The following is a 71,876-nucleotide window of genomic DNA, read 5'->3' as shown; positions in this document are numbered from 1 at the left end:
AAAAAAAAAAAAAAAACACAGACTGGGGTTTGTTAGCCTCGGCTCCTTTGTATCACAGACTTCAGTTATTGTTCTGCTCATAATGCATATATGCATTGTTTCTTATATATGTTTTTATTTATACACATTAGAGATGCTAATAAATTTTATTTTTAAAATTGCATAGTGCTTGTTTTGATTACTGTTGCAGCATTCATTCAGCTACTGTATTTATCACACTACGTACAAACAGTCTGACTGTAACCCCCCCGACCGCTTAAAGGAAAAATCCACTCTGAAAGACACGCATATTACTCTTTATAATTAACATAACATCTCAGATTTGTTCTGTAAAGAGTTGAAAAAAAAAAAAATTTGCTCTTATTTTCACATTGCTTAACAGTGTCCTACATTCAATAGGTAGTCATTGTGGTAGTCATATACCTAAAGAGAGTGATGCAGCAGCGCTTTAGTCCTTTAGTCTGTCCAGCTCATGAAGCTCAAACAGTTCAACTGTATTGCGCTCATCATCTCATAGATCGCTAACTAGCTGAGCGGAGTTTCGGTAGCACATGCACATGAACTTTAATGACATCCCATTCTTAATCCATGGGGTTTAATATGGAGTTGGCACACCCTTTGCAGCTATAACAGCTTCAACTCTTTCCACAAGGTTTAGGAGTGTGTTTATGGGAATTTTTGACCATTCCTCTAGAAGCACATTTGTGAGGTCAGGCACTGATGTTGGACGAGAAGGCCTGGCTCGCAGTCTCCGCTCTAATTCATCCCAAAGGTGTTCTATCGGGTTGAGGTCAGGACTCTGTCAGTCAAGTTCCTCCACACCAAACTCGCTCATCTTTATGGACCTTGCTTTGTGCACTGGTGCGCAGTCATGTTGGAACAGGAAAGGGCCATCCCCAAACTGTTCCCACAAAGTTGGGAGCATGAAATTGTCCAAAATGTCTTGGTACGCTGAAGCATTAAGTGTTCCTTTCACTGGAACTAAGGGGCCAAGCCCAACCCCTGAAAAACAACCCCACACCATAATCCCCCCTCCACCAAACTTTACACTTGGCACAATGCAGTCAGGCAAGTACCGTTCTCCTGGCAACCGCCAAACCCAGACTCGTCCATCGGATTGCCAGACGGAGAAGCGTGATTCGTCACTCCAGAGAACACGTCTCCACTGCTCTAGAGTCCAGTGGCGGCGTGCTTTACACCACTGCATCCGACACTTGGTGATGTAAGGCTTGGATGCAGCTGCTCGGCCATGGAAACCCATTCCATGAAGCTCTCTACGCACTGTTCTTGAGCTAATCTGAAGGCCACACGAAGTTTGGAGGTCTGTAGCTATTGACTCTGCAGAAAGATGGCAACTTCTGCACACTGTGCGCCTCAGCATGCGCTGACCCCGCTCTGTGATTTTACTTGGCCTACCACTTCGTGGCTGAGTTGCTGTTGTTCCAATTGCTTCCACTTTGTCATAATACCACTAACAGTTGACCATGGAATATTAATAGTGAGGAAATTTCACGAATGGACTTATTGCACAGGTGGCAACCTATCACGGTACAACGCTTAAATTAACTGAGCTCCTGAGAGCGACCCATTCTTTCACAAATGTTTGTAGAAGCAGTCTGCATGCCTAGGTGCTTGATTTTATACACCTGTGGCCATGGAATTGATTGGAACACCTGAATTCAATGATTTGGAAGGGTGTCCCAATACTTTTGGCAATATATTGTATGTTGATGCTGTGGGTAGCATTGCTGCCTCACAGATCCAGGGTCCTCGATTTGATTCTGAGCGTGGTTTACTGTTGGTTTAGAGTTTTTTGTGTTCTTCGGTTTCCTCTCACCTCCCAAAAGCATACTGGTAGGCTTTCTGACGACTTTAAATTGATCCTAGGTGAGAATGTATGTAGCTGGCCGCTTTATGTCCCAGGGTGCCCTCATTACATACCAGTGATCCTGACCCCTTCTACTCTCCGGACCTGCCTGATCCATCCTGATGCCTTACTTCTGCTGCTGCTGGGGGTGGCCCCCACATGGATGGCCTGAAGATCATTGGGATTGCTGGGGATGGTGCCGTTTGGGGGCCATGGAGATGGCTTGGGGATCTCATATGGGGAATTGTACTGTGGTGGCTTTGGGGCTGCGGTTGCCATGAGCAGCTTTGTACTCAGGATTCCATCAGTGGACAGTGGTTGGGTTTAACAAACTGGACTTCTTGTGAAAACTGATGAATTTATTGGTTGCACAATTGCACTATTTGTCCATATAGTATACAGTTATAGAAGGGGATTATATATAATTGAACTATCCATTAGCACCCAGATGAGGATGGTTTCCCTTTTGAGTCTGGTTCCTCTCAAGGTTTCTTCCTCATCTCAGGGAGTTTTTCTTTGCCACTGTCACCTCTGGCTCGCTCATTAGGGATAAATTCACATATTTACAATTAATTTTGGTTTAATTTAATTTGAATCTATTTATTTCTGTAAAGCTGCTTTGTGACAATGTCCATTGTTAAAAGTGCTGTACAAATAAAAAAAAATTGAATGTGTGTGTGTGCACATGGTGCCCTGTGATGGACTGGTGCCCCATTCAGGGTGTATTTGCTCCAGATCCACCGCAACAGTGAAAGTGCTCATGCACTCAAATATACAATTAAAAAATGCTTAACTGTTCTTGGACATCCAAATGTTTGTGGACACCTGAATATGACTGAATGCAACTCGAGACTCAGATACTGGCAACTGTGATATTTGAATAGTGTTTTGAATATTTTTATAATATATATACATATATATATTTGAAAAGTGTTACAAAAACACATTAAACAATTATTTTACATAGATAACTGTAATTGTTTAAAAATGACATGTTCAGGTGCAGTTTAACGACAGATAAAATGGCGCCTTTTGATAAAGACTTGATGAAATACTTTATTTAAACTCAAGGAGATGGGAGATCTATTGCAGGCCTCTTAGTGGTTGCTTTTTTCATTTTCTTATTGGACATTTTTGCACCAAACGAGGACCCGTAATCAGTGTCGCGGTATCAAGACGTCATTGTCCCCCTACCCGTATTCTGACAAATCTCGCTTCCTGTAAGGTGTTAAATATTAAACTCATTTTTTGTCGTTTAATAAAAAAAAATAAAAAAATAAAAAAAAAAAGATATGGACTACTATATGCAACAAGAAAGCTACTGAAACATGAAATCTGTGCTCCAACTGTGGCGTTTTTTGGATTTTTTTATTTTTGTTGTTATTATGTGCCTTATTTTGTTATTTTTTTAGATTTTTATTCATCTATTTTTGTCCGTTTGTATTTGTAGCCTCTCTGTCATTGCCACATAGCCTCTCTATCTGTTTATATCTGATATCAAAAATAAAATAAAAATAAATCACCACCTGGTTGTTGCGGTTACGTGAGGCCTTGGAACTGCCCAATCAGTGAACTCCTTCTAAGCACACACTAGCGAATCAGAGATCAGAAGGCGGGACTTGCCGGAATGTGGCTGGGGAGAAAAAAAAGAACCAGTAGCAGCAAATCAGCACATGGCGCCTCCTGTTCGGTTGATTTGAACATTTCACAGGAGAAAAGAAAAACTCGGTAAGTTCCCAAATGGCTGGACTCGAGCTGCTGTCCGATCAGGGCTACCGGCTGGACGGACGGAAGGCCACCGAGCTGCGGAAGGTGCAGGCCCGCATGGGGGTGTTCGGGCAGGCGGACGGATCTGCGTACATGGAGCAGGGGAACACGAAGGCGCTGGCGGTGGTGTACGGACCGCATGAGGTACACTTTCATCCACACTACTGCTGTCTAACCCACATTCATAAAATACACACTACACTTTCCAAACACTGGCTAGGCTAAAGTCCTCCTAGGAGAGAGAGAGAGAGAGGGAGGGAGAGTGAGTGAGTGAGTGTGTGTGTGTGTGTGAGAGAGAGAGAGAGGGGATCAGTATCAGCTTTATTGCCAAGTACCGTGGGTTTACATGTACAAGGAATTTGTCTTGGTGTATTGATGCTTAGTATTTAACAGTAAAATACAAGAAATAAAAATAATATGAATAAGGTAAACATTGTAAGATAAGAAAGTAAAAGAGAGAGGAGAAAGTTATGAAATGAGAAGCATAAATATAAAGAAACTATAAAGCTATGAAAACTAGGAGCATAAATATAAAAATCTAAAAATTTAGGAAAATAAAACTATTAAAAAAAAGTCTCCTGTGCCAGTGCTTTGTAACAGTCAGTAGGTTTTCCACCATGGGGAAGTCTTCAGGACAGAGGAGTTTACACTTTCTGATTTCTCTGTAACGTGTGACAAGGTGTGCTGTTTTGTCTTATTAACTTTGAAAAGAGAAAAAAAAAAAGACAGGGTGTTGAGGGAACAACAGTTTATATACACTACAAGGCCAAAAGTATGTGCACCCCTGACCATCAGACCCATATGTGGTTCTTCCCCAAACTGTTGCCACAAAGGCTGAAGCACAGAGTATAGAATGTCTTTGTATGCTGTAGCATTACAATTTCCCTTCACTGGAGAGTAAGGGACCCAAACCTGTTCCAGCATGACAATTCCCCTGTGCACAAAGTGAGCTCCATGAAGACATGGTGTGTGAAGTTTGGAGTGGAAGAATTTGAGTGTCCTGCACAAAGCCCTGACCTCAACCCCACTGAACACCTTTGGGATGAACTGGAACACCGACTGAACCCCAGACCTCCTCACCCAACATCAGTGCCTGATCTCACTAATGCTCTTGTAGCTGAATGATCACAAATCCCCACAGTCACGCTCCAAAATCTAGTGGAAAGCCTTCCCAGAAGAGTGGAGGTTATTATAACAGCAAAGCAGGAACAACTCAGTATTAATGCCCATGGTTTTTGGAATGGTGTTCAGTACTTAGGTATCCACATACTTTTGGCCATATTGTGTAAGTGATAACAGTAACTAACTTATTTTGCAGAGGTAACTATGAACCATTAAAAAGTACAATGTGTTTTCATTATTAAATGAAAATGTTGTAATTGCTGGCAAATTGATGCGATATAAGATGAATAAAACACTTTGGTTATTGGACAATAATCAACTTCTGGGTGCTAACTGTAACTCTGCTTCACATTAGACTGCATCACATCACCCTGTTATTGATTATTTTCCTGTAAAAGCACACCCTCAAGTGTTTTATTCCTTCCTTCTGTGTGATACAATGACAGAACACTACATCTCATAGCTGAAACGTTGGCTAACGACTTGTTGACATTTTGTCGCAGGTACAAACATGATGTGGTCCATACAGAAGTTGTTGAAAGTGGATAATAGTCATATACTCATTCATTTCCCTTAGTCTAGTATTAATAGACTTAACTAACAAACTAGCATTAATTACCACTTTTTAATCTAGTCAGTTTCCGTTAGTGATTTGTCCACCCCTACTATTTTTCCCTTCATCCTTCACTGTTTTCTTTAAGGTTCGAGGGTCCAGAAGTAAATCCCTACACGACCGTGCGGTCATTAACTGTCAATACAGCATGGCCACGTTCAGCACGGCGGAGAGAAAAAGACGACCGCATGGCGATCGCAAGTCCAGTGAGATGAGTCTTCACCTGAAACAGACCTTCGAAGCCGCCGTCCTCACCCAGCTCTACCCACGCTCCCAGATAGACATCTATGTTAAGGTACCTGATGTTGGTTACTTCAGCCAAATTATGTAGATACAAGGTTCCCTGCCTTTTAGAAACATGCCACCTATACAACCAGCCACAAAAACTCTCGCTGGATGGAACTAAATGTTAATAACGCAGTCCCAGTTGTAAGACAGTCGCCGTCTTTCCACTGAGGAAATGTTAGTCCCCAGGGATGGGAACATCATCTCCTAGGAAGGGTAGTGCCATCCCTCGGGAATAACACGGTTATCCCCAAGAAGAGGAAAGTTATCCCCCTTTGAACAAAACATGCTAAGGAACACTTACCCCAGTTGTGTATTTAAGGCCATTCCTGGTAACACAATTAAATGTAATTTAGTGAAAATAATCCACATAACTGCACTTTAAACTTATGACGAGTGATGTTCATGGTGCGTGCACTAATAAATTCTGTTCTCCTGTGCAGATCCTCCAGTCAGATGGTGGAAACTACAGTGCGTGTGTTAATGCGGCTACTCTGGCCCTGGTGGATGCTGGCATCCCCATGCGTGATTACGTGTGTGCCTGCACGGCCGGCTTTGTGGAGGACACGCCACTGGCTGACCTCTGCCACGCCGAGGAGAGTGGCGGTGGCACCACATTGTCCCTGGCACTTCTGCCTCGCAGTGAGAACATCGCACTGGTGCAGATGGATGCGCGTCTCCACCAGGACCACCTGCCAGCGCTGATGGAGGCAGCGACGGTGGCCTGTAAGGGGCTCAGCAAAGTGTTGGACAGTGTTGTGCGCCAGCACCTGCAGGAGGTTTCTGTGCAGACGCGAGAATGAAGAGTCCTGCTGCAGTTTGGTCTGTAGAACGTAATAAACTGTTTTTCTTTCTGAATGCATTCGGTCTGAAAATACTGACTGACCAGGAGACCTTGATGTCTAAAACACAGGTGCTTTGTGTTTGAAGAGACATTACATTGGTGCAGGATGTTTAAGATTATACGGTGCAGCTCTTTAATAATATTTTTGTATCGTAAGCTTTGTATTTCATGAACAGCTCATGGTCATTGGGTAAGTAAAGAAATAAAGGAAGAATTAACACTTGAGGCACAGTGCAATGTGTGTTAACTACATACTGGGGGGGACATCACATTTGTGATTTACAATAAAAGTAAATCACAAATGTGATGTCACCGCAATACCAGAGATCAGAGGGATGGGTCAGACAAAACAACTTTACATACATATATATATAATATATACTCTCTCTCTCTCTCTCTCTCTCTCTCTCTCTCTCTCTCTCTCTCTCTCTCTGTGGTCACTTTAACAGCAACACCTATATATACACATGTTTATTTATGCAGTTATGCAATCAACCCAATGTGGTCTTCTGCTGTTGTCACCTCAAGGTTTGATGTTCTGTGCATGCTGGGATGCTTTTCTGCTCACCACGGTTGTAAAGAGTGAGTTACTATATCAGCAGTTTCTAAAATACTCAAACCAGCCCATTTGGTATCAACATCTATGCCACAATCAAAGTCACAGAGATCACAGTTTTTCTTCATTCTGATGTTTGATGTGTACGTTAACTGAAGCTCTTGACCTGTATCTGCATGATTTGCAAGCTCATTATGACACTTGAGTAAATTAAATAAACCATGTTTGCTTGTGCACTGTGTTCAACAGCAGCTTAGATACTTAGTTAATTCAGGTATCGCTAAGTAGCCCTGATAAACAACATGTTTAATTTTCTAAATTTAAGATACATCTTAAATGTATCAAATCTGATGTATATAAAGCTAAGATACATCAGAGAAAGATGTTAAAGTCAGACAGCATAGGCTATTAGGGTTTGTATACGATTACAAAAAAGGCTACAAGAAAACACATACTAGAGAACACAATTTATTTTTGTCAGTCTTAAAGCTGCAAACACCAGCAGACATTTAAATTGTTCAACTTGAGATAGATGGAATTTACTGGTGAAAGATCTTGAGCCCACTGTGAACACTGGATAACTGCCAGGGGTGGTGTCTAACACCCGAGTAGTGTGCGTGCGCAAACATGCCGTCACAAAGTGACAGTGGCGCAGCTTGACAGAAATCTAGATGTAGATTTAAATCCCTAATGAGCAAGCCAGAGGCGACAGTGGCAAGGAAAAACTCCCGCAGATGACATGAGGAAGAAACCTTGAGAGGAACCAGGCTCAAAAGGGAACCCATCCTCTTCTGGGTGACACCGGATAGTGAGATTATAAATCATTACTCTTCCTCAGTCACGTACTATATAGACAGTCCTGAGGGTGTTGAAAAGATGTTCTTTATGAACATCAGGGGGATTGTGATTACAGCAGAAGTGTTTAGCTACAATTCTACAGTGTCCAAGAAACAACCTTAGGCAGGAACCCTGGGTTCAGCCACAAGGTCACTCCAGAATCATCTGGCCAGTAAAGCATGCAGGGCGAATTTATCACCAAGGCATGCAGGTATTCCACCCTTTTTGCTGATGTGATCGCAAGCAAAAAGACTATTCAACAATACCCATTTCACCTGTACGGGTCTGTATGCAGAGGTTTTAAGGGACTCTAACAGGGGAGCGTGGTAGTGTGCTGCCAACAAGATGTTATCCACTGTGATGTGGTTAGCCAAAATGGCTGCCACATACACGTTCAGCATAGATGGCGATTTGCCCTATACAGCAGTGCCCACAAAATGCATACATAGCCACATATATGCTCTGTGCCCATATAGACCATACATGGCCTGCGTACTAGGAGCTCTAGAGTTCAGGATCACTTCCTGGACTGTTACTTTGCAGTGATCGAGCTACTCACCAGTCCGAGGGGCCGAACCCACAGGTGCAGGTCGTCTGGCTGCGACAGACACCTGCTACACTGGTGGAGCGTCATTAACATGATCCGCCTCCATACTTAACTCACAATGAGAATTACACTAGAACAAAAGCGTCGTCACACAAGATACTTAGCAAAATGCTGCGTAGTCTCCATCTTCCATCTGCATCACCCCTTCTTTCAGCAACCACATCTTCTTGCAGCTTTCTAGAGAAGAGGAAGGGCTTCAGCCAGTGCTCACTCTCTCATAGAGGAGCACATAGGCGCTAGTTGACCTCATCTTTAACACGTCCGTCTCTGTGGTCAGAGTGACCAGCTCATCGTTGTAGGTCATCCACTGGTGAGGAGTGTGGCTGGAACAATCACTCAAAAAATGTCCTGGTAAAGGGACGTGAACAGCAATAGTACATATGGATCACTATAAAGTATGTAAACTTGTGTGTTGCATGTGTGTATATGTGTGTTTATATCTTACCACAGTCGGCTGTGCTTCCAACATGGCTCAGGACACTGATCAGTCGATATGTGGCAGTTGATCCACCCTAAAAACAACACACATCACAATACAGATCACATCCAGACAAACAACTCGAGTCTACACACTACAGGCAGTGTTGAATCCTTCCCAACTCTCTTTCCTATCTTTCTCACTTCATCTTTCATTGTGTCTCTCTGTCTCTCTCTCACCAGTTCATTTCTGTCTGTCTCTCTGGCCTCAGCTTTGCTGTTCTCTACATGAAGAAGGAAGGCACAAAGGAAAAATTAGCTTTTTTTAATTAATCTGGATGTGATTTATACTGGCTGTAAACATTAGACGACTCTCTTGGATTAGAGGCTTGTGATATTGCTTTAAAGAAGGTAGAATGTAATAAATGATCATTGACTTCCATTATAGACTGATGTGTATATGTAAGGTACAACATACCTGTTTGGGGCATGTTTGTTTGAGAAAGGCTGAATAGGAAAACACTTTTCTGGTAGGTGTGGCCCGCAACGCAGCTGCAATACACACGAAATGTTCAGCTGAAAAAAAAGAAGAGTGTGCGCGCGCGTGTGTGTGTATGTGTATGTGTGTGTTTTTACCTCTGCTCTGGAGTGTTTATCTGCAGCTCAGGTTTGATGACCACTGGATTCTCCAGCTTGATGAGTCTATAGTCTTTGGTCTCTTTGGACCTGTTCAGCTGCAGAATCAAAAACCTGGAGAGAAAAGAATTAAAAAAGTAATGACAGAGTTGAAGATCCGAATCACTGGTGGCACTCTTACAGCACTTGTGCTCAGCTGGATAATTTCTGCACCATTGCCTTTGGAGGTTGTGCACAAAGATCATAAACCAGACCAGACAGACCAGAATCAACGCATGAATGATTGACCAGGTCCTTGTCTGGCTCATGACAAGTCTGTGGTGGAAAATCGGAAAAGCTAAATCAGAAAATGTACTTAAAATGTGTGATATATATGAAATTTTTGATGGAATTCTATCAATTTTTCGATAAGGCTAACTTATCTGATGCAGCTGTTTTTGGCAGGAACTGGTTTCTTTACGTTACATTACATTTGTATTACAAAACGTTGATCTGATGAGAATAATCTGACTATTTTAATTTACATACTTTGTAAACATATTTTCATTTTAGTGCCAGATTTATCCACATCCATGTTGAAGGACCGTTAAGATGCTTTACACATATTGGTCTGTTCGCTAAGTTTGAATGAAAAAGCGAAACTGATACTTTTGGTTTGATTGCTAGTTGGTTTGTTTTGTTTTCACACTTTACATAATTAAAAGAACTGTTGGTTGAGTTGCTTGTATGGCTAAAAATATACTTGTAAAAATCAGAAGGAAATGGTAAACAAAAATCACCTGTGCATACAGAACATGGAGCCAGTGCTCAATGAATTACTATATAATAATTATTAATTAATTTAAAACATTTTGTGCTGCATTCAGGTTGGAGCTGAGTGTGTGTATGTGTTTGTGTGCGTGTGTAGCAACCTTACCTTGGCAGAGTGTGGAACGTCCACCTGAAGCTGGCAAATTCTCCTCCACACACCTTGCACTTGCTCTGTAACACTTTCGGGTTCTACAATATACATGTTATTCACACACAGAGATGTCCGTGATAATATGATGTGACAGATATGAAAAAGAAACAGAAGCAGGCTGAGAGTTACTCACATTAACTACATCATAGAGGCACTGGTCCACTGAGTTGTGCACCAGGGGCAGAGAGATGTGATTAAACACTTCCACTTTGTTGTTGTGCTGAGATCCACAGCTGCAACACACAACATGCATCAACATCTAATCAACAACTGCATCACTGAATGTTGGAGAAAGCTAAATAAGTGTCATACCTGGAGCATGTTATAATGTTCCTCATTTTGAACTTGAAATTGGACCGGACTGGGCATCTAGGTGCCCAGACTCCTCCATTTGGGTCAGACAGTGGCAGAGGAATTCATGGGCGTCCTACGCAAACAGCAGTAAACATTATATTTTATGGCATTTCTGCATGTTCGTGTTTGTGTGTGTGTGTGTGTGTGTGTGTGTGTCCTCACGTTCTGGTCATAGATGGTGAATTCTGGGTTGACGTCTGCAACTGCATTAATCAGGGCCAGGAGGAGAGAATCCTTGCTGATGCCATCTTGAGCTTCAGAGTTGTTCCTCACCTTCCACAGCTTCACAAAATAACTGCACAAGCATCAAGTCAAAACTTCCCATCGGTTCAACCTTCAGTAATATTCCTGAGCTCAGCTCGTCTCACATTTTCATCAACATTTTTATACCTGTTGAGATTATTGATGTTCCCCTCTTGCAGGAATCAGATTCCAAAAAGATTCAAAATCCTCCATCTCTTTTATTCAGTTCAATTCTATTTTATTTGTATAGCTCTTTTAACAATGGACATTGTCACAAAGCAGCTTTACAGAAATATATAAATTCAGGATATACATTTTTAATTTAGAAATGTATCCCTAATGAGCAAGCCAGAGGTGGCAGTGGCAAGGAAAAACTCCCTGAGACGATATGAAGAATAAACCTTGAGAGGAACCAGACTCAAAAGGGAACCCATCCTCATCTGAGTGACACCAGATAGTGTGATTATAAATAATTCCCTTCTACATCTGTATACTACATGGTCAAATAGTGCAATTGTGTAACCAGGAAATTTATTATAGTTTTCTCATAAGTCTATTTTTTATAAAGGCCTGAATAAGCTCACTCCTTGCTATCTTTCTGATCTCCTTCACCACCAACACCTTGTCTCTTTTTCACACTTGTGTTTTTTTTTCTTTTCTTTTTTTTTTCTTTTTCAAAAGTTGGTAGTACCTGTCTACAACACTGACTATACAGCTCATTGTTTTGAGGAGGAAAATATACATCACTCATCAAAGTTAGCTTGCTAGATTGTTCCTAACAAAATACGAACATGGAGATGTCCATGTTTTTTCCCCCCATTTTGTAGCTTAAAGATTCAAGATTCAAAGCGTTTATTGTCATGAGTACAGTGAGGAAAAACAAGTTTCCCTGTACAATGAAATTCTTTCTTTGCTGTCCACATTGAATGCCAAGACAAATGCAAACTATGTAAAAAATAAGAACAGACATACACATACATACAAACAAACATAATAAAGTATAGCTATGTTGCAGAAGTAGAAATATAGATTACATATATAGAAATATAGACTATGTACATCTGTATATGTGAGTGTGCAATATTGACTTGTGCAAAACAATATTACAGTACATGTAGTAACAGTAATGTGTTCACATGTAGCAGTAATATGTAGTATATCTCTATGTGCAATATTGACTTATGTACAAAACAATAGTACCGTAGCCTGTAGCAAATTGAATGCAACTACACAATAATAATAGCAGCTGTCACATTTAACAATGTGCAAATCGAAATGAAGCTATTTGATCAGAAATAGCAGCAGTAACATTTACAAATGTGCAAATTGAGCTGTAGCAGTTCAGTCCACCTATTCTATGAGATATGTGAGACTAGTCTGTGTCCACTGGCTACCCATTTAAAAGTCTAACAGCTGAGGGGAAGAAGGAGTTCCTTAGTCTGGATGTCCTGCATTTCACACTCCTGTACCTCCGTCCTGAGGGTAGGAGTGTGAACAGTCCGTATTGTGGGTGGGTTGGGTCCTTAAGGATGGAGGCAGCTCTCCTGTGGACTCTGCGGTGGTAAATAGTCTGCAGAGAGGGCAGTGGAGTACTGATGATCTTACCAGCAGTCTTCACCACTCTCTGCAGACGTTTGCGATCCCTGACTGTAGTGCTGCCATACCACACAGTGATGCAGCTGGTCAAGACGCTCTCAACAACACAGCTGTAGAAGTTGTTGAGGATCTTAGGTGACATGCCATACTTCCTCAGCCTCCTCAGGAAGTACAGCCGCTGCTTTCTTAACCAGCTGGGTGGTGTTGAGTGTCCAGGTGAGGTCCTCACTGATGTGGACCCCCAAATATTTAAAGCTGCTCACCCTTTCCACTTCAAGCTCTCGGATAAATAGTGGCTTGTGAGTTCTCCTCTCTTTCTTCATGTCCACTATCATCTCCTTTGTCTTGTCCGTGTTGAGGGTGAAGTTTTTGTCCTCACACCATGTCACAAGACTGGCCACCTCCCTCCTGTAGGCCGCTTCATCTCCGCCAGTGATTCGTCCTATCACTGCAGTGTCGTCAGCTAACTTCACGATGATGTTGTCCTTGTGGGAGGCGACACAGTCGTGTGAACAATGTGTAGAGGGTGGGACTGAGAACACACCCCTGTGGGGTGCCAATGTTTGTTATGATGGTGTCTGAGGTCCTATTTCCAATCCTGACAGTCTGCGGTCTGCCAGTCAGGAAATCTAGGAGCCAGTCGCAGAGTGTGGGCTGTAGTCCAAGTGCAAACAGTTTGTGGGTGAGTTTATGGGGGATGACCGTGTTGAATGCGGAACTGTATTCAATAAAGAGCATTCTGATGTAGATGTCCTTATCTTCCAGGTGAGAGAGGGAAATATGGAGGGCAGCAGCAATGGTGTCTGAGGTGGACCTGTTGGTCCGGTATGCATACTGCAGGGAGTCCAAAGTGTCTGGCATGCTGCTCTGAATGTGGGTCAGCACCACTCTCTCAAAACACTTCATGATGATTGGAGTGAGTGCTACTGGCCTGTAGTCGTTCAGACAGGTTGGGGGGCTCTTCTTGGGAAGGGGGATGATGGTTGTGGTTTTGAAGCAGGTTGGGACGGTGCTTTGACTGAGGGAGAGGTTAAAGATGGAAGTGAGTACATCAGCCTGTTCTGTAGCACAAGCTCCGTACAGGGTTGCATTAAAAAAAAAATGCCGAGTAATACTACATGCTGATTAACGGGATGGGTTCAACATGCCACTTAACTTGGTGATAGTGGGGAAAGGAGTAATGCAAGATGACAGTATTCAGTACATTTTTACTGGTTAATTTTTTTTGTTATAATTAATCATTTTTTGTCTTCTAATTTAGTACCTATGCTAGTTGCTTGTCTGCTCCCTTAGGCATTATAAGCAGTATATCTAAATTCTTAAAAAAATGCTATATTTTATCGTTTTAAATTATAAACATCTAGTAACGTATAGTCTTAGTACCTGAGGAATACCTGTACAGTACCTGTATAGTCTTAGTACCTGAGGAATCTGGCCTCTGGCCTGTGAATATAATTGTCCAGCAGGTAGGAGAGCTCTCCACAGAAAGACTCAGCTCTGAACAGACACTGCAGACCTGCGTTAATGTAGCAGTTGTTTCCAAAATTAGGCAACCTGCAACAGATCCACTTGTTAGACACACATTTTTACAAACCCTACAGATCAGGGGCAAGTTTACAAAAGCACACTAGGGCTGTGTGAACAAATGCCATTTTTAGGATTTATTTTGATCCACATTTCAATAATTAAGTTCCTGCATTATCTGTAAGTTTTTGCATTTTTGTGCTAAATGACACTTTGATGCTGGAGAAGAATAGGTAATGAAGAAATAAGTACCTGCAATTCATGGTACATATAACTTTCACATAGCAGACCAAATATGTGACCTAAAAGTAACATTACATGTATGTAGATAAATATTTCCAATTGGAGTCACTTTTTGTGGATGAATCTCAAATGTTCGCAAGAGGTTCCTATCTATCTGTTGAATACTTTAAGGTGTCCCTGGTCGACCTAAACAGTCTTTGCCTACAGCGACATCATATGAAATGTAATGCAGTGCTACTGCCTCTATTTTATATATACACGTTCCCTGTGAATATATAAGAATTACAGGCTCTTTAATATTCTATGCATTCCAATACCAAATATTAGTAAGCGTAAAATCTTGAAACTAATTCCAATCTGAATATTATTTTTAAATTAAAATGAAAGACAAACACACATCAACGCGTCATACCCGCCAAGTTGCTTGACTGTGATGGGGGGCAGAGTCAGAGTCAGAGTCGGAGTTGTGCCGTTAATGTTTCCCTCAGACGGAGTCAGAGTTGTGCTGTTTGTTTTTCCCTCAATCAGAGTCGGAGTCCCGCTCATTCCTTTTCCCTCAGGCATCATCATATTAGACCTGATACAGTGAAGCGTAGCGTTTATAGTGAACTCTGAATATTTTGCATTTTTGTTTGCGTATTTGCAGGACTGGAGATTTAGGAGTAAATTTGTACTTTCCACTGTATCTAAGAATTTAAATAAGGCTTTTTTTCTCCGCTTTTACTTCTCTGCTTTTTATCTCTCACCTGAATGCATATGGATCTGTCACTCTCTTCTTGTATTCCAGGTATGAAGAAACGATCAACACCTTCACTTCCTCATTGAGCTTTGCAAGTGCCATGGCCAGGCTATCTGGCTTTGTGTCCTTCCTTTCTGCAGTCTTCCTTTCTTGGCCATGCAGGGTTGTCTTCTTTTTTTCCTCCTTCTTTTCTGGATCAACAAGGAAGGCCCTCACCACCAGAGAGACAGTTTGCGGAGTCTCTTTTGGAGTTTCTGAGCTGCTGAGGAATAAACAGATGCTGTTTGTCTTTACAGTAACCATCAGTCAAATTCTATAGTACTTTTTTTTTAAATCAGAGCTCTGAGCCTACACAATCTACAGTTATTATAAGTTTTTTTCAGTTTGACGTCATCATGGAGCTGTATAGCTCTTCACTATAACTTACTTTTCGGTAAATGCTGAAGGGTGCACCTTGTTCTTCTTCTACACATGAAGAAACACAGACATCAGAAGGACGCTTATAAAAACATAATAAATTGTGACACAAAATACTTTTTGACATGCTACATTTGAGGTTAGTCGTTCTTCTTCTTTCAGCTGCTCCCATTAGGGGTCACCACAGTGGATCATTGGTCCGAATATTTGATTTGGCACAGTTTTTACACCTGATGCATCTCTCCCCAATTTTATCCGGGTGTGGGACCGGCACTGGGAGTGCACCCTCAGTGGCTGGGGATGGTCCACTGGCCAGGAATTGAACCTGGGCCATGGCAGTGAGATTGCTATGGCCTAACCACTAGTCCTCCAGGGACCTTACATTTGAGGTTAGTTTTTTTCTTCTGTTTTTTTCTATTTCTATTTCTATTTTTCTGTTTTTCTATTTACATGTCTACCTGTTATATCTGACAATTGCACCCTAGAACTGTGTACTGGTCTGTGCTGCACTGTCTCTTACTGTGCCCATTGTCCTGTTTTAGTAGTTATTCTACTGTTTTAGTAGTTGTTGTCCTGTCTTAGTTATTCTTCTCTTTTAGTAGTTATTGTAATTTTTACTATTGTCTTTTGCTGTTTGCACACGTTTGCTCATGCACTTTATGTAGTAATGTGTAGTCTCATGTAGTTCTGTGTTGTTTTATGATGCACCATGATCCTGGAGGAACGTTGTTTTGTTTCACTGTGTACAAACTAGCTGTATATGGTTGAAATGACAATAAAGCCACTTGACTTGACTTGACTATTTAGTCTATGTTTTGAGGTTTCCTTCAGCATTAGTGCAGCTTCCCATGATTCCCTGCTCCTTTTCAAACCATAAAATAAGAGGAATGAAAACTTTGGCACTAAACTGCAAGTCAACAAGTTTAATCAAAGAAGCCTTCAGAAAAGTCACGTACTTTACAAAATGATGTATTAATACTAGTATTTAGATAAAAAAGAGAGCTATGTGTCCTAAAAGTGAAATTACATACAAGTATTTAATTTACAACAGACACTTATTAAAGTCAATCTCAATTAGCATTTTATTGAGCGTTTAGTGCACTAAGTAGTGTCTATAACACCTTTATGTTGTACCCTACGTAGTGAACATATGAGGTAAATAGTAAGACATTTGGGATGCGACCTCAGTGTGTGAACTTTTCCTCCTATGCACGAACTGAAGGAACTGTAAAGCTGACATAAATATCAGCAACAAGAAAACATTACTCTGGATAAATAAACCATTTAAAACATTAAAGTCTAGGATAAAATGATGCTGTTGCCTCCACGTGAGATTTCTGTTTGTCTGTGGAGGTGTACTGGGTTAATCAGTCTCGTCCATATCAGAATGCAGCTCAGTGTTTCATTTATTTCCAGCAGTTCACATTTCACTGCAGTATTAAAGGAATTCCACAGCCCTAATAATGACTATAATCATCACTACAGAATTAATAGCTGAGCCCAAAGCTGAGATCAATTCAATATGATTTAAATCTATATTTATATCTAAATATAGATTATTTACTATAAACATTGTCACAAAGCAGCTTTACACAAATCTGAAAATAAAGTGCATGGCTCTTCAGCCTGTTTGAATGTTTAATGCCATAATTTTGTACTGAACATAAAATTCACCTCCTTTCATGTAAGTTACTTTCAGTAATGAACAGTAAATGTGATGTGTGAAAGTTTGTGGATTAAAGAATTTCTTACCCGCGACCAAAAACAGGGGCAGCAGAGCATTCTGAATTTTCACTGAACTCCTTCACAATAAAAGAAAATGATTTATCTGAAGAAAAAATCTAAATTTGAAAAATGTCTCTTTGCTCCTGTTTCCTTTTTTCTGCACTGAGCTAAAAATGTCGTCCAGGTGTTCTATAGAACGCGCGCTCATGTGCCAGCTGTTGTGACGTCACAAGAACGGTGACTTCACCCACGCCGCTCAGTTAGCGCGAGCCCAGTTTTAAGTGCAACGCAATTCTTGAGTTCATTAGTGTTTCCTTTCAAAATGAGAATATATATATAGCCTTTGTGTGAAAATGAGATGCTGAAACCATTTTTTTTGGCTTTAAAATATGATTTTATCACAAAAACACAATATATTTATTACAAAATAAAAGAAAAATAATAAAGTGGTTTTGTAATAAATTTATTAAAAATTTTGTAAGTAGACATTGTTTCCAGGATATGGAAGTATTTTCCGGACAAATTTCAAAAGTAATTGCAAATTGCATTTGCAATTCAGTTTTCTATTTGTGGATGCATAAATTGGCATAAAAAGATACCAATCGGCCCACAACGCATGTCTTTGGACTGGGGGAGGAAACCGAAGTACCTGGAGAAAGCCCCCAAAGCATGGGGAGAACATGCAAACTCCACGCACACAGGCAGAGGTGGGAATCAAACCCACAAATCTAACCACTAAGCCACTGTGCACCCTCTTTGTATTTCTGATGCAGACAATTGATTATATATATATATATATATATATATATATATATATATATATATATATATATACACACATACATATTGTGACGCGCACAAAAGCGCACAAAAGACGCACATCACTCCTCACACGACTGGCGGGGTGCTGAAAGGACGGTGCCACTTCAGCAACCCCATTGTTTTGGACAGACAGAGTGTACTTGGCTGCGAGGCAGAGCGCTTTAATCTTCCACGTCTGGCAGCCAATCCTCGTCGCGGCACGAATCTACCCTCCTGGAGGAGTGGCAGCGCAGTGGGAGAGGTAGGAGAAAGTGGCGACTTCACTAACTTTTGTCTGTTTCTCCTCTTGCAGAAGGCCCCTGCTGTGTCCAGCCGCGCCCGTGCCATTTTTTTTAACACTGCTGCCGCCAAACCTCCATTGCCTCTAAATGCCACTACAGAGGGATTGTCGCACCAACCCCGGCGACGACACTATTGTCACTCATCCTCACCCCGGACTCTACCTACACGCCTGAAAATTCACTGCACTGCACCTTACTCACTGTGAATAAAGAGCATGTTCCCCTTATTCAAAGACTTTCTGTGCTGTGCCTGTGTTTGTGTCTAGGTCTCGCACGTCACACTGGTGGAGGATGTGGGCAGTACAGCACACTGAGAGTGGAATGGATAAGTTCTTCCAGCAATTTCTGCAGATGAGCCTGCAGCACCAAGCCAACACAGAGCAGCTGGCCCGGGGCCTTAAGAACACCGCACGAGAGCTGTCCCCCTCCCCGACCATGGTGAACCTACAACCCCAAAGCCACCCCATAGAGCCAAATGGACACTCTATTATGGATCACGAAGTGGTGGCTCCAGCCCGAGCTCCTGACCGCCACTGATGTGGCTGAGAGGGTGGCCATGGACCGGTACCTGAGGGCTCTGCTGCCTGAGGAGCTTAAAGCTGTCGTGATGAGTGGGGCACAACAACCCAGGGAAATGATAGAGGCATTGGAGCGAGCAGTTGCAGGGGCAAGTGGCAAGCGGCAAGACCTACCTCGTCCTCCACAGGCTCATCACCCAGAACACACGACCCTTGGGGAGGGGAGACTCAGACTCGCTCCACCTATGGGACACTGCAGGACGTGTCCATGCTGACAGACCTAGATCCTGCCGCCCCGCGACCCCTAGACAAGCCCTGGCTGACAGGCTGTTTTACACATGACGTCCACTCTCAGGTTACCCACTGTGAACGTGAAAGTCAACGGCCATCCAGTCACGGCTTTACTGGAATCAGGGAGTACAATAACCCTGGTCCGGCCCTCTAGCTTCCATGTGCCCAAGCCCACAAGCACCCTCAAGATAACGCGTGTCCACGGGGATGTCCAGGAGGTCCCTGCTGCCCAAGTAATGGTGAAGCACCAAGACGCTGACAGCCCACTTACGGTCAGCCTCATTCCCGAACTCCCCTTGCCACTGCTATTGGGCTGTGACTGGCCGGGGTTCTCGACAGCCAGCGCATCGCAGGCAAGGAGGAAAAGGAAGGCCAGGACGAGGTGGCCAAGGATCCGGCCAGCCTGCTTGGCCCAAAACGAGGGTGATGCCGGAGTGACCTCAGCAGGTGAGTCAAACCCCCCTGCTAACCCTGTGTCTATTGTGTCTACCAGGTCTCATGGGAGGGAAATTTCAGCCGGGAGCAGAAAGAAGATCCCAGGCTAAAGAACTGTTGGAGGCAGGTGCGAGTCATCAAGGGCATCCTACAGCAGCCAGACCAATGGCTGCCCGACACACACTTCCTGGTATGAGGGGGGTTACTCTACCAGAGGACAGAATGGTGAAGAGAACCTCGTTAGCTCCTGGTAGTTCCCCAAAGCTGTACCAAAGACCGCACCTGGCCCGCTCTCATCCCCAGGGGGGGGCTTGGAACAAACTGCAGAAATTGAGGGACTGCTTCACTTGGCCAAGCATGGATGCAGAAGTCAGGGCCTTCTGTCAACAGTGTCCCCAATGCCAACGGATGAGCCCCCACAAACTTGCTCCCGTGCCACTCTTCCCTCTCCCTATTTTTGGCGTCCCCTTCGAGATGATTGGCATGGTCCTCGTAGGGCCACTGCCAAAATCTGCCCGGGGACATGAATTCATCCTGGTTATCATGGACTACGCCACCAGATACCCCGAGGCAGTTCACAGTTTTGATATTTCCCCCATTTTGAACCTATAATTCATTCAAGATATGCAGATCAAAACTGACCAGAAACGGAAGCTACTGTATGTACAAAAAATGTGTAGCACCTGTAGGAAAATGAGTGGAATTTGTTTTTGTGAATTTAGTTAGTTCGAAAAAACTATTTTTGTCAAAATACGTTAAATTTGACCTGAACAGTATGTAAAAGTAAACTGGTCTGGTAGGTGAAATAAGTGGAACTGGAAGCCTCTTACAGTCATGGGAAAAAGAAAGTACACCCTCCTTCAAGTCTATGTTTTTATTTATCAGGGCCTAAATAACAAGTGGGTGGTCCTCACCAACTTCTATAAACAAACAAATAACCTGAGGTTAAATTTAAAAAAAAAAAAAACACAGCAGATTTCAATATGTAGTCTTTTTTTTTTTCTCAAAAAGTAAATCGACATTCAGGTGGGGAAAAAATAAGTACACCCTATAATTCAGTAACATGTAGTACTACCTTTAATAACCTGAAGGAAACTTTTTCTGTAGGAGTATATCAGTATCTCACATCATTTCAGAGAAATTTTGGCCCACTCTTCTTTACAACTTTGCTTTAGTTCATCAATGTTTGAGGGCATTCGTTTATGCACAGCTCTCTTAAGATCCCTCCACAGCGTTATTGAAATATTGAAACATATTGAAATCTGTTGTGTTCCTTGTTGTGATCTGAGGTTATTTGTTTGTTTATAGAAGTTGGTGAGGACCACCCAATTGTTATTTAGGCCCTGATAAATAAAAACCTAGAATTTAATTAGGTTGTACTTTCTTTTTCCCATGACTGTATGTAGTCTTTATCATTTTGTTTTTTCATTGTCAAGTCTTGCCATCTTTTAACCCTTTATTTTCTGTGTTTGCAGGTGAGAAGGACTTGAATAACTTTTCATGTGAGCAGGGCTTCCCTTTGTTTGTGTGAAGGGAAACTTTTTTCACAGCTTCACCTCTTCCACTACCATAATGCATTTAAAAAAGAACACTGTGGCAAATTACCACAATTTGTTTGAATCAAACAAAAGATGAAAATTGGACTGGTGATTGTCTGAAATTATTTCAGAAGTAGTCATTACATTGGTATTTTGAAATGGGTCTATGCTGCTTACAGAAGTGTCTAATTAGATGTACAAGTGTTCCTAATAAAGTGGAAAGTGGACATTCGGTGTATGATCTTAGTACACAAAACTTTCCAGAGAAACAGGACCTTCTGGATGAATATCCTTCACCAGCTGTGCAAGCAAAGCAGTACACACAATTTCCCACTGGGCATGAGCATAAAATCATATCACTCAGGTTTACACACCCCTGTTAAAATGGTAGGTTTTTGTGAAGTAAAAAAATGAAACTAAGATAAATCATGAACTTTACTGACCTTTAATGTGAAATTGCAAAATATACAAATAAAGTGAAAAATGATCAGAAACTTTTTTTAGGGAAAAAAAGAAAAAACAATAACCTGGTTGCTGTTTGATTGTTCCACTTTTGTAGCATTTTTGCACATTTGACCAGTTATTTGTGAAACTATGATTTGTTTTCTGTTTTCTAATTGTAGCCGAATATCTGTGACCTCTTCATGCCTTTTGAACAATCTACCATCTATATATCTAAAAAATGTAGACAAAATAATTTACAGAAACATTTATCTTCAATTATCTTTCTCATTTTAAGCTGACGGGGTGAATCAAATCTTGATGATGATTAATAGGCATTGTAACCACCAACACTAACATTTCTCTTCCAAAATTATTATTTTCTATTACAGAATTTAAAGAACATACAGAGCCACTGAGGTGACATGATAGTTACTTTTAGTATATATGTAATTTTATTATATACAAGATAATATATCAAGGCTAAATTCACATGTCAAGACCACATCCTAAGTACAGTGGATATAAAAAGTCTACACACCCCTGTTAAAATGGCAGGTTTTTGTGATGTGAAAAAATGAAACCAAGATAAATCGTGTCAGAACTTTTTCCACCCTCAATGTGAAGTTACAACATATAAAAATTAAGTGAAAAACAATCAGAAACATTTTAGGGAAAAATAGGAAAAGTACAAAAACTTTTTGCACACCCCAAAAACTAATACACTGTCAAAGCACCTTTTGATTTTATTACACTCAGTCTTTTTGAGTAACATTCTATCAGCATGGGATATATTGCCTTGGCAATATTTTTTCACTCTTTCTTGCAAAAACATTCTAGATCCATCAAATTGTGAGGGCATCTCCTGTGCACAGCTCGCTTCAGGTCACCCCACAGATTTTTAGTTGGATTCAGGTCTGGGCTCTGGCTAGGCCATTCAGAAACATTGATCTTCTTTTGGTTAAGCCATTCCTTTGTGGATTTTGATGTATGCTTTGGGTCATTGTCATGCTGAAAGGTGAAATAAGTGGAGCTGGAAGCCTCTTATGTTAATCTTTATCATTTTGCTTTATCATCGTCCTTGTCAATGTAAAATTCATGACATCTTTTAACCTTTTATTTTCTGTGTTTGCAGGGGAGAAGGACTTGAATAACTTTTTATGTGAACAGAGCTGTGTAAGAAATTTTTTTTTCACAGCCTCACCTCTTCTGCTAAATAATATTAAAAACTACCATAATGCATTTAAAAAAGAACACTGTGGAAATTACCACAATTTGTGTAAAACAAACAACAGATGAAAATTGGACTGGTGAGTGTCTGAAATTATTTCAGAAATAGTCATCATGTTGGTATTTTGAAATGGGGCTATGCTGCTTACAGAAGTGTCTAATCAGGTATACAAGTGTTCCTAATAAAGTGGAAAGTGGACATTCAGTGTATGAGCTTAGTACACAAAATTTTCCAGAGAAACAGAACTTTTCAGATGAATGTTCTTCATCAGCTGTGCAAGCAAAGCAGTACACAAAATTTCCAGAGAAACAGGAAGTTTCAAACAAATGTCCTTCACCAGCTGTGCAAGCAAAGAAGCACGTTCATCAAAAACATCCTGTTTCTCTGGTCTTTTTACTACATCCACGTTCTTTTCTGAGGTACACTGTGGATACTTAATGGATTCTTCTTATAGGTCCCTGAGAAATGGAGCAAATGAAGCAACTGAACCCCCACTTCAGAGGGGGAGCAAAATTGTAGGTTTGGTCCTACACTTCGTATTCGAGTAAAAATACTGAATATCAGAGTAAATAAGTGCATGAGTTAAACTAAACAATATGTTTCATGTAATTTTATTACCCTCCCTTAAAATGAAACATCCACTCGAGAAAGAGTGCAGTGATGTTGCAGGGTTTGATTTGATTCTGCGCAAGCAAGCAGAAGCAGAACAACCCATGACGAAACTGTTCTACCAAGCACAACCACACAGAATGGACCAATTATCTGCGTAACAGGGTTGTTACCTGCCCCAGTAAACAACATAGTAAATAATTTCACTTAAAATACATATTGGTTTTTGGATTAATAAACATTCTGCTGTTTTATAGCAATATCAGACCTGCTTTATATTTGATTCAATATATTGTGTGCACATGCAGAAGCAGTGGGAATGTGAGAGGCAATGTTCATACACATGCCTTTGTACTTTATGTGCATTTGGGGGATTAAAGAGACACACATTAGATGGTACATCAGAGCCATGTTCGTTTCATGCACATTGATCCTAAACACAATGAAGAGCCCTGTCTCTCTTCAAAATTTTCCACCATCTTTGTGACTGTTGTCATGAGCTGCGTCTCAAATCGAAAGCTCTGACCTTACATTCTTTTGGTTAAGCCATTCCTTTGTTAATTTCCTGTTCTTTAGGGATCTCCTTTTCTTTGGAGGGATCTCCTGGTAATGTCACTGTGGTGCTCCATTTTCTCCACTTGTTGTTGATGGCCTTAACAGTGTTCCGTGGTACATCTAATGTTTTGGAAATGATTTTATACCCTTCTCCTGGTCGATATCTTTTGACAAGTGAGATACCATACAGGCTTTTAAGGACTTTGCAGACCATGGATTCAACAGTCAGATGAAACCAGCAGCCAGATGAAACCATTTCAAGAAAATCCTACAGAAACAGCTGGTCTTTATTTGGGGTTAATCAGAATAATATCATTGATGACAGATGTATGATAATTACTTTTGAACATGAAATTGAATGAACATCCCCAAGTATAAAAGGGTATACACACTTAGGCAACCTGGTTATTGTAACTTTTATTTTTCCTATTTTTCTCTAAAATGTCCCTGATTGTTTTTCACTTAATTTTTAAATGTTGTAATTTCACACTGAGGGTGGGAAAATTTCTGACATGATTTATCTTGGTTTAATTTTTTTTACTTCACAAAAACCTGCCATTTTAACAGGGGAGTGTAGACTTATTATATCTGCTGTATTTTGCCCTAAGGTCTGGACTTTAATTGGACCATTTGACTGTCTGGACTTTAATTGGACCATTCCACTTACTGGATTTGAACCACTCTAGTGTAGCTTTGGACATATGCTTAGGGTCATCTTTCTTTTTGAAGGGCACTTCTGACCCAGTCTCAGGTCTTTAGCAGGTTTTCTTATAGGGTTGCTCTGTATTTGGCTCAATCAATATTGCTTTCCTCCCTGACCAGTATCCCAGTCCATGCTGACAAAAAGCATCCCCACAAAATAATGCCACCATGCTTCACTGTAGGGATGGTGTTTTCATGCTATGAGCATTGTTAAATATAACAAACCACTTGTGCAAAAGCCAAAAGTTTCTATTTTGTTCTCTTCAGACTAGAGTATCCAACATGCCTTTTGGCGAGCTCCAAACAGGGTTTCATAGGGCATTTTTTTCAAAAATGTCTTTTTTCTTGCCGCTCTTCCATAAAGCTCAGCTTTGTGGAGTGTCCAGGCTATGACTGTACTGTGAACATCTGAACTGTGGATTTATACAGCTCTTTTAGGGGTATTCTTGGCCTCTAGTTTGCTTCTCTGACTAATGCCCTCATTAACTGGTTTTCACTGAATAGTCTTCTCTATACTGGTTGTGCCATACTCTTTCCATTTTTAATAACAGATTTAACGGTGCCTCCCATGGTTTTCAAAGATTTGGGGTATTTTTTATTTTTAAATAAACCCTATTTGATGGTTTTCAGTAACTTTTTTTGATAGCTCCTTGGTTTTCATGATGCTATTTGTTTAGGTATGTTCTCTAACAAACTGTTGGGTCTTCCAGGAACAGGTGAATGTATATTGAGATCACATGACTTGATACATTATTTTATTATTATTTTTATCAAACTATATTGATTTTTTTTCTCCCTCACATCCATATTACAGACTATTTTGTGTAAATTAATAAAAACACAATTACGTCCATTCCAGGTTGTAACAGCATGATATGTGGACAAAAATCAAGGGAAGGTAATGTTAGTAAAGACATTATACATTAGTAAACATTAACCTATGCTGGTGCAATTATTTTCATCTGGAAGCGACAAAAAGCAGAAGTGAATGTCTAAATGAAATACTCCATGTTTTTCCATGCAGTGCACCTGCTTGGCAGTCCTACCGGACATGGTTTTCCAGTGTAATGGAATTCAGCTTGCATACAGATGGGTATCTGTGAATTTACCGTGTCAACAAAGATTGACATGTTACAAAATAGGCATGAATTTCATGTAAATTAGAGAGGTGCAGAATGAATTTTTTTTGTTGTTGTTTATTTTGCCCAGGGCAATTGACTATTATTTTTCTTTGGAAAAGGGGAGGTTTCTATCACCATCACTATATAAGCATCACCACATACCTCAGTGTATTACATCAAGCAAGAAGAGACTCCTGATTAAATGTAAGTGGATGTTTTCGGGATGTGTAACATATTCAATATTCAATATTCAATAACATGACATACTTAATTAACTTTTGCTTTTCATGAAGTGGACGCAATTCCAGAACTATGGCTCGTCAGACTGAAGTGGTGTTTGTTCTTCTTCTCGCCATGGTAGCAACAGCTTTTGGTAAGAGTCTTATCTCTGTTAAGCAGGACACTTTTAACTAAAACTAACACACTTGCAGGGGCATGGGCACTTCAAGAATTCCTCTAATGTGATAATAGCTGCTGTTTGATTGTTCCACTTTTGTAGCATTTTTTTACATTTGAGCAGTTATTAGTGAAACTATGATTTGTTTTCTGTCTTCTAACTGTAGCCAAATATCTGTGACCATCTATATATCTAAAAAATGTAGACAAAATAATTTACAGAAACATTTATCTTCAATTATCTTTCTCATTTTAAGCTGACAGGGTGAATCAAATCTTGATGATGATTAATAGGCATTGTAACCACCAGCACTAACATTTCTCTTCTAAAATTATTATTTTCTATTTACAGAACATACAGAGCCACTGAGGTGACATGATAATTACTTTTAATATATATGTAATTTTAATATATACAAGATAATAATATCATATCAAGGCTTAATATCAAGGCTAAATTCACATGTCAAGACCACATCCTAAGTAAAGTGGATATAAAAAGTCTACACACCCCTGTTAAAATTGTGATGTGAAAAATATGAAACCAAGATAAATCGTGTCAGAACTTTTTCCACCCTCAGTGTGAAATTACAACATATAAAAATTAAGTGAAAAACAATCAGAAACATTTTAGGGAAAAATAGAAAAAGTAAAAAAAAACTTACAACATCCTGGTTGCATAAGTCTGCACATCCCAAAATGATGTTCAGAAACATTGATCTTCTTTTGGTTAAGCCATTCCTTTGTGGTTTTTGATGTATGCTTTGGGTCATTGTCATGCTAAAAGGTGAAATTCCTATTCATCTTCGGCTTACTAGCAGACACTTGAAGGTTTTGCACTAAAATCGACTGGTATTTGTAACTATTCATGATTCCCTTCACTTGGATAAAAGCCCAGTTCTGGCTGAAGAAAAGCAGCCTCACGGCATGATGCTGCCACCACCATGCTTCATACCATGGGTATGGTGTTCTTTGGTGATGTCCTTTATTTGCACCAAACATACTGGACCTTTTGGAATTATGGAATTATTATACCTTTTAGAATTGGTCTCATCAGACTATAATACATTTTGCCACATGGTTTGGGGTGATTTAGAAGTTTTTTTTTTTTTTTTTTTTTTTGTTTTTTTTTGAGAGAAAGGGCTTCTGTCTGGCCACCCTATCCCAAAGCCCAGACATCTGAAGAATATGAGAGATTTTTGTCACATGCAGAGAGTAATCAGTACTCGTCACATATTCCTGCAGCTCCTTTAATGTTGCCGTTGGTCACTTTTCAGCCTCCCTCCAAAAGTTATTGTCTTGTTCTTTTATAAATATTGGAGTGACATCCTGTTGTTAGTGATGTCACTGTGGTGCTCCATTTTCTCCACTTCTTGATAATGGCCTTCACGGTGATCCATGGTACATCTAATGTTTTGGAAATTTTTTGTACCTCTCTCCTGATTGATACCTTTTGGCAGTGGGACCCTGTACAGGCTTTGCAAGCTCTTTGCAGTCCATGGCTTCAGAAGTCAGATGAAACCAAGAAGATGCCAAGAAAATCCTACAGAAACAGCTGGTCTTTAGTTGGGGTTAATCAGAATAATTTCATTGATGACAGCTGCATGACAATTACTTTTGAACATGAAACTGAATGTGATTGGTTCATTCTGAACACAGCCACATCCTCAATTATAAAAGGGTGTGCACACTTATGCAACCAGGTTGCTGTAAGCTTTTCATTGTTCCTATTTTTCTCTAAAATGTTTCTCTTTGTTTTTCACTTAATTTTTATATGTTGTAATTTCAGATTGAGGGAGGAAAACGTTCTGACATGATTTATCTTGGTTTAATTTTTTTACATCACAAAAACCTGACAATTTCACAGAGATCCACTGTATCCCATGTCCAGACATTATGTTGGGCCACAAACTGTGTAACTTAAGCTTGTGAATGAATATGTTGTGTTAACGTCATACTGAATACATGGTCTATATTTAATTTGGCAGGATGGAGTGAAAAAAAAAATTCACCGTAAGGTGACGCAGGCTAATGAAATATCCATTGCATAATGACAGTGACTCCAAGATTCAAATAAATTGTATTATTATGTCATCTCCATGATTAGGTTTCTGTGGCCACAAAGGTCTAGTTCAATTCATTTCTCTGTCTTATTTATATTAAAATACATTAGTGGCCTCAAGATAAGTATTTCATGGCCACCACATACACCTAGAGAAACTTGTGGTCTATTAATTCTTTGCCACAACTTATTAAAAATAACCTCCATGTTTCTTCAGAAGCTTTGTTTATACAAGCTACTGTCTATTTTTTTTTTTAATTACCAAGCCAACACCTCATGTTGTCCACATGGCTGGGTGAAATTTGGAGGACGTTGCTTCAAGTATCAGGCCACCAGCGTGGACTGGGCTTCTGCTGAGGTTCAGTTAAATTCAATTCATTTCAGCTATACAGAAAGTTACAAAAAAAAATACGAAAAGAGTTAAACTATTCTGTTGGTACTTACCGTTATGCCTATTTTATACTGTATATAGTTTTGAATACCTTCATCTTCAGTAAGAGTTTTATCCTGTTCAGGGTCACGGTGGATCCAGAGTCTATTATTTATTCTATAATATTCTATTCAGATTTATTCTATATTACAAATGTACAGTCCCCTCCGAAACTCTTGGAACGGCAATTTTGTTTGAGCTGTACACCAAAGACATTTGGGTTTGAGATCAAAAGATGGATATGAGATGAGATTTCAGCTTTTATATCTTGGTATTTACATATAGATATGTTATGCAACAAAACATAGAACCTTTTGTATCAGACCACCCAATTTTTAGGCTTGAAGTAAATTAAAGTGTATAACACTTAATATTTGGTTGCATATCCCTTGCTTGCAATAACTGTCTCAAGCCTGTGAGTCATTGACATCAACAAATTGTTGGTTTCTTCTTTTGTGATGCTTTCCCAGGCTTTTACCGAAGCCTTTATCATTCTCCTCTTCAGGAGGTGAAATGCTGCTCAATTGGGTTAAGGGCTGGTGATTGACTTGGCGAGTCTTAAACCTTCCACTTTTTCCCCTGATGAAGTCCTTTGTTGTGTTGGCAGTGTGTTTTGGACGATTATCTTGCTGCATGATAAAGTTCCTCCTGATTCATGTGGATGCATTTCTTTGTAAATTGACAGACAGAATGTTTCTGTAGACTTCTGAATTCATTCTGCTGCTACCATCATGAGTTACATCATCAACAAAGATTAGTAAGCCTGTTCCAGAAGCAGCCTTGCAAGCCAAAGCCATGACACTACCTCCACCATGTTTCACAGATGAGCTTGTATGTTTTGGATCATGAGAAGAGCCTTTCTTTCTGCACACTTTGGGCTTTCCATCAGTTTAACAGAGGTTAACTTTGGGTCCTGAACTTTTGTGGCTCATGTCTGTATGTCTCTGCAAATTCCAGTCTGGCCTTCAGAATCTTACTGCTGATGAGTGGTTTGCATCTTGAGATATGGCCTCTGATATTTCTGCTCTTGAAGCCTTCTTCCAACGGTGGATTGTTCAATTCATTTTTATTTATTTGTATAGCGCTTTTAACAATGGACATTGTCACAAAGCAGCTTTACAGAAATAAATGGATTCACAAAAATATATTGTAAATATTTGAATTTATCACTGTGAATTTATCCCTAATGAGCAAGCCAGTGGCGACGGTGGCAAGGAAAAACTCCCCGAGATGATATGAGGAAGAAACCTTGAGAGGAACCAGGCTCAAAAGGGAACCCATCCTCATCTGGGTGCAACGGATAGTGCGATTATAAATAAATCCCTTCTATTGTGTACTATATGGACAAATAGTGCAATTGTGCAACCAATAAATTCATCACAGTTTTTGCAAGACTGGTTAAAATCTATCCACTGTCCACTGATGGAGTCCTGAGTACGAAGCTGCTCGTGGCAACTGCAGCCCCAAAGCCACGACAGCAATCGCAGTCCCAAGCCATTACAGTACAGCTCCCCATATGTGATCCCCAAGCCATCTCCACAGCCCCCAGGTGGCACCATCCCCAGCAATCCAAACAATTCTTCAGGCAGTCCATATGGGGCCACCCCCAGCAGCAGCGAGGATTGTGAAAGATTGTGATACCTTCACCCCTGCCCTGTGGAGGTTGTTGGTGATGTCACTGACTTGTTTTTGGGTTTATCTTCCCAGCTCTCACAATGTTTCTGTCATCAGCTGTTGTTGTTTTCTTTGGCCGACCCAGTCAGTGTCTGTTGCTCAGTACACCAGTGGTTTCTTTCTTTTTCAGGAGATTCCAATTTGCTGTATTGGCTATGTGCAATATTTGCGCAATGCCTGTAATTGATTTTCCATCTTTTCTCAGCTTCAAAATGGTTTGCTCTTCTCCCATAGTCAGCTCTCTGATCTCCATGTTGGCTTTCCATGTTGTCCTTTTTAACAACAAATGCAGTCTTCACAGGTGAAACTGAAGGCTAATACCAAGAGTAGATGTTCAGAGCCATTCATTGTTTAAACAATCAATCTAACAGGACACACCTGGGTAACAAGAAACACTTGTCATTCACATGTTCCAATATTTCTGCTCTCCTAAAAATTGGGTGATACAAAATGTGTTATGTTCTATGTCGTTTAACACATCTACATATAAACACAAGGAAGTAAAAGCTGAACTTCTAAACTCTCTTCCCATATTCATCTTTTGATCTCAAAACTGTAGCATAGCCAAGGGGTCTGGATTTTACATTTTGTTACAATGGTGGAAATCCACCACTGCATTATTATGCTTTTGAGTTCTCTTGACTCCTTGGATCAATCCTGAGCCCTGGTTACTGCTTGTGTGGGGTTTCACATGTTCTCCCCGAGTCTGTGTTTGCTCCCACCTTCCAAAAATAATGCCGGTAGGTGTAATGGCTACTCTAAATTGCCCCTAAGAGTGAAAGAGTGAATGTCTGTAGATAGACTGGCATCCCATCCAAGGTGTACTCCTGCCTCATCCTCAGATTTCCCAGAACAGTTTCTGGATCCACTGCGGACCTGATCAGGATAAATCGCTTACTGAACATGAATGAATGAAAGAAAATACAGTACCAGGAAAGCTTTGCCTTTATAAAATAATATGCAACATTATGCATAGTAACTGCAGTTAATGAACATGCAATGATGCCAAAGCTCTTTTACTTTTTCTAGAAATACTGTCTGAATCTCGGGGCCAACTTGATTTCAATACACAGCGAAGGTGAATATCAGTGGTTCAAGTCCTTTGTCCTTGCTGCGGACCCCAAGAACAATCCAACATGGATCGGCCTTAATAACTGTCAGAAGGTTAGTTAAGTATCAAACTCTTCCTGAACTCAGTGAAATATGTGAGAAAAGGGAAGGCATGTAACTGTACAGTGACTGATTTATCAACTTAAACATGGTCAAACGAAGAACCACACAATACTTTAATTAAATGTTACTTAAGTAATGGACTGTTCAGTTATGGACTGTCCACTGGTCATTCTTTCAGAAAAACCACTGGTTTTGGTCTGACGGCACCAAATTGATTTTCACCAAGTGGAGTCCAACTCAACCCAATTTTGTAGGTACAGAGTGCTGTGTGCTTAGGAACTGGGGTGGTAAGTGAAAACTTCTTACATAGCTGTGTTAAGAATCTATCTTTTATAACTTCAGGGTTTGGTGATTCATTTTCAATTAAAATGCCACGACATGTTTAAGTCCATATTCTTTGCTGTGTCTGCAGATGAGAAGGACTGGCTTGATGCTCCATGTGAGTGGACCTATCCCTTTGTTTGTGTCAAGAGGCCTAAGTGAAATGCTCCCAGCCTCAACTTGGCAACTATAATACAATGTTGGATTTTTTTTCCTTGTCACTGATGGATTTACAAAAACCTCACTGTGGCAATTTACCATAATTTCAGCAAAAAAAAAAAGAATAAAAAAAAATAAATAAATAAATAAAAAATAAAAGTTACATTTTGGTGTTCATGAAATAATTTCATAAATGGTTATTATTTTGGTGTCATTATGGAACACACTCTCCATCTATTCCTCTAGGGTCTTAAAGGACTTTTCCGTTTGTCTCTTTGGGGGATCTCTTGCATTTTCTATGTTGCATCACAACACAAAGAGTTTTCCCTTTAGGAACGGTTTCAAGTATATTCCTTTAGAATGCTAGAGCCTTTAACCATCCGAAGAACCCATAAGGCAGAGGTTCTCAAAGTGGGGTCCGGGAACACCCAGGGGTCAGTGAAGCATAATATTTAAATCGTCAGATTGTGTTCATAAAAAATATTCACTGAAGCGTCCAGGAAATTTATTTTACAGTTAAGGGTCTGTAGAAATTTGGAGAAGCCCTGCCTTAATGAATAAAAAGTCTAGATCTATACTTGGAGATGTGTCTTGATGAGATGAGATGCACTGATGGGCTACTTGCAGCTCTGGCAAAATGTTAACATGGCTAACAATAAGGTAATACTTTACAATAACATTACATGAATAATCATGCACTAATACTTGAATTAATACTTACTTAAACATGAACTAATGCTGAGTTAAGGAATTTACTATTCACAAACTAATGAAGAGCTAACCTTAACTACGATGTGAGTCTTATGAATTCATGCGTGAATAATGACCACCTTAAGTACATGTTAGTACATATTTGTTAGTTAATGTATTAATTAACATATAGGAGTAAATTAAATCAAGTATGCTTTATAAGAAAGAATATGAATTAAACATGCATCATTTCAAATTGATTGTATACTTTGCCATATGTAGCTGGATTACTATCATAATTTACATCAATCCTCCTTACTGAATGTAGAAATATCCACTAATACTCAACACGAAAACTTTCATAATAATTTGCATCATTCTCCATCCATTTCTCTTCAAATTCCACTGTAGTACTAGTACGTGCTCTGGTACGTGGCCTGGGGCATGTGAATAGATAATAACCTCTGCTAAATGAATAAATGTTACTGTATTGATTTCAGCCTTGTGGCCAAAGGAGCAGTGCCCCAGGCCCTAGCCACCCAGAGCATGTACTAGTACTAGGTGTAATCCAGTAAAGTAATCCAGTGCCATCCAAGTTAACAAGACCACCACAGAAACACAAAAACCAACAGTATTTAGCAGTGATGATTTTAGGATTTTTTTCAATGACAAAATTGAATATATTAGGCAAATATTTCAGAGTATTCATTTAAAATCAGACAGTTTGTTAACTAACTATGTAGAAAATAATATAAGAATGTCATTAGCGCAATTAGAATATCTTACTCCTACCCAACAGGCTGGACTAATTTGGCTAATTTCCTCTTCACAATCACTGTGTATTAGATCCTCTACCTATACATTTCCACAAATGGATACTACAGAAGTAATCAAACCTCTATTAAAAATAACCAATTCCTCCCTTAACACTGGCTATGTACCTAAATCCTGTTTTCTATCCTAGCCAGCTGTACTATAGACCAATATCAAACTTCCCCTTTATCTCCAAGATCCTAGAAAAGGTTGTAGCTCAGTAGGTAGGCTTACAGTAAGCCTTACATTCATGAAAACTTTCAGTCAGGATTAAGGCATCATCACAGTACTGAGACAGTGCTGGACCTACCATTGGCCTCTGATCAGGGTTGTGTCTCCTTGCTTGTGTTGTTTGGTCTTAGTGCAGCTTTTGATATCATAGATCACAATATTCTTCTAGATAGATGAGAAAATGATGCTTAGTTTTCTATGCATATTAAAATAAAGTTTGGTGTTTCACAAGGCTCTGTTCTAGGCCCACTGCTAATTTTCTCTATATATTCTATCTCTAGGAACAGTTATTTGTAAATATGGCATTAACAACCACTGCTATGCCAATTACACACAGCCATATGTTTCAGCAAAGCCAGATGACAGACACCAGCTAATGCCTTGCTCCCTGGATGTTTCAGTAGTTGTGTATAGAAGCTCCAGTTAGTCTAGCAGATTTGACCACATCATCCCTATTTTATCTGGCTCCCAGTAAAATTTCACATTGATTATAAAATACTACTCATGACCTATAAAGCACTGAATGGTCCCCCACCGCAAACTTTTGGTGTTTTATGATCCTCCCTGCCTGCGTTGATCAAAAGATGCAGGATTTTTGTTGTTTCCTAGAATAACAAAGACTACAACAGGGGCCAGAGCTTATGTCCTAAGGTGCCCTCATGCCTGTGTTACTTTCTGGCTCTCCTTTTTAGTTATGCTGTCATATCTAGTCTTGCTGGAGTTCCTGCTTGCACTGTACATCCTCTTTAATCACTACAGGATAAGAGCACACCTAATATTCTGTGTTCTCTCCCTCTCTCTCTCTCTCTCTCTCTCTCTCTGTCGAGCCTCATGTTACTCCTGCTGCCGAAAGAGATGCCTACCCTCCGATCCTACCAGGACCATCCTGATACTCTAAATCTGCTTGGAGCCTGTCATTCTTTTGGTGATCTCTGCAGCAAAATAGAGAAATGTCAGTGCAGGTGGTTACTAGCTCTTCTACTGATCATTAGAAATCCATAAATAATGGGTAAAGCTTAAAAAAAACAATAAACCCACCCAGAAGACCTTGAGAGAGTTCTACCAGCTAGGAAAAACACCAAGTGTAACCCAGCACATAGCTGTCAAACGGCACACAGGTAACCCGCACGCCTGTGCTTATTTTCATCATTGCCTGACAATTGAAATTGAAAATCTCAGCTTAAAAGTAGAAAAATAAAATTAGTTATTTTAATTTAAAAATATATTATATTGAGGTAAAGATTTAAAACTGCAATGTTTAAAAATCTACATGAGATTATAACAGTTTAGCACTGAATCCTCCAACAGTGCTTAGATTACTATCTGCACTTCAGGCATTTGACCAACAGATGCCACTAGCATGCACTGAAAAGGTGAAATACTTTGAGTAAAAACTCTTTTTCAGAACAGCTGGGAGGATCACTAGTTAGGATTTTCTGCTCAGATGGGCAGCTCCTAACTCACTGCAGATAAAACAATCAACGGTGCAATACTACCACAGTCATAAATCATGGGTAAAGCTTAAAAAAAACAATAAACCCACCCAGAAGACCTTGAGAGAGTTCTACCAGCTAGGAAAAACACCAAGTGCAACCCAGCACACAGGTGTCAAATGGCACACAGGTAACCTGCACACCTGTGCTTATCAGTGCCATTACCTGTAGTCCTACCACAATACATCAGCGTTTCTCTGAATGGAATAATACTACTACATGAATCTGTCACTTTCACACTTAAAATTCTGCACAGTAGCCTGAGCTCAGGATTGATGGATAGGCAACATAATCATTAATCAGGTCTTTGGCATGTCAGCATTTTTGCATGATTGGAGCTAATTTTGACTGTCCATGTAGAATGAGACAAATAGTGCTTGTTAAATTATTAATGGAAGATGATCCGCAACCTTTTTGTTGGAAAACGGGAAAAGGTGGTCTGGGGCAAGTGCGAGCTCAGAGGAGCCAATGACAGACCTGTTTAAAAAATATATGTAGGAATAAAATGTAGTTTTCTTCTCAGGCATGCTCATTAGATGTGTGCAGTTTATTTTAGGCACCTGGATTATTAATGTCTTAATAGTCCCAGGCATTATGGAATATTTTTACATCAATAAATCATCATTCTCAACCCAGCTAGAACCTTATAATACTATGATCTTGAAATTATTTGACGTGTCAGTATTGGGTGTATTATTAGCTAACTTAGTATGAGATGGTGGAAAATTAATTAATTTTCTGCTAGATATAATATATTGTTAGCTGTGTTAACATTTTTGTCAGAGCTGTAAGTAACTAAGTAACACATCTGCAAGTAAAGATAGTAAAATATAGTTCAGAGACAATTCAGTACACTTTTTTAAAATAAACATTATGTGATTATTTAAATATTATCAAGTAGTCACTGACCGTAGTAGTGCTTCACTGACCCCTGGCTTCGCCCAGACTCCACTTTAAGAACCACTGTCTTAACGGTTCTTTGGATGATTGGAGCTAGAAACCGACCCTGAGACTTGCCAGATACACATGAAATCTTTTTTTTTTCCACTGTCCAACACATCATGCTCCAATTTCTGTCTCTTTCTATCCTTGTTTCTTTGGAGTTGCAACTCGTAGGTATGGATGTTGTTTGCAATGCTTGATTTCCAAGGTACATTCTCACAGACACACATACTTCGAAAAATTATTTTTTAAAAAACACACAGACTGGGGTTTGTTAGCCTCGGCTCCTTTGTATCACAGACTTCAGTTATTGTTCTGCTCATAATGCATATATGCACTGTTTCTTATATATGTTTTTATTTATACACATTAGAGATGCTAATAAATTTTATTTTTAAAATTGCATGGTGCTTGTTTTGATTACTGTTGCAGCATTCATTCAGCTACTGGATTTATCACACTACGTACAAACAGTCTGACTGTAACCCCCCCGACCGCTTAAAGGAAAAATCCACTCTGAAAGACATGCATATTAATCTTTATAATTAACATAACATCCCAGATTTGTTCTGTAAAGAGTTAAAAAAAATTGCTCTATTTTCACATTGCTTAACAGTGTCCTACATTACCCACAATGCCTTTGGACTACCTGTTGATAGTGGTGCAGTGGGATTTACCCCTCGAGTCATCTCTACCTAAAGAGAGTGATGCAGCAGCGCTTTAGTCTGTCCAGCTCATGAAGCTCAAACAGTTCAACCGTATTGCGCTCATCATCTCGTAGATCGCTAACTAGCTGAGCGGAGTTTCTCTCATATCTCAAGTATAGCTGCATTGCATTCTGGGACTTTGAGACCAGCACTTGCATCAGCACTACTGATACATTGGATTTATCATTATTATGATGTTGATCATTGCTGGAAATTGCTGAGTGGGTAAACATGCTCTTTCTCTTTAGTTTTTAGGAGCTAGCAGCTAAACCTGTCTGATATCCTTCATGTTTGAGGTTGTTACATTTTTTTTCCTATTAAACACCATTGTAACTGTGCTAGCAATCTATCAACAACAGTTTTCCCCTGTGATGATGTACCAACCAACAAATTGCCACCAGGATCTCTAAACCTCTATTGATTAAATCATATTGGAGCATTCATTTAGATATGCTGTTAAAAGTATGAGAATTGTATAAAATGTATTTTTTCTGCATTTAAAAAAAAACAGGAGGTGAACATGTGTGGGTGGGGGGGGGGTGGGGGGGTTGTTCAGTGTGTTCAGTTCATGTATTTATTTATTTATTTATTTATTTATTTGTTGCCTTTGTTGCCTTTTGCTGTTGCCTTTTGGGGCTGCGGTTGCCATGAGCAGCTTTGTACTCAGGACTCCATCAGTGGACAGTGGTTGGGTTTAACAAACTGGACTTCTTGTCAAAACTGATGAATTTATTGGTTGCACAATTGCACTATTTGTCCATGTAGTACACAGTTATAGAAGGGAATTATATATAATTGCACCATCCATTAGCACCCAGATGAGGATGGTTTCCCTTCTGAGTCTGGTTCCTCTCAGGGTTTCTTCCTCATCTCATCTCAGGGAGTTTTTCTTTGCCACCATCACCTCTGGCTCGCTCATTAGGGATAAATTCACATATTTACAATAAATTTTGGTTTAATTTAATTTGAATGTATTTATTTCTGTAAAGCTGCTTTGTGACAATGTCCATTGTTAAAAGCGCTGTACAAATAAATAAAAGAAAATTGAATGTGTGTGTGCACATGGTGCCCTGTGATGGACTGGTGCGCCATTCAGGGTGTATTTGCTCCAGATCCACCGCAACAATGAAAGTGCTCATGCTCTCAAATATACAATTAAAAAATGCTTAACTGTTCTTGGACATCCAAATGTTTGTGGTCATCTGAATATGTCTGAATGCAACTTGAGACTCAGATACTGGCAACGGTGATAGTTTACGAATATTTGAAATGCGTTACAAAAACACGTTAAACAATTATTTTACATAGATAACTGTAATTGTAACGGGTAGTATTCATAGTATTCATTACACTACCCAACAGACATTCACATTAAGACAAAGTTAATACGGTTATAATTCTGTTCAATATACAAAGTCATATTTCATCTTGTTCAATATTTTGTTTAATGTACAAAATAATTTCGTTATAACATTAATTGTGTTCGAAAGAGGTGGGAATGGAATGGAGAAATTGTCAATTAAATAATTGTTTTATTTTGTCGTGCTCATTACAAGGAAGCCCGAATAGGTGGTGATCGGCCAAAGAGACCTGATCCGTTAGTCTGGGATCGACCGCTTATGTCTCGACTCACTTTCTCAGGCGAGATCGCGAGAGTTTCCTCATCTGAGTAAACGTTTTCACTGAGGAAACATCACAGTATCACTCGTGATTATTTCTCCCTATTTTTCTCAGGTATCAGGTCACTAAAATGATTATAATACATTTCTAAAATGAGTTTGAATGTTAAGAGTATGTGTATGTAATTGTTGAACGAGAAAGGGTAAAGTTTCACTGAGTGTGTTAATGCGCGTATATGAGCGAAGCACATGGTGGCCGGGCCGAACACATGGCTGTGTAATGTGATTTCCCCCATGCTGTAAACTTTAACATCGCGCATGTACTTTGTATTATGCTCCATATTGTTTATTTCGTAACTGTTATGAGTTTTGTGAAAGTATGCTTAGCCGTATTAATATTTCATTTACTGTTACTGGGGAAGAGAATGAGAAATGTTTCAGGGAAATTTTGCATATGGTTGTAGGTTAATATTTGCAACGCAAAGGAATTATATGCACTACTGTAACCGATCTATTCTGAATGTGAGTTGTTAAGTGTGTTTAATATAAGAGATCTGAGTAAACGTTTTCACTGAGGAAACATCACAGTATCACTCGCGATTATTTCTCCCTATTTTTCTTAGGGCGTTACATAATTGTTTAAAAATGACATGTTCAGGTGCAGTTTAACGACACATAAAATGGAGCCTTTTGATAAAGACTTGATGAAATACTTTATTTAAACTCAAGGAGATGGGAGATCTATCGCAGGCCTCTAGTGGTTGCTTTTTTCATTTTCTTATTGGACATTTTTGGACCAAACGAGGACCCGTAATCAGTGTCGCGGTATCAAGACGTCATTGTCCCCCTACCCGTATTCTGCTTCCTGTAAGGTGTTAAATATTAAACTCATTTTTTGTCACTAAAAAAAAAAACAAAGATATGGACTACTAGATGACATAACCTGAGCTACTATATGCAACAAGAAAGCTACTGAAGCATGAAATCTGTGCTCCAACTTTGGCGTTTTTTGGATTTTTTATTTTTGTTGTTATTATGTGCCTTATTTTGTTATTATTTATTTATTATTATTACTATTATTTATTTAGCCTCTCTATCTGTTTATATCTGATGTCAAAAATAAAATAAAAATAAATCACCACCTGGCTGTTACGGTTACGTGAGGCCTTGAAACTGCCCAATCAGTGAGCTCCTTCTAAGCACACACTAGCGAATCAGAGATCAGAAGGCGGGACTTGCCGGAATGTGGCTGGGGAGAAAAAAAAAAAAAAACAGTAGCAGCAAATCAGCACATGGCGCTTCCTGTTCGGTTGATTTGAACATTTCACAGGAGAAAAGAAAAACTCGGTAAGTTCCCGAATGGCTGGACTCAAGCTGCTGTCCGATCAGGGCTACCAGCTAACAGTCAGTAGGTTTTCCACCATGGGAAAGTCTTCAGGACAGAGGAGTTTACACTTTCTGATTTCTCTGTAACATGTGACAAGGTGTGCTGTTTTGTCTTATTAACTTTAAGAAAAAAAAAAAAAAAAAGGGTGTTGAGGGAACAACAGTTTATATACACTACAAGGCCAAAAGTATGTGTACCCCTGACCATCAGACCCACATGTGGTTCTTCCCCAAACTGTTGCCACAAAGGCTGAAGCACAGAGTTGTATAGAATGTCTTTGTATGCTGTAGCATTACAATTTCCCTTCACTGGAGAGTAAGGGACCCAAACCTGTTCCAGCATGACAATTCCCCTGTGCACAAAGTGAGCTCCATGAAGACATGGTGTGTTAAGTTTGGAGTGGAAGAACTTGAGTGTCCTGCACAAAGCCCTGACCTCAACCCCACTGAACACCTTTGGGATGAACTGGAATACCGACTGAACCCCAGACCTCCTGACCCAACATCAGTGCCTGATCTCACTAATGCTCTTGTAGCTGAATGATCACAAATCCCCACAGCCACCCTCCAAAATCTAGTGGAAAGCCTTCCACTAGTGTGGTGTCTAACACCTGAGTAGTGTGCATGTGCAAACATGCCGTCACAAAGTGACAGTGGCACAGCTTGTCAGAAATCTGGATGTAGATTTAAATCCCTAATGAGCAAGCCAGAGGCGACAGTGGCAAGGAAAACCCCCCGCAGATGACATGAGGAAGAAACCTTGAGAGGAACCAGGCTCAAAAGGGAACCCATCCTCTTTTGGGTGACACTGGATAGTGAGATTATAAATCATTACTCTTCCTCAGTCACGTACTATATAGACAGTACTGAGGGTGTTGAAAAGATGTTCTTTATGAACATCAGGGGCATTGTGATTACAGCAGAAGTGTTTAGGTACAATTCTACAGTGTCCAAGAAACAACCTTAGGCAGGAACCCTGGGTTCAGCCACAATGTCACTCCAGAATCATCTGGCCAGTAAAGCATGCAGGGCAAATTTATCACCAAGGCATGCAGGTATTCCACCCTTTTTGCTGAGGTGATCGCAAGCAAAAAGACTATTCAACAATACCCATTTCACCTGTATGGGTCTGTATGCAGAGGTTTTAAGGGACTCTAACACGAAGGAGAGATCACACACTGGGCTCTTGGGGAAGCGTGGTAGTGTGCTGCCAACAAGATGTTATCCACTGTGATGTGGTTAGCCAAAATGGCTGCCACATACACGTTCAGCATAGATGGCGATTTGCCACTATACAGCAGTGCCCACAAAATGCATACATACCCACATGTATGCTCTGTGCCCATATAGACCATACATGGCCTGTGTACTAGGAGCTCTAGAGTTTAGGATCACTTCCTGGACTGTTACTTTGCAGTTATCGAGCTGCTCTTGATATCAGACCGGTGTCTGAGGGGCTGAACCCACAGGTGCAGGTAGTCTGGCTGTGATAGACACCTGCTACACCGGTGGAGCGTCGTTAACATGATCCGCCTCCATACTCACAATGAGAATTCCACTAGGCCAAAAGCGTCGTCGCAAGAGATACTTAGCAAAATGCTGCGTAGTCTCCATCTTCCATCTGCATCGCCCCTGCGTGCCCCCAAGTCATCCACGCTGTCGCTTACCCCGACATCTTTCCCACTCCCCGACATCTTTCCCCATCTTCTTGCATCTTTCTAGAGAAGAGGAAGGGCTTCAGCTAGTGCTCACTCTCTCATAGAGGAGCACATAGGCGCTAGTTGACCTCATCTTTAACACGTCCGTCTCGGTGGTCAGAGTGACCAGCTCATCATTGTAGGTCATCCACTGGTGAGGAGTGTGGCTGGAACAGTCACTCAAAAAATGTCCTGGTAAAGGGACATGATCAGCAATAGTACATATGGATCACTATAAAGTATGTAAACTTGTGTGTTGCATGTGTGTATATGTGTGTTTATATCTTACCACAGTCGGCTGTGCTTCCAACATGGCTCAGGACACTGATCAGTCGATATGTGGCAGTTGATCCACCCTAAAAACGATACACATCACAATACAGATCACATCCAGACAGACAACTCGAGTCTATACACTACAGGCAGTGTTGAATCCTTCCCAACTCTCTTTCCTATCTTTCTCACTTCATCTTTCATTGTGTCTCTCTGTCTCTCTCTCACCAGTTCATTTCTGTCTGTCTCTCTGGCCTCAGCTTTGCTGTTCTCTACATGAAGAAGGAAGGCACAAAGGAAAAATTAGCTTTTTTTAATTAACCTGGATGTGATTTATACTGGCTGTAAACATTAGACGACTCTCTTGGATTAGCGGCTTGTACTATTGCTTTAAAGAAGGTAGAATGTAATAAATGATCATTGACTTCCATTAAAGACTGATGTGTATATGTAAGGTGCAACATAGCTGTTTGGGGCATGTTTGTTTGAGAAAGGCTGGATAGGAGAACACTTTTCTGGTAGGTGTGGCCCACAACGCAGCTGCAATACACACGAAATGTTCAGTTGAAAAAATGAACAGTGTGCGTGTGTGTGTGTTTTTACCTCTGCTCTGAGCGTTTATCTGCAGCTCAGGTTTGATGACCACTGGATTCTCCAGCTTGATGAGTCTATAGTCTTTGGTCTCTTTGGACCTGTTCAGCTGCAGAATCAAAAACCTGGAGAGAAAAGAATTAAAAAAGTAATGACAGAACTGAAGATCCGAATCATTGGTGGCACTCTTACAGCACTTGTGCTCAGCTGGATAATTTCTGCACCATTGCCTTTGGAGGTTGTGCACAAAGATCAGAAACCAGACCAGACAGACCAGAATCAATGCATGAATGATTGACCAGGTCCTTGTCTGGCTCATGACAAGTCTGTGATGGAAAATCGGAAAAGCTAAATCGGAAAATGTACCTAAAATGTGTGATATATATGAAATTTTTGATTCAATTCTATCAATTTTTCGATAAAGCTAACTTACTGATGCAGCTGTTTTTGGCAGGAACTGGTTTCATTACATTACATTACATTTTTATTACAAAACATTGATCTGATGAGAATAATCTGACTATTTTAATTTACATACTTTGTAAACATATTTTCATTTTAGTGCCAGATTTATGAAGGACCCTTAAGATGCTTTTACACATATTGATCTGTTCGCTAAGTTTGAATGAAAAAGCGAAACTGATACTTTTGGTTTGTTTGCTAGTTGGTTTGTTTTGTTTTCACACTTTACATAATTAAAAGAACTGTTGGTTGAGTTGCTTGTATGGCTAAAAATATACTTGTAAAAATCAGAAGGAAATGGTAAACAAAAATCACCTGAGCATACAGAACATGGAGCCAGTGCTCAATGAATTACTATATAATAATTATTAATTAATTTAAAACATTTTGTGCTGCATTCAGGTTGGAGCTGAGTGTGTGTATGTGTGTGTGCGTGTGTAGCAGCCTTACCTTGGCAGAGTGTGGAACGTCCACCTGAAGCTGGCAAATTCTCCTCCACACACCTTGCAGTTGCTCTGTAACACTTTCGGGTTCTACAATATACATGTTATTCACACACAGAGATGTCCGTGATAATATGATGTGACAGATATGAAAAAGAAACAGAAGCAGGCTGAGAGTTACTCACATTAACTACATCATAGAGGCACTGGTCCACTGAGTTGTGCACCAGGGGCAGAGAGATGTGATTAAACACTTCCACTTTGTTGTTGTGCTGAGATCCACAGCTGCAACACACAACATGCATCAACATCTAATCAACAACTGCATCACTGAATGTTGGAGAAAGCTAAATAAGTGTCATACCTGGAGCATGTTATAATGTTCCTCATCTTGAACTTGAAATTGGACCGGACTGGGCATCTAGGTGCTGCGCCCTTTCGCCAACCCAGCATTCGCCCAGACTCCTCCATTTGGGTCAGACAGTGGCAGAGGAATTCATGGGCGTCCTACGCAAACAGCAGTAAACATTATATTTTATGGCATTTCTACATGTTCGTGTTTGTGTGTGTGTGTGTGTGTGTGTGTGTCCTCACGTTCTGGTCATAGATGGTGAATTCTGGGTTGACGTCTGCAACTGCATTAATCAGGGCCAGGAGGAGAGAATCCTTGCTGATGCCATCTTGAGCTTCAGAGTTGTTCCTCACCTTCCACAGCTTCACAAAATAACTGCACAAGCATCAAGTCAAAACTTCCCATCGGTTCAACCTTCAGTAATATTCCTGAGCTCAGCTCGTCTCACATTTTCATCAACATTTTTATACCTGTTGAGATTATTGATGTTCCCCTCTTGCAGGAATCAGATTCCAAAAAGATTCAAAATCCTCCATCTCTTTTATTCAGTTCAATTCTATTTTATTTGTATAGCTCTTTTAACAATGGACATTGTCACAAAGCAGCTTTACAGAAATATATAAATTCAGGATATACATTTTTAATTTAGAAATGTATCCCTAATGAGCAAGCCAGAGGTGGCAGTGGCAAGGAAAAACTCCCTGAGACGATATGAAGAATAAACCTTGAGAGGAACCAGACTCATCTGGGTGACACCAGATAGTGTGATTATAAATAATTCCCTTCTACATCTGTATACTACATGGTCAAATAGTGCAATTGTGTAACCAGGAAATTTATTATAGTTTTCTCATAAGTCTATTTTTTATAAAGGCCTGAATAAGCTCACTCCTTGCTATCTTTCTGATCTCCTTCACCACCAACACCTTGTCTCTTTTTCACACTTGTGTTTTTTTTTCTTTTCTTTTTTTTTTCTTTTTCAAAAGTTGGTAGTACCTGTCTACAACACTGACTATACAGCTCATTGTTTTGAGGAGGAAAATATACATCACTCATCAAAGTTAGCTTGCTAGATTGTTCCTAACAAAATACGAACATGGAGATGTCCATGTTTTTCCCCCCATTTTGTAGCTTAAAGATTCAAGATTCAAAGCGTTTATTGTCATGAGTACAGTGAGGAAAAACAAGTTTCCCTGTACAATGAAATTCTTTCTTTGCTGTCCACATTGAATGCCAAGACAAATGCAAACTATGTAAAAAATAAGAACAGACATACACATACATACAAACAAACATAATAAAGTATAGCTATGTTGCAGAAGTAGAAATATAGATTACATATATAGAAATATAGCCTATGTACATCTGTATATGTGAGTGTGCAATATTGACTTGTGCAAAACAATATTACAGTACATGTAGCAACAGTAATGTGTTCACATGTAGCAGTAATATGTAGTATATCTCTATGTGCAATATTGACTTATGTACAAAACAATAGTACCGTAGCCTGTAGCAAATTGAATGCAACTACACAATAATAATAGCAGCTGTCACATTTAACAATGTGCAAATCGAAATGAAGCTATTTGATCAGAAATAGCAGCAGTAACATTTACAAATGTGCAAACTGATCTGTAGCAGTTCAGTCCACCTATTCTATGAGATATGTGAGACTAGTCTGTGTCCACTGGCTACCCATTTAAAAGTCTAACAGCTGAGGGGAACACGGAGTTCCTTAGTCTGGAAGTCCTGCATTTCACACTCCTGTACCTCCGTCCTGAGGGTAGGAGTGTGAACAGTCCGTATTGTGGGTGGGTTGGGTCCTTAAGGATGGAGGCAGCTCTCCTGTGGACTCTGCGGTGGTAAATAGTCTGCAGAGAGGGCAGTGGAGTACTGATGATCTTACCAGCAGTCTTCACCACTCTCTGCAGACGTTTGCGATCCCTGACTGTAGTGCTGCCATACCACACAGTGATGCAGCTGGTCAAGACGCTCTCAACAACACAGCTGTAGAAGTTGTTGAGGATCTTAGGTGACATGCCATACTTCCTCAGCCTCCTCAGGAAGTACAGCCGCTGCTTTCTTAACCAGCTGGGTGGTGTTGAGTGTCCAGGTGAGGTCCTCGCTGATGTGGACCCCCAAATATTTAAAGCTGCTCACCCTTTCCACTTCAAGCTCTCGGATAAATAGTGGCTTGTGAGTTCTCCTCTCTTTCTTCATGTCCACTATCATCTCCTTTGTCTTGTCCGTGTTGAGGGTGAAGTTTTTGTCCTCACACCATGTCACAAGACTGGCCACCTCCCTCCTGTAGGCCGCTTCATCTCCGCCAGTGATTCGTCCTATCACTGCAGTGTCGTCAGCTAACTTCACGATGATGTTGTCCTTGTGGGAGGCGACACAGTCATGTGTGAACAATGTGTAGAGGGTGGGACTGAGAACACACCCCTGTGGGGTGCCAATGTTTGTTATGATGGTGTCTGAGGTCCTATTTCCAATCCTGACAGTCTGCGGTCTGCCAGTCAGGAAATCTAGGAGCCAGTCGCAGAGTGTGGGCTGTAGTCCAAGTGCAAACAGTTTGTGGGTGAGTTTATGGGGGATGACCGTGTTGAATGCGGAACTGTATTCAATAAAGAGCATTCTGATGTAGATGTCCTTATCTTCCAGGTGAGAGAGGGAAATATGGAGGGCAGCAGCAATGGTGTCTGAGGTGGACCTGTTGGTCCGGTATGCATACTGCAGGGAGTCCAAAGTGTCTGGCATGCTGCTCTGAATGTGGGTCAGCACCACTCTCTCAAAACACTTCATGATGATTGGAGTGAGTGCTACTGGCCTGTAGTCGTTCAGACAGGTTGGGGGGCTCTTCTTGGGAAGGGGGATGATGGTTGTGGTTTTGAAGCAGGTTGGGACGGTGCTTTGACTGAGGGAGAGGTTAAAGATGGAAGTGAGTACATCAGCCTGTTCTGTAGCACAAGCTCCGTACAGGGTTGCATTAAAAAAAAAATGCCGAGTAATACTACATGCTGATTAACGGGATGGGTTCAACATGCCACTTAACTTGGTGATAGTGGGGAAAGGAGTAATGCAAGATGACAGTATTCAGTACATTTTTACTGGTTAATTTTTTTTGTTATAATTAATCATTTTTTGTCTTCTAATTTAGTACCTATGCTAGTTGCTTGTCTGCTCCCTTAGGCATTATAAGCAGTATATCTAAATTCTTAAAAAAATGCTATATTTTATCGTTTTAAATTATAAACATCTAGTAACGTATAGTCTTAGTACCTGAGGAATACCTGTACAGTACCTGTATAGTCTTAGTACCTGAGGAATCTGGCCTCTGGCCTGTGAATATAATTGTCCAGCAGGTAGGAGAGCTCTCCACAGAAAGACTCAGCTCTGAACAGACACTGCAGACCTGCGTTAATGTAGCAGTTGTTTCCAAAATTAGGCAACCTGCAACAGATCCACTTGTTAGACACACATTTTTACAAACCCTACAGATCAGGGGCAAGTTTACAAAAGCACACTAGGGCTGTGTGAACAAATGCCATTTTTAGGATTTATGTTGATCCACATTTCAATAATTAAGTTCCTGCATTATCTGTAAGTTTTTGCATTTTTGTGCTAAATGACACTTTGATGCTGGAGAAGAATAGGTAATGAAGAAATAAGTACCTGCAATTCATGGTACATATAACTTTCACATAGCAGACCAAATATGTGACCTAAAAGTAACATTACATGTATGTAGATAAATATTTCCAATTGGAGTCACTTTTTGTGGATGAATCTCAAATGTTCGCAAGAGGTTCCTATCTATCTGTTGAATATTTTAAGGTGTCCCTGGTTGACCTAAACAGTCTTTGCCTACAGCGACATCATATGAAATGTAATGCAGTGCTACTGCCTCTATTTTATATATACACGTTCCCTGTGAATATATAAGAATTACAGGCTCTTTAATATTCTATGCATTCCAATACCAAATATTAGTAAGCGTAAAATCTTGAAACTAATTCCAATCTGAATATTATTTTTAAATTAAAATGAAAGACAAACACACATCAACGCGTCATACCCGCCAAGTTGCTTGACTGTGATGGAGGGCAGAGTCAGAGTCAGAGTCGGAGTTGTGCCGTTAATGTTTCCCTCAGACGGAGTCAGAGTTGTGCTGTTTGTTTTTCCCTCAATCAGAGTCGGAGTCCCGCTCATTCCTTTTCCCTCAGGCATCATCATATTAGACCTGATACAGTGAAGCATAGCGTTTATAGTGAACTCTGAATATTTTGCATTTTTGTTTGCGTATTTGCAGGACTGGAGATTTAGGAGTAAATTTGTACTTTCCACTGTATCTAAGAATTTAAATAAGGCTTTTTTTCTCCGCTTTTACTTCTCTGCTTTTTATCTCTCACCTGAATGCATATGGATCTGTCACTCTCTTCTTGTATTCCAGGTATGAAGAAACGATCAACACCTTCACTTCCTCATTGAGCTTTGCAAGTGCCATGGCCAGGCTATCTGGCTTTGTGTCCTTCCTTTCTGCAGTCTTCCTTTCTTGGCCATGCAGGGTTGTCTTCTTTTTTTCCTCCTTCTTTTCTGGATCAACAAGGAAGGCCCTCACCACCAGAGAGACAGTTTGCAGAGTCTCTTCTGGAGTTTCTGAGCTGCTGAGGAATAAACAGATGCTGTTTGTCTTTACAGTAACCATCAGTCAAATTCTATAGTACTTTTTTTTTAAATCAGAGCTCTGAGCCTACACAATCTACAGTTATTATAAGTTTTTTTTCAGTTTGACGTCATCATGGAGCTGTATAGCTCTTCACTATAACTTACCTTTCGGTAAATGCTGAAGGGTGCACCTTGTTCTTCTTCTACACATGAAGAAACACAGACATCAGAAGGACGCTTATAAAAACATAATAAATTGTGACACAAAATACTTTTTGACATGCTACATTTGAGGTTAGTCGTTCTTCTTCTTTCAGCTGCTCCCATTAGGGGTCACCCCAGTGGATCATTGGTCCGAATATTTGATTTGGCACAGTTTTTACGCCTGATGCATCTCTCCCCAATTTTATCCGGGTGTGGGACCGGCACTGGGAGTGCACCCTCAGTGGCTGGGGATGGTCCCCTGGCCAGGAATTGAACCTGGGCCATGGCAGTGAGACTGCTATGGCCTAACCACTAGTCCTCCAGGGACCTTACATTTGAGGTTAGTTTTTTTCTTCTGTTTTTTCTATTTCTATTTCTATTTTTCTGTTTTTCTATTTACATGTCTACCTGTTATATCTGACAATTGCACCCTAGAACTGTGTACTGGTCTGTGCTGCACTGTCTCTTACTGTGCCCATTGTCCTGTTTTAGTAGTTATTCTACTGTTTTAGTAGTTGCTGTCCTGTTTTAGTAGTTATTCTACTGTTTTAGTAGTTGTTGTCCTTTCTTAGTTATTCTTCTCTTTTAGTAGTTATTGTACTGTCGTAGATATTGTCCTGTTTTAGTAGTTATTGTACTGTCTTTTGCTGTTTGCACACGTTTGCTCATGCACTTTACGTAGTAATGTGTAGTCTCATGTAGTTCTGTGTTGTTTTATGAAGCACCATGATCCTGGAGGAACGTTGTTTCGTTTCACTGTGTACAAACTAGCTGTATATGGTTGAAATGACAATAAAGCCACTTGACTTGACTTGACTATTTAGTCTATGTTTTGAGGTTTCCTTCAGCATTAGTGCAGCTTCCCATGATTCCCTGCTCCTTTTCAACCCATAAAATGAGAGGGATGAAAACTTTGGCACTAAACTGCAAGTCAACAAGTTTAATCAAAGAAGCCTTCAGAAAAGTCATGTACTTTACAAAATGATGTATTAATACTAGTATTTAGATAAAAAAGAGCTATGTGTCCTAAAAGTGAAATTACATACAAGTATTTAATTTACAACAGACACTTATTAAAGTCAATCTCATTTAGCATTTTATTGAGTGTTTAGTGCACTAAGTAGTGTCTATAACACCTTTATGTTGTACCCTACACAGTGAACATATGAGGTAAATAGTAAGACATTTGAGATGCGACCTCAGTGTGTGAACTTTTCCTCCTATGCACGAGCTGAAGGAAATGTAAAACTGACATAAATATCAGCAATAAGAAAACATTACTCTGGATAAATAAACCATTTAAAACATTAAAGTCTAGAATAAAATGATGCTATTGCCTCCACATGAGATTTCTGTTTGTCTGTGGAGGTATACTGGGTTAATCAGTCTCGTCCATATCAGAATGCAGCTCAGTGTTTCGTTTATTTCCAGCAGTTCACATTTCACTGCAGTATTAAAGGAATACTTTGAAACCAAAGTACCTGGAGGAAGCCCCCAAAGCATGGGGAGAACATGCAAACTCCAGGATGGCGCCACTTCAGCACCCCCATTGTTTTGGACAGAGAGTGCATGTGGCTGCGAGGCAGAGCACTTTCAACCTTCCACTTCTGGCAGCCAATCCTCGTCGCCGCACGAATCTACCCTCCTGGAGGAGCCGGAGGGAGATAAAAGGAGCTCGCAGCAGCGCAGTGGGAGAGGTAGGAGAGGTAGGTGGTGACTTCACTAACTTTTGTCTGTGTCTTCTCTTGCAGAGGGCGACGTCAGCGGGGAAGACAGTCCCCTGCTGTCTCCAGCCATGCTCGTGCCACTTTAAACATTGCTGCCGCCAAACCTCCATCGCCTCTAAGCGCCACTACAGAGGGATTGCCGCGCCAACCCCGGAGACGACACTAACATCACTCATCCTCACCCCCGACTCTACCTACACACCTGAAAATTCACTGCACTGCACCTTACTCACTGTGAATAAAGAGCACGTTCCCCTTATTCAGAGACTCTCTGTGCTGTGCCTGTGTTTGTGTCTAGGTCTTGCATGTCACACTGGTGGAGGATGCGGACAGTACAGCACATTGAGAGTGGAATGGATAAGTTCTTCCAGCAATTTCTTCAGATGAGCCTGCAGCACCAAGCCAACACAGAGGAGCTGGCCCGGGGCCTTAAGACCACCGCACAAGAGCTCCTCGAGCTTAAGAAGAGGGTCGGTGGTGCTGCAGCTGTCCCCCTCCCCGACCCTTGCTGGGAGGCCGAGCGCTTCCTGACTAAACTCACTTCTGACTAAGATGTTGAAGCCTTCCTGCTCACCTTTGAGCGGATCGCTTAGCAGGAGAACTGGGCCCCAGCCCTCGCTCCACTCCTCACAGGAGAGGCCCAGCTGGCCTACCATGCCCTGACCATGAGGAAGCAGCCCACTATGAGATCGTCAAAAGTGAGATCCTCCTCCGCTGTAGTCTGTCCCCAACCAGCGCGGCAGCAGAGCTCCGCTGGTGGACCTACAACCCCAAAGCCACCCCATGGAGCCAAATGGACACTCTATTATGGATAACAAAGCGGTGGCTCCAGCCTGAGCTCCTGACCGCCACTGAAGTGGCTGAGAGGGTGGCCATGGACCGGTACCTGAGGGCTCTGCTGCCTGAGGAGCTTAAAGCTGTCGTGATGAGAGGGGCCCAACATCCCAGGGAAATGATAGAGGCGTTGGAGCGAGCGGTTGGAGCGAGCGGTTGCAACGGCGGGGATTGACAGGGGCAAGCAACGAGAGCTACCCCGTCCTCCACAGGCTCATCACCCAGAACACACAACCCCTGGGGAGGGGAGACTCAGGCTCACTCGCTCCACCTATGGGACACCGCAGGACATGTCCATGCTGACAGACCAGGATCCTGCCGCCCCGCGACCCCTAGACAAACCCTGGCTGACAGGCTGTGTTTTACACATGACGTCCACTCTCAGAAAGAAGAAAGAAGAAAGAAAGAAGAAGATCCCAAGCTAAAGAACTGTTGGAGGCAGGTGCGAGTCATCAAGGGCATCCTACAGCAGCCAGACCAACGCCTGCCGGACACACACTTCCTGGTATGAGGGGGATTACTCTACCAGAGGACAGAATGGTGAAGAGAACCTCGTTAGCTCCTGGTAGTTCCCCAACGCTGTACCAACGACCGCACCTGGCCCACTCTCATCCCCAGGGGGGTCATCTGGGGGCTCAGAACACACTGCAGAAATTGAGGGACCACTTCACTTGGCCCAGCATGGATGCAGAAGTCAGGGCCTTCTGTCAACAGTGTCCCCAATGCCAAAAGATGAGCCCCCACAAACTTGCTCCCGTGCCACTCTTCCCTCTCCCTATTTTCGGTGTCCCCTTCGAGAGGATTGGCATGGACCTCATAGGGCCACTGCCAAAATCTGCCCGGGGTCATGAATTCATCCTGGTTATCATGGACTATGCCACCAGATACCCCGAGGCAGTTCTCTCCCAAAGACCACCTCCCGTGAGCTCCTGCTCCTCTTCAGTCATATGGGATTGCAAAGGCCATCCTGACCGACCAAGGTATGCCATTTAGATCCAAACTAATGATGGATCTGTGTCGGTTGTTGCAGGTTAAACACCTGAGGATGTCCGTCTACCACCCACAGATGGATGGGCTGGTGGAGCATTTCAACCAGACCCTGATGCTTTGCCAGGAGGTAGGTGAGGAGGGTAGAAACTGGGACCTGCTCCTCCCCTACGTCCTCTTCGCCGCCCGAGAGACTCTTCAGGCATCCACTGCGTTTACCCTGTTCAAGCTACTCTTCAGACAGCGACCTCAGGGACTGCTGGACGTGGCCCGAGAAGCGTCCTCCTTCCGCTCCCCCATATATATATATATATATATTTTATTGGGAATGTGGTAGTGTCCAGAATCAAACAATTACATCCAAACTCATGTTAAATACTAATTAGTATACATCTGCCATTAATTAAAGTGACTGATTAACAACAAATAAAGTACAGCAGTTCCTATAGGATTTTCCTATAGGACATCTTCTTGGTAACATCCAACTGGAAAAGCCATGGGCCGCAAAGAGCTGCAAAGTAGGTACAGGATCTCATTGTTGAAAAATATTAATTGGGAGAGGGTTATAGGCATTGACCTGATGAGGGTTGTGTACAGGGGATGCCCAGCCATTGACAGAGTTAGAATGCTTTTGCAAGGAAGAATGGCAAAAATATTGCTAAGATGTGCCAAACCGATTGACTCTTACCCAAAAAGATTGAATGCCTTGATAAAGTCTTTTTTCCCCAAAAATGATTCTTATTGTTTTTCACTTTAATTCATAGGTCCCAAATTCACAATAAAAGATTCACAAGAAAAGTTTCTGACATGATTTATCTTGGTTTCATTTTTTACATGACAAAAACCTGCCATTCATGCAACAGTCCTAAACCAATAAATTCTTTGTCATTGCTATATTTAGTTCAGAAATTATATTTTCTATTTTAGACCTGAATAGTAACTATTTTTTAAATATGAGTTTACATTTAAAACATGCAGATATAGGTTAAGAGCCTGAAAATGAAGAAAAAATGTGATTTCGATGACTTTGCCCATGACATGCTTGTTGGTGCCGGATGGGCTTGTTTGAGTATTTCAGAAACTGCTGATTTCTGACGTTTTCAAGTCTCCAGAGTTTAGAGAGAATGGTGCAAGAAAAAAAACCAAACACCTAATGATTGTCAGTTCTGCAGACGGAAACGCCTTGTTGATGAGAGAGAGAATGGCCAGACTGGTTCAAGCTGACAGGAAGGCTACTGGACAGTTGAAGATGGGAGAAACGTTACCTGTTTTTTCCAATCTTCAACTGTGCACTTTCAGTGATCCTGTGCCCAATGTAGCCTCAGATTCCTGTTCTTGGCTGACAAGAATGGACCCCCACGTGGTCTTTCTGGCTAATGCTCCTCAAGGTTCAGCATGTTGTGCATTCTGAGATGCTTTTCTGCTCACCACAGTTGTAAAGAGTTGTTATTTGAGTTACTGCCTTCCTGTAAGCTTGAACCAGTCTGGCCATTCTTCTGTGACTTCTCTCATCAGAGGCCCTCAGTGAGCATTTTTTTTTTCAACATACAGATACAGATACATTTTCAGTTCTGTTCTCTGTTTTTCACATTTTGGTGTAATTTCACCACATATGACAGGCTTTTATTGATACTTATTACACAAATCAGATACTTGTTACTATGAGAAAACAAAAGGTGATAAGAAAATGCTGAAGGGGAATTATTTTTGCATGGCAGTAAAAGGAGTTCATTCACGAAGCTTTTCCACACACTGCACATTAGTGACATCTGATGGTCAGAAGGAAGAAGCTGAGATAATAATCTACCGAGTGCTGGAGGAGGCTGCAGTGAATTTTGAATATAATTATTATTCATATTCAGCTACCAATTCTGTGAATTCAAATGCTCTCAAAAAGCAATGCAATTTTATTTTGTAAATAATTAAAGCTACTAGTAACAAGAAATAATGCTGTATAAAGAAAAAAGAAAAACAAAACCATGCCCTTATTACATACTCCTGGAATAGTTTATATCTATTTATAGTGAACATGACTAACACATTTACACAAAATTCATTAATTCATTACTTTTAACTCTTGCAACGCCCCTGGCTCAAACCAGTCTGGCCATTCTCCTCTGCCCTCTCTCATCAACAAGGTGTTTCTGCCCCCAGTGGGCATTTTTTCATAATTGGATATATAAATATTTGAGTTTTGGACAAATACAAGTTGAAACAATTTTAAAAAGTCAATATTTTCTTTTTTTTTTATATGAGAAAAGAATTAACTTCCTATTTTAGTGTGTGCCAAGAAAAACAACAAAAATAAAAAAAAGTTTTTTCCCTTGTTTCTCCTTTTTTTTTATTTAAAAATGAAAGAACACAGTATACAGACAGCTGTCTTCTGTTCTGTTCTCTCTTTCTTATATTTTGGTGTAATTTCATGCATAGAAATGCACAAATAAGCACATAAGACAAATTCTTATTCATACTTATTGCACAAATCAGCATCTCGTTATTATGAGAAAACAACGTGTAATAAGAAAATAAGAAAATGCTGATGGGGATTTTTATTTTATTTTATATTTCGCATGGCAGCAAAAGGAGTTCAAGATGTGAAGCTTTTCCACACACTGCATGTTAGTGACATCTGATGGTCAGAAGGAAGAAGCTGATATAGTAATCTATCGAGTGCTGGTGGAGGCTGCAGTGAATTTTGAATATAATTATGATTCATATTCAGCTACCAAATCTGTGTATTCAAATGCTTTCAAAAAGCACTGCAGTATTATTTTGTAAATAATAAAAGCTACTAGTAACAATAAATGATGCTGTTGACCATGCGTTGACGGTGAAGTGGCTGGCCGCTTTATGTCCCAGGACGCCTTCGTGTCTTTGATACCTTCTGGCTCTCCTTTTTAGTTAAGCTGTCATAGCTAGTATTGCCAAAGGCCCTGCTTGCACTCTGCACATAATGTACATATTCTTTAACCATTACGTGACAGTTCATACCTAACAATTTCTCTCTCTCTCTCTCTCTCTCTCACTCACTCTCTCTCTCTCTCTCTCTCTCTCTCTCTCTCTCTGTCGAGCTACACATGCTACTCCTGAGATGCCAGTGATCCTGACCACTTCTGCTATCCGGACCTGCCTGATCCATCCTGATGCCCTACTTCTGGTTGGAGTTCTCATCTCCTGGAAACCAATCGCAGCTGCTGAGGATTGCCCCACACAGACAGTCTAAAGATACATGAGACTACTATGGATGGTACCACTAAGAAACCATGAAGATGGCTTTGGACTTCAATTGATATGAACAGTTTTGCTACGATGGCTTAGGACTACAGCACTTTCTAACCATGTAAAATACAGTTATAGAAAGGAATTATTTATAGTTGCACTATCAGATGTCACCAAGATGAGGATGGGTTCCCTTTTGAGTCTGGTTCCTCTCAAGGTTTCTTCCTCATTTCATCTCAGGGAGTTTTTTTGTCACCACCGTTGCCTCTGGCTTGCTCATTAGGGATAAATTCATAAATTGAAAATTTATATCCTGAGTTTATATATTTCAATGTGACAATGTTCATTGTTAAAAGCGCTATACAAATAAAATTGAATTGAATTGAATTGCTGTATAAAAAAACAATGCCCTTATAACATACTCCTGGAATAGTTTACACCTATTTACAGTGAACCTGACTAACGTACTTACACAAACTTATTCATTACATTTAACCCAGCCCGACTCCATCACCTATTAGTTTATAGGCAACGCCCCACATCAACCTTTCCAAACTGTAAAGCATGTGAGGGTTTGATTGTGTTTGTTTATTTTGCAATTGAAAGCATTAATAAGTAAAATTATGAATTATAAAGTTTCTTAGACAACCTCATTTCTTGATACGAATTTTCCCCAAACTTCATAACACTCTTGTTTCTTTGCTGGTCCTGTATCTACAAAATACAATATCTCTATAATCACTAATTCACGGCATTTAATGAATGTCTGTCTGAATCTTGATACCAACTTGGAATCAGTACAAAACAGACACAAAAATAGGTTCCGCTTCAGGAACTCGAGCTGCGTCGAAACGCTATGGGAACGCCTTTAGCGGGACCGCGCTCTGAATAACGTGTAATCAGTCCAATGGATGGACGAGACGTCACAGGCGGGGTGACGTAGCGACCCGGAAGCATAAAAGCCCGAGCGGCAAACGCCGCGCTAGCTTTCTGTCATTCAGCAAGCGCTCTGTGTGGTATTGTCTATCCATTGTTTGTCTTTCTGTGTTGTCTGCGGCATGCCTAAGGCCAAGGACAAAACGAAACTGAAACCGGGCGAGAGCGCAGAGCACGCAGAGTCGGCTCTCGTGGGAGCCGGCTGCTCGCATTGCGAGCGTTTGCCGCTGCGCGTGCTTCGCTCCCGGAAGGCTCTCTTTGAGGAGGGAGCCTTCACTCGCGAGCCTCGCGGAGCCGGCCCCGCTTCTGCCGAGGCAGAGCAGCGTCTGCATTCGTGGGGCTCGCAGCTAGATCTGGCGGAGGGAATGGAGACGGGCGAGCCCTTTTCTCCTTCCTCACCCTCCAGATCTACCGTCCACTCCCTGGGTTTGGAAGCACGCTCTGCGGTTTCTTCCCCCCGGGGAGCAGGCCCAGCGCTCCGCCTGTCTTCCTCCGAGGAGGTTGACGTGGAGGGCGCCAATCCTGAGCCGCAGTCTCCCAAATATGAGGAGCTGCTGGAGGTGGTTTCGCGGGCCGTCGCTAAGTTGAGTATCGACTGGCTCGCTGAGACTCGGGTTTCGCCGGCGAGGTCGAAACTCGATGAGTGCTTTTTGCGCAGCAGACTGCCACCTCCACCCCAGAGCCTGCCGTTCTTTCCTGACCTCCACACCGAGGTGTCGAGGTCGTGGAACAAGCCCTTTTCCACCCGTCTATTTACTCCCGCCGCCTCTCATTATGCTAACGTGGCGGGGCTTGACGTGGCTGGTTATAGGACGGGTTGAACAGACGCTAGCATGCTATCTGTCCCCTGACGCGGCATCGTCCCTGAATGCTCCGGTGCTGCCCACTAAGCCGTTGCATACCACCTCGGCGCTCGTGGGCAAAGCGTACGCGGCAGCGGGTCAGGCCGGTGCGTGTCTGCACACTGTGGGCGTCTTACAGGCGTACCGGGCCGACCTGTTCAAAGAGCTGGATGAGGGGGAGATGCCGTCTGAGCACCTGGAGGAGCTCAGGCGGGCCACTGACCTTTCCCTCCGCGCCACCAAGGAGACCGCCCGTGCTATCGGCCGGTCTATGGCAGTCCTGGTGGCGGCAGAGAGGCACCTTTGGCTGACCCTGTCCGACATGAAGGAGAAGGACAGGGTCGTTCTTATGGACGCCCCAGTGGCTCCTTCTGGCCTGTTCGGCAACGCGGTAGACTCTGTCATCGACAGGTACCAACAGGCTCGTGCTCAGGCTGCGGCCTTTCAGCGGTTTCTCCCTCGTTGCTCTCGTGGGGCTGCCGGGCGGGGGCAGCCCCCTCCGTGTACGGTCGCCTCCCATAGGGAGGCGCAGAAACAGAGCGTCGCCTCCCGTGCTCCCCCGAGGCGGGACCGGGAGTCTCGACGGCGCTCCAGGCCTGGTCCCTCCGACACTAAAACGGATCTGAGGACTGTTCTTCTGTCAAGGAGGGCCGCGGCGAAGAAGCCCTGACGGTTTGGGCCCAGGGCTGCTGAGGGCACGGCGTTCACCTCATCATACGGTGCCCGTCACGCTCTGGGCCCTCGGGAGGCCAGTCTGCGAACCCTGCCACCTACGGTGCTTCAGGGCGCAGCGGTCTCCGGCGAGCGCTTCTCCCAGCTCCCGCCCGGCAACGTAGCGGGTCTGGGAGGCTCGCGGCCTCCTTGGAGGCCTGCCGAGCAGCTAGCCCGGGCGTTCCCTGTCGGTTTGCCGCTCCAGGGCGCCAAGCTAGCCGCTTCTGTCATGCCAGAGGTCAGTCTCGAGAGGCTGATCCCCTTAGTGATCTTTTTGTCAGTGTGGAAACTTCTGTCGAATGTGTCTCAGTGGGTCCTGCGTACCATAGAGAGAGGCTACCGAATCCAGTTTGGCTTTCCTCCGCCTCGTTTCTCCGGGGTTCTTCCCACCTTGGTGGGCCCCGTGCAGGCTCTGGTGATGGGACAGGAAGTGTGCACTCTCCTGAGGAAGGAGGCCATCGAGGTGGTCCCTCCTCACGATGGAGAGTCCGGCTTTTACAGCCGCTACTTCATTGTTCCCAAGAAGGATGGGGGGCTGCGTCCTATCTTGGACTTGCGGCAGTTGAACCTCTCAGTCGCATGACTGAAGTTCAGGATGCTCACGGTCACTCAGGTCGTGCCTCAGATCAGCTCCAAGGACTGGTTTGTCACGATTGACCTAAAATATGCATATTTCCATATCTCCATCCTTCCCCAACACAGGAAGTTCCTGAGGTTCGCTTTCGGGGGTGAAGCTTACCAGTATCAGGTTCTTCCTTTCGGCCTAGCACTCTCACCCCGCACCTTCACGAAGTGTGTGGATGCTGCTCTGGCTCCTATGCGACTCCAGGGCATCCGCATACTGAACTATATCGAAGATTGGTTGATATTAGCTCGATCAGAGCAGTTGGTGGTTCGGCATCGAGATGTCGTTCTCACCCACATGAAGAAACTGGGGTTAAGGCTAAACGCCGGGAAAAGTGTGCTTTCTCCGGTTCAGAGAACCACTTACCTGGGCGTGGTGTGGGATTCGACCATGATGCAGGCGCGTTTGTCTCCCGCTCGGATAGAGTCGATCCGCACGGCAGTCGCAAGAGTGAGGGAAGGCCGATCACTCACTGTGAAGCATTTCCAGAAACTGCTGGGGTTGATGGCAGCAGCGTCCATCGTAATACCCTTTGGCCTGTTATATATGAGGCCCTTACAGTGGTGGCTCAAGACCAGGGGGTTCTCCCTGAGGGGAAATCCGCTCCGGATGATCAGAGTCACGAGGCGGTGCCTGCGGGCTCTAGACATGTGGAGGAAGCCTGGCTTCTTGTCTCAGGGCCCGGTGCTGGGAGCTCCTGGTCGCCGCGTAATGCTAGCGACGGACGCGTCCCTCACCGGTTGGGGAGCGGTCATGAGTGGCCGCTCAGCCCGTGGTCTGTGGAGTGGCCGCTGTCTCACTTGGCACATCAACTGCCTGGAGATGCTGGCCGTGCTTCTAGCACTAAAACATTTTCTCCCGGACCTAAGAGGTCGTCACGTGTTGGTGCGCACCGACAACATGGCAGTGTCCTATTACATGAACCACCAGGGAGGTCTGCGTTCGTGCCCCCTTTACAGGCTGGCGCTCCAGATCCTTGTGTGGTCCCAGGGAAAGCTCCTCTCGCTGAGAACAGCTTATATCCCTGGCCGTCTCAATACGGGAGCAGACGCCCTGTCGAGGCAGGGGCCGATCCCCGGGGAATGGAGACTCCACCCCGAGGTGGTGGAGCAGATATGGCGGGTGTTCGGTCGAGCTCAGGTCGACCTGTTTGCGACGCAGGAGACGTCGCACTGCCCCATTTGGTTCTCTCTGACTCATCCAGCTCCCCTGGGACTGGATGCTATGACACGGGCGTGGCCGAGGCTGCATCTGTATGCCTTTCCCCCGGTCACTCTGCTCCCGGGAGTTCTGGAGAGAGTGCGCTGGGACGGGGTCCGCCTGTTGCTAGTAGCCCCGTTCTGGCCAGGCCGAGCGTGGTTCTCGGACCTGATTTCCCTTCTCGACGGCTCTCCGTGGGAGATTCCCGTCAGGAGGGACCTCCTCTCACAGGCGGGGGGCGACATCCTTCACCCCCGCCCGGAGCTGTGGAAGCTGTGGGTGTGGCCTCTGAGGGGGCACAACTCAGAGCTTCTGGTCTCTCAGCCGAGGTTGTTGAGACCATCCTCCAGTCCAGAGCTCCCTCAATGAGGAAACTGTACAGAAAATTTTCACTTCCTGGTGCGGAGACCGCCGGCTCGACCCTGTTCAGTGCCCAGTTGGTACAGTGCTGGAGTTCCTGCAGGCCCGTCTCTCCGCAGGGCTGACCCACTCCACCCTGAAGGTCTACGTGGTGGCTATTGCGGCCTACCACGCCCCCGTCGGTGGTCAGTCAGTGGGCAGGCACCCCCTGGTTACACGTTTCCTCCGTGGTGCGCTGAGGCTCAGACCTCCAGTGCGATCCCGGGTCCCTCCTTGGGACCTGGCCCTGGTTTTAGAGGCTCTCTGTGAACCCCCCTTGGCGATTTTCTCTCTTAGGAGAGTGCGGGATCTTCAGGCCCTCTCTGTGGCCCCTTCTTACTTAGACTTTGCGCCCGGTCTGGCCAAAGCGTTCTTGTAACCCCGAGCGGGGTACGTACCGAAAGTTCCCTCCTCGGCATCACGGCCGGTCGTGCTGCAGGCCTTCTGTCCTCCTCCCTTTCGGGAGCCCGACCATCGGAAGCTTAACTGTACGTGCCCAGTGCGAGCACTGGATGCGTACGTCCACAGAGCTGCCCTGTGGAGGAGGGCGGACCAATTGCTCGTATGCTTTGGTCCCCCGAAGAGGGGTCTTCCTGCTACCAAGCAGACCCTCAGCCGGTGGATTGTGGAGGCCATTTCCCTGGCTTATGAGTCCTCTGGTCTCCCCTCACCCTTGGGGGTCAAGGCTCACTCTACCCGAGGTGTGGCGGCCTCGAAGGCCTTTCTCACAGGTGTGTCCATGCAGGACCTCTGCAACGCGGCAGGTTGGTCCACGCCCCTGATGTTTGCCAGGTTCTATGGCCTGGATATGCGAACCACTCCCGGCTCTTCTGTCCTATTGCCTTGAGCTGTGCCCTTTCCACACTAGGCAGGGATTTGTAAGTCTGGCGGCGTGGGCATACTCGTTCCCATAGCGTTTCGATGCAGCTCGAGTTCCTGAAGGGGAACGTCTCCAGGTTACGCATGTAACCATGGTTCCCCGAGGGAACGAGATGCTGAGTCTCAGTGCCACACTTCCGGCATCCCTGCTGCGCTTGCCTCATTTCTCAGAAGCTAGCGCGGTGTTTGCCGCTCGGGCTTTTATGCTTCCGGGTCGCTACGTCACCCCACCCGTGACGTGTCGCCCATCCATTGGACTGATTACACGTTATTCAGAGCGCGGTCACGCTGAAGGTGTTCCCATAGTGTTTCGACGCAGCGTCTCGTTCCCTCGGGGAACCATGGTTACATGCGTAACCTGGAGACGTTCTTATTGGTCCAATGTGGACTCTTCCTGTCAGAATTGTGGATAAACAGTGGACAATTTTCCAGCGTCTGAACAAAATGAAACAAAACTAACTGTAACAAATGACCATTTAATTAAATGAAGATTCTCAGACATCAGAGGAGTTTGTATAACATACTGTTCATATTCTGACCCTTTACAGCATGGACTTTTCATTTTTTACCTTGTCCAGCTTCTGCCTCAAGATTAATCTTGAGGCCTCAAGATTGAAAAAACCTATGTTTTTGAAATCAGTGGAGCTACTGTATATTATTCATGTTTTGCTTCACTCGTTTATTGTCTTTGTTGTTGTTTCCAAAAAACATCCACTTTGTCAAAGTACCATGTGCCTGCATAGCAGAAAATAACTCAAAGCAAAATAAGTATAATGATTTTAATGATTTTTTTTAATTACTAAACATGCAATGAACATTTCTGAACTTGAATTTTTTTTAAAACTACTTCATGAACAGTAGGTCAGCATGGTGCATTGTGGGTAGCATTACCACCTCACAGCTCCAAGGTCTTGGGTTCGATCCTGAGCTCAGGTTGCTCTCTCTGTGGAGTTTCTCATGTTCTTTGTGTGTTTGTGTGAGTTTCCTCCCACTGTCTGAAAAACATGCTTGTAGGCAGATTGACTACATTAAATTGCCCCAAGGTATGAATGTGAAAAATAAGTACACCCTATAATTCAGTAACATGTAGTACTACCTTAACGACAATAACCTGAAGGAAACTTTTTCTGTAGAAGTATATCAGTATCTCACATCATTTCAGATAAGTTTTTGCCCACTCTTCTTTACAACTTTGCTTCAGTTCATCGATGTTTGAGGGCATTCGTTTATGCACAGCTCTCTTAAGATCCCTCCACAGCGTTATTGAAATATTGAAACATTGAAACATTTTGAAATCTGTTGTGTTTTTTGGTTGTTACCTGAGGTTATTTATTTGTTTATAGAAGTTGGTGAGGACCACCCAATTGTTATTTAGGCCCTGATAAACAAAAACCTAGAATTTAATTAGGGTGTACTTTCTTTTTCCCATGACTGTATGTAGTCTTTATCATTTTGTGTTTTCATTGTCATTGTCAATTTAAAAGTCTTGCCATCTTTTAACCCTGTATTTTCTGTGTTTGCAGGTGAGAAGGACTTGAATAACTTTTCATGTGAGCAGGGCTTCCCTTTGTTTGTGTGAAGGAAAATTTTTTTTTCACAGCCTCACCTCTTCCACTACCATAATGCATTTAAAAAAGAACACTGTGGCAAATTACCACAAGTTGTGTAAAACAAACAAAAGATGAAAATTTGGACTGGTGATTGTCTGAAATTTTTGCAGAAATAGTCGTTATGTTGGTATTTTGAAATGGGTCTATGCTGCTTACAGAAGTGTCTAATCAGGTGTACAGGTATTCCTAATAAAGTGGAAAGTGGACATTCGGCGTGTGATCTTAGTACACAAAATTTTCCAGAGAAACAGGACTTTTCAGATGAATGTTCTTCATCAGCTGTGCAAGCAAAGGATTAAACAAAATTTCCAGAGAAACAGGAAGTTTCAAACAAATGTCCTTCACCAGCTGTGCAAGCAAAGAAGCATATTCCTCAAAAACATCCTGTTTCTCTGGTCTTTTTACTACATCCACAATCTTTTCTGAGGTACACTGTGGTTACTTATAGGTCCCTGAGAAATGGAGCAAATGAAGCAACTGAACCCCCACTTCAGAGGGGGAGCAAAATTGTAGGTTTCGTCCTACACTTCGTATTCGAGTAAAAATACTGAATATCAGAGTAAATAACTGCATGAGTTAAACCAAACAATATGTTTCATGTAATTTTATTACCACTTTGTGCAAAAGCCAAAAGTTTCTATTTTGTTCCCTTCAGACTAGAGTATCCAACATGCCTTTTGACGAGCTCCAAACAGGATTTCATAGGGCTTTTTTTCAATGATGTTTTTTTTCTTGTCACTCTTCGAAAAAGCTCGGCTTTGTGGAGTTTCCAAGTTATGGTTGTCCTGTGACCATCTTCCCCATCTGAACTGTGGACCTATATAGCTCCTTTAGAGTTATTCTTGGTGTCTTACAAAATGTGGAAAAAAAATCAAGGGTAATGTTAGTAAAGACATTAAACATTAGTAAACATTAACCTATACTGGTGCAATTATTTTCATCAAAGAAAAGCAGAAGTGAATGTCTAAATGAAATACTTTGTGTTTTTCCACGCAGTGCACCTGCATGGCGGTCCTACCGGACATGGTTTTCCAGTGTAATGGAATTCAGCTTGCATACAGATGGGTGTCTGTGAATTTACTGTGTCAACCAAGATGAGTTTAATGAGTTTAAATTAGAGGGGTGCAGAATGAATTTTTTTTGTTTGTTTTGCCAAGTTCAAATGGCTATTATTTTTCTTTGGAAAAGGGGAGGTTTCTATCACCATCACTATATAAGCATCACCACTTACCTCAGTGTATTACATCAAGCAAGAAGAGACTCCTGATTAGATGTAAGTGGATGTTTTTGGGATGTGTAACATATTCAATATTCAATATTCAATAACATAACATACTTAATTAACTTGTGCTTTTTATGCAGTGCACGAAACTCCAGAACTATGGCTCGTCAGACTGAAGTGGTGTTTGTTCTTCTTCTCGCCATGGCAGCAACAGCTTTTGGTAAGAGTCTTATCCCTGATAAGCAGGACACTTTTAACTAAAAATAACACACTTGCAGGGGCATGGGCACTTCAAGAATTGCTCTAACGTGATAATATCTGCTGTTTGATTGTTCCACTTTTGCAGCATTTTTGCACATTTGAGCAGTTATTTGTGAAACAATGATTTGTTTTCTGTCTTCTAATTGTAGCCAAATATCTGTGACCTCTTCATGTCTTTTGAACAATCTGCCATCTATAAATCTCAGAAATGTAGACAAAATAATTTACAAAAAATGTTTAACTATTTTTCTCATTTTAAGCTGATGAGGTGAATCAAAAAAGTAAATAAATAGAATAAAATAAAAATTTTGATTTTGATCAATAGACCACGAAAGTCTAATTCATAGCCACCAAATACACCTAAAGAAACTTGTGGTCTATTAATTCTTAAAAAAAACTTTTTTTTTTTGATCCAATGAAGGAAAACAGGACTCATGCTGTCCAGATGGCTGGGTGAAATTTGGAGGACGTTGCTTCAAGTATCAGGCCACCAGCATGGACTGGGCTTCTGCTGAGGTTCAGTTAAATTCAATTCATTTCAGCTATACAGAAATTTACAAAAAAAAAAAAAAGCGAAAAGAGTTAAACAATTCTGTTGGTACCTACGGTTTTATACTGTATATAGTTTTGAATATCTTCATCTTCAGTAAGAGCTTTATCCTGTTCAGGGTCACGGTGGATCCAGAGTCTATTGTTTATTCTAAAATATTCTATTCAAAATTATTCTGAATATTATAAATGGAGTTGTTTTTTAGAGTCATAGTTTACAAAGTGGGGTCTATGAACCCCCAGGGATCCATAAATCTTAGCCAAGGGGTCTGGATTCATAACATTTTGTTACAATGATGAAAACTCACCACTGCATTATCACGTTTTTGAGTTCTCTGGAGTCCTTGCTTCGATCCTGAGCTTGAGTTACTGCTTGTGTGGGGTTTCACATGCTCTCCCCCCAGTCTGTGTTTCCTCCCACTTCCAGAAAATAATGCCGATAGGTGTAGTGGCTATCATAAATTGCCCCTAGGGGTATAAAAGTGAATGCGTGTGTGTGGTGTGCCACAGTAGACTGGCATCCCATCCAGGGTGTATTCCTGCCCCATCCTTAGAGTTCCTGGGACAGTTTCTGGATCTGCAAACCTGATCAGGATAAACCGCTTACTGAACATGAATGAATGAAAGAAAATACAGTACCAGGGATGCTTTGCCATTATAAAATAATATGAAAAATTATGCATAGTAACTGTAGTTAATAAGCATGCAATGATGCCAAAGCTCTTTTTATTTTTCTAGAAATACTGTCTGAATATTGGTGCAAACTTGATCTCAATACACAACGAGGGTGAATATCAGCAGGTCAAGTCCATTATCCGTGCTCAAGACCCCCAGGAGAAACCAACATGGATTGGACTTTCTAGCTGTCAGAAGGTTAGCTTTGAAAAATATCAAATCCCTGAACTCAAATATGTGAGAGCAAGGAAGGCACATAACTGCCCAATACATTATTTATTGACTTAAACATGGTCAGATGAAGAGACACTTAAAATGTTAATCAAATATTACAGCATGTAATGGACTGTCTACTGTTCATTCTTTCAGAAACTGAACTGGTTTTGGTCTGATGGCACCCAATTAACTTTCACCAAGTGGAATCCAGGTGAACCAAATTCTCCAACTGAAGAGTTCTGTGTGCATATGAACTATGGTGGTAAGTAGATTCAGAAACTTTTTTGTAGCTGTGTTTATAATCTTTTATTACCTTAGAGTTTGGTGTTTCATTTTTAATTCATGTTTAATCCTATGTTTTTCTGTTTCTGCAGCCACGAAGAACTGGAATGACATTCGGTGTGATCAGAGCTATCCCTTTGTGTGTGTCAAGAGAATTGTCTGAAATGCTCCCAGCCACACCTCACCAACTATAATACAATGTTGGAAATTTTTTCCTTGCTTTTCTTTGTGGAATTTTTTCCTTGCTACATTTAAGTTACCATACTTTCAGCAAAAAAAAAAATCTAAAAATAAATAAATAAATGAATGAATAAAGGTTCTATTTTGGTTTGTATTTTTTTTTTATCATTTATACTTTTCATCTATTCATCTAGATGAATTAAAAGCAAATTAAAAGAATTTGAGGGATTTTTGCATTTTCAATGTAGAATCACAACAAATGGTTTCCCTTTTAGGAATATTACCGCCATTAACCATCCAAAGAACTGTTAAGACAGTGGTTTTTTAAGTGGAGTCTGGGCGAAGTCAGGGGTCAGTGAAGCATAATATTTGATAATATTTAAATAATCACATTATGTTTATTTAAAAAAAAAGTGTACTGAATTGTCCCTGAACTATACTTTACAGGTAAAAACCTGCAAAAATTTTGAAAATCTCTGCGGTAAGTAATGAAAAGTTTAGGTCTGTACTTGCAGATGTGTTACTTACATCTCTCACAAAAATGTTAACACGGCTAACAATATATGATATCTAGCAGAAAATTAATTAACTTTCCACCATCTCATACTAAGTGAGCTAATAATACACCCAATACTGACACGTCAAATAATTTCGAGATCATAGTATTATAAGGTTCTAGCTGGGTTGAGAATGATGATTTATTGATGCAAAAATATTCCATAATGCCTGGGATTATTAAGAGATTAATAATCCAGGTGCCTAAAATAAACTGCACACATCTAATGAGCATGCCTAAAACTACATTTTATTCCTAAATATATTTTTTAAACAGGTCTGTCGTTGGCTCCTCTGAGCTCACACTTGCGCCAGACCACCTTTTCCTGTTTTCCAACAAAAAGGTTGCAGATCATCTTCCATTAATAATTTAACAAGCACTATTTGACTCATTCTACATGAACGCTGATGTATTGTGGTAGGATTTATGGATTTCTAATGATCAGTAGAAGAGCTAGTAACCACACGCACTGACATTTCTCTATTTTTGTTCTTGTATGTATTGTTTTCTAGTGGCTGATTTTGATGATAAAGTAGAAGGCATATTAAAGAGCTGCAGAGATCACCAAAAGAATGAGAGGCTCCAAGCCGAAGTAGAGTATCAGGATGGTCCAGGTAGGATCGGAGAGTAGGCATCTCTTTAGGCAGCAGGAGTAACATGAGGCTCGACAGAGAGAGAGAGAGAGAGAGAGAGAGAGGGAGAGAACACAGAATGTTAGGTGTGCTCTTATCCTGTAGTGATTTAAGAGGATGTACATTGTGTACAGAGTGCAAGCAGGAACTCCAGCAAGACTAGATATAACAGCATAACTAAAAAGGAGAGCCAGAAAGTAACACAGGCATGAGGGCACCCTAGGACATAAGCTCTGGCCCCTGTTGTAGTCTTTGTTATTCTAGGAAACAACAAAAATCCTGCATCTTTTGATCAATGCAGGCATGGAGGATCATAACACACCAAAAGTTTGCGGTGGGGGACCATTCAGTGCTTTATAGGTCATTAGTAGTATTTTAAAATCAATGTGAAATTTTACTGGGAGATAAAATAGGGATGATGTGGTCAAATCTGCTAGACTAACAGGAGCTTCTATACACAACTGCTGAAACATCCAGGGAGCAAGGCATTAGCTGGTGTCTGTCATCTGGCTTTGCTGAAAAATATGGCTGTGTGTAATTGGCATAGCAGCGGTTGCTAATGCCATATTTACAAATAACTGTTCCTAGAGATAGAATATATAGAGAAAATTAGCAGTGGGCCTAGAACAGAGCCTTATGGAACACCAAACTTTACTTTAATATGCATAGAGAACGTCTCCAGGTTACGCATGTAACCATGGTTCCCTGAGGGAACGAGACACTGCGTCGAAACGCTATGAGAACGCCTTCAGCGTGACCGCGCTCTGAATAACATGTGTAATCAGTCCAATGGATGGGCGACACGTCACGGGCGGGGTGACGTAGCGTAAAAGCCCGAGCGGCAAACGCCGCGCTAGCTTCTGAGAAATGAGGCAAGCGCGGCAGGGATGCCGGAAGTGTGGCACTGAGACGCAGCGTCTCATTCCCTCGGGGAACCATGGTTACATGCGTAACCTGGAGACGTTCCCCTTCAGGAACTCGAGCTGCGTAGAAATGCTATGGGAACGAGTATGCCCACGCCGCCAGACTTACAAATCCCTGCCTAGTGTGGAAAGGGCACAGCTCAAGGCAAAAGGACAGAAGAGCCTGGAGTGGCTCGCATATCCAGGCCATAGAACCTGGCAAACATCAGGGGCGTGGACCAACCCGCCGCGTTGCAGGTGTCCTGCATGGACACACCTGCGAGAAAGGCCTTCGAGGCCGGTAGAGTGAGCCTTAACCCCCAAGGGTGAGGGGAGACCAGAGGACTCATAAGCCAGGGAAATGGCCTCCACAATCCACTGGCTGAGGGTCTGCTTGGGAGCAGAAAGACCCCTCTTCAGGGGACCAAAGCATACGAGCAATTGGTCCGCCCTCCTCCACAGGGCAGCTCTGTGGACGTACGCATCCAGTGCTCGCAATAGCTGCCACGTAGACCTTCAGGGTGGAGTGGGTCAGCCCTGCGGAGAGACGGGCCTGGAGGAACTCCAGTACTGTACCAACTGGGCAGTGAACAGGGTCGAGCTGGCGGTCTCCGCACCAGGAAGTGAAAGGTTTCCACTTCGGGGCGTACAGTTTCCTCATTGAGGGAGCTCTGGACTGGAGGATGGTCTCAACAACCTCGGCTGAGAGACCAGAAGCTCTGAGTTGTGCCCCCTCAGAGGCCACATCCACAGCTTCCACAACTCCGGGCGGGGGTGAAGGATGTCGCCCCCCGCCTGTGAGAGGAGGTCCCTCCTGACGGGAATCTCCCATGGAGAGCCGTCGAGAAGGGAAATCAAGTCCGAGAACCATACTCGGCCCGGCCAGAACGGGGCTACTAGCAGCAAGCGGACCCCGTCCCGGCGCACTCTCTCCAGAACTCCGGGGGAAAGGCGTACAGACGCGGCCTCGGCCACGGCTGTACCATAGCATCCAGTCCTAGGGGAGCTGGATGAGTCAGAGAGAACCAGAGGGGACAGTGCGACGTCTCCTGAGTCGCAAACAGATCCACCTGAGCTCAGCTGAACATACGCTATATCTGCTCCACCACCTCGGGGTGGAGCCTCCATTCCCCGGGCATCGGCCCCTGCCTCGACAGGGCGTCTGCTCCCATATTGAGACGGACAGGGATATAAACTGCTCTCAGTGAGAGGAGTTTCCCCTGGGACCACACAAGGATCTGGTTGACATAAGAGACCACTGCCGTGTTGTCGGTGCGCACCAACACGTGGCGACCTCTTAGGTCCGGGAGAAAGTGTTTCAGTGCTAGAAACACAGCCAGCATCTCCAGGCAGTTGATGTGCCAAGTGAGATGGCGGCCACTCCACAGACCACGGGCAGAGCGGCCACTCATGACCGCTCCCCATCCAGAGAGAGATGCATCCGTCGCTAGCGTTACGCGGCGACAAGGAGCTCCCAGCACCGGGCCCTGAAACAAGAACCCAGGTTCCCTCCACATGTCTAAGGCACGTAGGCACCGCCGCGTGACCTTGATCATGCGGAGCGGGTTTCCCCTCAGGGAGAACCCCCTGGTCTTGAGCCACCACTGTAGGGGTCTCATGTACAGCAGGCCAAAAGGTATTACGTTGGACGAAGCTGCCATCAGACCCAGCAGTCTCTGAAACTGCTTCACAGTGAGTGACCGGCCTTCTCTCACTCTCGCGACTGCTGTGAGGATCGACTCGATCCGAGCAGGAGGCAGGCGTGCCTGCATCATGGTCGAATCCCACACCGCTCTCATATAAGTGATTCTCTGTACCGGAGAAAGCACACTTTTCTCGGCGTTTAGTCTTAACCCCAGCTCTTTCATATGGGCGAGAACGACATCTCGATGCCGAACCGCCATCTGCTCCGATCGAGCTAATATCAACCAGTCGTCGATATAATTCAGTATGCGGATGCCCCAGAGCCGCATAGGAGCCAGAGCAGCATCCACACACTTCATGAAGGTGCGGGATGAGAGTGCTAGGCCGAACGGAAGAACCCGATATTGGTAGGCTTCGCCCCCAAAAGCGAACCTCAGGAACTTCCTGTGTTGAGGAAGGATGGAGATATGGAAGTAAGCATCTCTTAGGTCGATCGTGACAAACCAGTCCTCGGAGCTGATCTGAGACACGACCTGTGTGACCGTGAGCATCCTGAACTTCAGTCGCGCGGCTGAGAGGTTCAGCTGCCGCAAGTCCAAAATGGGACGCAGCCCTCCACCCTTCTTGGGAACAATGAAGTACCGGCTGTAGAGCCCGGACTCTCTGTCGCGAGGAGGGACCACCTCGATGGCCTCCTTCCTCAGGAGAGAGTGTACTTCCTGTTCCATTACCAGAGCCTGCTCGGGACCCACCAGAGTGGGAAGAACCTCGGAAAAGCGAGGCGGAGGAGAGCCGAACTGAATTCGATAGCCTCGAATTCAGTTAACATTTTGCCAGAGCTCCATGTAGCACATCAGTGCATCTCATCTCATTAAGACACATCTCCAAGTATAGATCCAGACTTTTTATTCATTAAGGCAGGGGTTCTCCAAATTTCTACAGACCCTTAACTGTAAAATAAATTTCATGGACACTTCAGTGAATATTTTTTATGAACACAATCTGACGATTTAAATATTATGCTTCACTGACCCCTGGGTGTTCCCGGACCCCACTTTGAGAACCTCTGCCTTATGGGTTCTTCGGATGGTTAAAGGCTCTAGCGTTCTAAAGGAATATACTTGAAACCATTCCTAAAGGGAAAACCATTTGTGTTGTGATGCAACATAGAAAATGCAAGAGATCCTCCTAAGAGACAAACGGAAAAGTACGTTAAGACGCTAGAGGAATAGATGGAGAGTGTGTTCCATAATGACACCAAAATAATAACCATTTATGAAATTATTTCATGAACACCAAAATGTAACTTTTATTATTTATTTTATTTTATTTATTTATTTTTTTTGATGAAATTATGGTAACTTGCCACAGTGAGGTTTTTGTAAATCCATCAGTGACAAGGAAGAAAAATCCAACATTGTATTATAGTTGCCAAGTTGAGGCTGGGAGCATTTCAGTTAGGCCTCTTGACACAAACAAAGGGATAGGTCCACTCACATGGAGCATCAAGCCAGTCCTTCTCATCTGCAGACACAGCAAAGAATATGGATTTAAACATGCCATAACATTTTAATTGAAAATGAATCACCAAACCCTGAAGTTATAAAAGATAGATTCTTAACACAGCTATGTAAGAAGTTTTCACTTACCACCCAAGTTCCTAAGCACACAGCACTCTGTACCTACAAAATTGGGTTGAGTTGGACTCCACTTGGTGAAAATCAATTTGGTCAGTGGTTGGTCAACCAGTGGTTGTTCTGAAAGAATGACCAGTGGACAGTCCGTAACAGGCTATAATACTTAATTAAGGTATTGTGTGTTTCGTCATTTGACCATGTTTAAGTTGATAAATCAGTCACTGTACAGTTATATGCCTTCCCTTGTCTTGCGTTCAGGAACAATTTGATACTTAACTAACCTTCTGACAGTTATTAAGGCCGATCCATGTTGGATTGTTCTTGGGGTCTGCAGCAAGGACAAAGGACTTGAACCACTGATATTCACCTTCGCTGTGTATTGAGATCAAGTTTGCCCCGAGATTCAGACAGTATTTCTAGAAAAAGTAAAAGAGCTTTGGCGTCATTGCATGTTCATTAACTGCA

General features: G+C 42.2%; 5 protein-coding genes across 5 annotated transcripts in view; all 5 read left to right on the top strand.

The window, feature by feature from the left end:
• The window catches only part of prkacbb (protein kinase, cAMP-dependent, catalytic, beta b), a 22,127-nt gene extending 21,966 nt beyond the window's left edge, over positions 1–161 (top strand). Inside the window, exon 10 of the mRNA XM_053233420.1 lies at positions 1–161. This exon is cut by the window's left edge and continues 2,735 nt beyond it. The gene's annotated coding sequence lies outside the window, so the exon portion shown is untranslated.
• A 3,267-nt stretch (positions 162–3,428) lies between these two features.
• Positions 3,429–6,762, top strand: exosc4 (exosome component 4). The gene is made up of 3 exons (XM_026914102.3): positions 3,429–3,778; positions 5,458–5,664; positions 6,098–6,762. Exons 1-3 carry the CDS (start codon positions 3,608–3,610, stop codon positions 6,455–6,457), a joined length of 738 nt encoding a protein of 245 aa, XP_026769903.1. The 5' UTR covers positions 3,429–3,607; the 3' UTR covers positions 6,458–6,762.
• A 19,290-nt stretch (positions 6,763–26,052) lies between these two features.
• Positions 26,053–32,218, top strand: LOC113526956 (type-2 ice-structuring protein). The gene is made up of 6 exons (XM_026914411.3): positions 26,053–26,101; positions 26,191–26,270; positions 28,622–28,713; positions 31,489–31,623; positions 31,811–31,919; positions 32,045–32,218. The coding sequence occupies exons 2-6, from the start codon at positions 26,210–26,212 to the stop codon at positions 32,113–32,115; spliced, it is 468 nt and encodes a 155-aa protein (XP_026770212.2). The 5' UTR covers positions 26,053–26,101; positions 26,191–26,209; the 3' UTR covers positions 32,116–32,218.
• A 25,284-nt stretch (positions 32,219–57,502) lies between these two features.
• LOC128318151 (uncharacterized) lies at positions 57,503–61,013 on the top strand. The gene is given in 4 exon segments (XM_053233525.1): positions 57,503–57,870; positions 57,916–60,058; positions 60,150–60,467; positions 60,852–61,013. Coding segments are annotated over 4 exon segments (2,991 nt in total).
• Positions 61,014–63,850: 2,837 nt separating this feature from the next.
• On the top strand, positions 63,851–66,180 carry LOC113526837 (lactose-binding lectin l-2). Its single transcript, XM_034303444.2, has 6 exons — positions 63,851–63,928; positions 64,018–64,097; positions 64,560–64,654; positions 65,426–65,560; positions 65,732–65,840; positions 65,953–66,180. The coding sequence occupies exons 2-6, from the start codon at positions 64,037–64,039 to the stop codon at positions 66,021–66,023; spliced, it is 471 nt and encodes a 156-aa protein (XP_034159335.1). The 5' UTR covers positions 63,851–63,928; positions 64,018–64,036; the 3' UTR covers positions 66,024–66,180.
• The last annotated feature ends 5,696 nt before the right edge of the window (positions 66,181–71,876 follow it).

This window comes from Pangasianodon hypophthalmus, chromosome 4, assembly GCF_027358585.1.
Source record: "Pangasianodon hypophthalmus isolate fPanHyp1 chromosome 4, fPanHyp1.pri, whole genome shotgun sequence".
NCBI lineage: Eukaryota > Metazoa > Chordata > Actinopteri > Siluriformes > Pangasiidae > Pangasianodon > Pangasianodon hypophthalmus.
The sequence above is the reverse complement of the archived record's forward strand: the minus strand, read 5'-3'. Positions and strand labels throughout refer to the sequence as shown.

Coding starts and splice junctions, on each gene's coding strand:
- LOC113526837 (XM_034303444.2), top strand. CDS start 64,037: ATGGCTCGTCAGACTGAAGTGGTGTTTGTTCTTCTTCTCGCCATGGCA. Junction 64,098..64,559: donor CATGGCAGCAACAGCTTTTG/GTAAGAGTCTTA, acceptor GATCCAATGAAG/GAAAACAGGACTCATGCTGT. Junction 64,655..65,425: donor TGGACTGGGCTTCTGCTGAG/GTTCAGTTAAAT, acceptor TTATTTTTCTAG/AAATACTGTCTGAATATTGG.
- exosc4 (XM_026914102.3), top strand. CDS start 3,608: ATGGCTGGACTCGAGCTGCTGTCCGATCAGGGCTACCGGCTGGACGGA. Junction 3,779..5,457: donor TGGTGTACGGACCGCATGAG/GTACACTTTCAT, acceptor GTTTTCTTTAAG/GTTCGAGGGTCCAGAAGTAA. Junction 5,665..6,097: donor AGATAGACATCTATGTTAAG/GTACCTGATGTT, acceptor TCTCCTGTGCAG/ATCCTCCAGTCAGATGGTGG.
- LOC113526956 (XM_026914411.3), top strand. CDS start 26,210: ATGGCTCGTCAGACTGAAGTGGTGTTTGTTCTTCTTCTCGCCATGGTA. Junction 26,271..28,621: donor CATGGTAGCAACAGCTTTTG/GTAAGAGTCTTA, acceptor TTAATTACCAAG/CCAACACCTCATGTTGTCCA. Junction 28,714..31,488: donor TGGACTGGGCTTCTGCTGAG/GTTCAGTTAAAT, acceptor TACTTTTTCTAG/AAATACTGTCTGAATCTCGG.